General features: G+C 43.5%; 1 protein-coding gene, 4 long non-coding RNA genes and 1 gene segment (V, D, J or C); 2 read left to right on the plus strand and 4 right to left on the minus strand.

Annotated features, from left to right (window-relative positions):
- Positions 1-1,775: 1,775 nt before the first annotated feature.
- LOC121137873 lies at positions 1,776-2,646 on the minus strand. Its single transcript, XR_005875142.1, has 2 exons — positions 2,322-2,646; positions 1,776-2,196 (listed from the first exon to the last, which is right to left on the minus strand). It is a non-coding gene; the product is annotated as an uncharacterized LOC121137873 (long non-coding RNA).
- Positions 2,647-15,977: 13,331 nt separating this feature from the next.
- LOC121137883 lies at positions 15,978-21,920 on the plus strand. Its single transcript, XM_040740744.1, has 5 exons — positions 15,978-16,134; positions 17,272-17,403; positions 18,024-18,207; positions 20,600-20,751; positions 21,665-21,920. The coding sequence occupies exons 1-5, from the start codon at positions 16,028-16,030 to the stop codon at positions 21,750-21,752; spliced, it is 663 nt and encodes a 220-aa protein (XP_040596678.1). The 5' UTR covers positions 15,978-16,027; the 3' UTR covers positions 21,753-21,920.
- Positions 21,921-24,638: 2,718 nt separating this feature from the next.
- On the minus strand, positions 24,639-27,779 carry LOC121137862. The segment is given in 2 exon segments: positions 24,639-27,313; positions 27,427-27,779. Coding segments are annotated over 2 exon segments (396 nt in total).
- A 7,140-nt stretch (positions 27,780-34,919) lies between these two features.
- LOC121137863 lies at positions 34,920-40,040 on the minus strand. Its single transcript, XR_005875132.1, has 3 exons — positions 39,787-40,040; positions 38,816-38,937; positions 34,920-35,519 (listed from the first exon to the last, which is right to left on the minus strand). It is a non-coding gene; the product is annotated as an uncharacterized LOC121137863 (long non-coding RNA).
- Positions 40,041-44,449: 4,409 nt separating this feature from the next.
- Positions 44,450-50,379, minus strand: LOC121137864. The gene is made up of 3 exons (XR_005875133.1): positions 50,315-50,379; positions 46,594-46,735; positions 44,450-44,658 (listed from the first exon to the last, which is right to left on the minus strand). It is a non-coding gene; the product is annotated as an uncharacterized LOC121137864 (long non-coding RNA).
- A 2,793-nt stretch (positions 50,380-53,172) lies between these two features.
- Positions 53,173-60,635, plus strand: LOC110339596. The gene is made up of 4 exons (XR_005875131.1): positions 53,173-54,127; positions 54,390-54,690; positions 58,713-58,828; positions 59,727-60,635. It is a non-coding gene; the product is annotated as an uncharacterized LOC110339596 (long non-coding RNA).
- The last annotated feature ends 11,166 nt before the right edge of the window (positions 60,636-71,801 follow it).

The following is a 71,801-nucleotide window of genomic DNA, read 5'->3' on the forward strand; positions in this document are numbered from 1 at the left end:
TACTTTTGAGTAGAGATATATTTATTTACATGAATATACTTAAAGGATGTCATAATTTGTCAAATAGTAAATATAACTGTCTAAAGCTTTGAGTTTTTCCACTTTCTCATTTGTGTATTTATGGAACATTAGTTACACTTACAGAAGGAGAAATAATACTGCATTGATCACACATGATTCTGTGCCTCAGTTGTACAAGCAGAATTCCTAAGAGGTCACAGCTCTTCTTGCTCCAGCCATTCTCAGTGAGCTCCAGAAAGGAGCCTGCTTCCCAGGACAGTCTGTCTCAAATTAGCAGACAACATGAGGAATGTGAGGCTTCTGACTTGTTTTTTTCCTCTTCCATTTTTATTTAAGTTGGTTTCACATGTAACTACCAGCTCCCTCCCCCTCTCCTCCTCCCCATAACTCCCCACCAGATCCCCTAGTCCCCCACCCAATCTCCACTCTGATCCCCAGGGAGGTGAGGAACTCCATGGTGGATCTCTGGTAACTGTCATTTCATCCAGGGTAGGGTCTAGGTCCTCCTTCAAGAGTTTAGACTAAGAGAGCATCCCTCATTGTATGATGGGCACTCAAAGTCTGTTTGTATGCCAGGGATAAATACTACCCAAGGCCCCATAGATTACCTAGGCCTCCTCACTGACACCCACATTCAGGGGGTCTGGGTCAATCCCATGCTTTCCACACAGCCATCAATCTGGGGACCAAGAGCTCCCCCTTGTTCAGGTCAACTGTTTCTGTGGGTCAGACCAGCCCAGTCTTAACTCCTTTGCCCATCACTTCTCCCTTTCTGACACTGGATTCCATGAGATCAGTTCGAGGCTACAGACTTGTATGCAGCCACTTGCAACTGTATAAGACTCTGCATCCCAGTCCCCTCTATAAACTCCAAGTATTCTTCTCCTTACTTCCAGACCCCCACTACCCATGAGGGAGTGCCTGTCTTTCACTGTTTGAAGTGGTTTCATCTGTAAGGGTCAGACTCTGGTCTCTTTCCTGCCTTCAGTCTCTTTACTCTGTGCTCCAAATGTAACAAAGCAGTCATGAGCATTCTACTTACCCTTCCAGCTGCTATGGTAACACAGCCTGACCATGATCCCTTAATAGGAAGAGGATTCATTTGACCTAACACTGCCAGGTTACAGTCCATCCTAGCATGGAAGTCACAGCAACAGAAGCTTGAGTGAACTCGTCACATCACATCCTCCATCAGGAAGAAAGAGCACAGAATGTTTCCATGCCATGCTCTACTCACTCTCCCCGCTTCACTCAGTGGGCAGGACGCCTCTGGAAAAAGTGCTGTCTGTTGTCAGGCTGTGTGATTATCTAAGTCTTCCACAGAGGCTCACAGGCCAGCCTAATCCAGATGAGTCATATTGAGATTCTCTTCACTGTGATTCTGCTCTGATCAAGATGACCGACATCACAGATGGAGAGTGCATCTGAGGCTTTTGAGGAGGTGAGTGCAGCTGTTACACTTCCTAACAGAACCTTAAGTCTGAAGCAGGAAGAAGCCCACACTTCTCCCTATAGTGCACACTACATAGGCATCCACTGCAGTCATTGTTTATGTGGAACTGAGATGTATCTTCAAGTCTCCTAGAGATAACCAGTTATTAGAAACCTTCAGGGAAGTCTACAAAACAACCATTAGGGAAGCAAGCATTTCTCAGGAATCATTGCATGATTTTAGCCTGCTATCTTACTTTTCCTATATGCTATAGATAGAGGACCAATGACAGATCAAAGTAATGATTGCAGAGAAGTCCATCTGGGAGAACTAATAACTTTATTTAGGTTACTTACAGGAGCATGGATAATCGAAAGTCACTCAGCTATAGTCCTCCCCAGCATCTTACAGGTTTGTGTTCAGCTCCTCCTGCAGCTCCACACACTGTGAACTCAGAGCACAGAAGTACACAGCCGAGTCGCTCAGGTGCACAGAGACTTTCTTCAGGTGGACGGAAGAGTCGCTCTTGCTAAACTCAGCCTCAAAGCCGCTCAAGCCATGAACCAAGGGCTCTCCAGAATAATACTTGAAGAGCAACTGGAGGCTTTGAACATGGAGCTGCATGTACCAGAAGAGGTAAGTAGTTCCACCATAGGAATAGTTGCATCTGAGCTCCACTGAGTCTCCTTCGAGGATGGTGACATGAGCATCACCCTAGGACACTGACTGTGCTTGGATGTGTCCTGCAAAATTAATGGTAAATCAATAAATGTGATGTAGACTTGGAGAAAAAATGTTCTTGCTAAAATTCAAGTGAGAAAAACACTTATTTGGGTGCATCTACAAACAATAAGGATGTTTTACTCACCTAGGAAAAAATGCATCCCCAGCAACAAGATGAGGACAGGAAGCATGGCTGAGCGCTGCGAACACCTCTGCTGCCTTTCTAGAAAAGCTTGGCACATGAAGTTCTCAGTTCTTGAAGACAAAGGCACAAAGTTGACTGTACATCTTCCGTGTTTAGATAAAATTCTAATATGAAATAACACCGCAGAAGTGGTCCTGGTCCTGGGAAGTTTCTAACCTCTGGCTGTCTTTACTTCTTCACTTAACAGATGTTAAAAGAAATCAGCCAGAGCTGGGCTTTGGTGGCACGCGCCTTTAATCCCAGCACTCGGGAGGCAGAGGCAAGCGGATTTCTGTGAATTCGAGGCTAGCCTGGTTTACAGAGCGAGTTCCAGGACAACACAGAGAAACACTGTCTCGAGAAAAAAAAGAAAGAAAGAAAGAAAGAAAGAAAGAAAGAAAGAAAGAAAGAAAGAAAGAAAGAAAGAAATCAACTAAATGCACATAACACCTACAGAAACAGAAGTGGCTACTATGTGCAACATTGCCCTCTGGCGACCAGTGCAGGATAAAGACTGTGGAGCAAATCCATGTGTTCTTTTTGTCTAGAGCACACCTCATGTTTCTAAGCTAATCTGTACTGTGTTGAGTCCTAACCTAATGAAAAATAGGCCATGCAAAATGGAAGAGTAATTTTCTTTCAAAAAAGATATCATATAATAAAACTATCAAATTTGGAGGCCATTACCATTTGAGTATAGAAGCATAAGTTGCAAGCAGCCCTGCTCCCTGAAATAGTCAAAACCGGGAAACTGAATCTTTAAAGTGTGTTTTACTGAATACAGGAAGCCAGGAAAAAATGTGCCTTCCAACCATTTTCTCCTTAGCATTTTTGTAGAGATCCAGAACAACAGAAATCAAGTTTAATCTTCTGGTCAGATGGTTCTTGAATCTGAGATGTCCTTTCCATTTTCCTCCATCCCCAGTCTCTCTCTCCCTCTCCTCCATTCTTCCCTCACCTTTCTGCCCCCACCCTTGCTTAACTGAGGACAAAAAAATCTTTAGCAGTGTGCTTGCTGCAGATTGTTTCTTACGGAAGAAGTCCACAATGCTCTTGCAACTCACTGTGCCCCAAACACTGCCATTACTTTTGCAGACACACTGAGGTCAAATGCCCTTGACTGGGCTTTATAAGCCTTTGCTGGCAGTGAACATTCAATCAAGGAACATTCTGCTAGCATATAAAGATAATGACTTTGGTGAAATGAAAGAAAAAAAGACACGTAGAAAATAGTAGTCTAAATGTGAATCCTTGCCTTTAAAAATGAAACCAATTTATCAATTTCAAGTAGAGTTGTGAAGATTCGGTAGCTTTAGATAAGCAGTAATGATATGCAATATGGAGAAAAGACAGAAAAATCCCATCATCATTTAGGTTCGATAATCCTGGGATGACACACCATCAAAGAAATAGGCTGGAACGTCTGCAGAAGGAACTAGGGTGACTGATGAAGGTGCTTATCACGCACACACACACACACACACACACACACACCTTGGAAGAAAAAAAGAGAAATTTCATGAAACATGGACTCCTTAGGGAGAGCACGAATGGAACATAGCACAGAGAAACAGAAACCACGAGAACTTCTTGACCTAGACATATTAGTATCCACCAGTTTTAAGTCGGTGGATGTTGGGTAGGCTAAGAAAAGTAGTGTTGTCTGGGACCAATAGCCATGCCATTCTGAAGGAGAAGATTTTCTTCCCCCTTCGCATTTAAGACATTTGGGACTAAAAGAAGAATAGATGTTAAGTCAAAACCAGTGGAACTGTGAGATAGAGGAGTCATTTTACAATGAATAAAGGGTCCCTGGTCCAGAGGAGATGATACTCTCTGTCTATGCACTTAATAAGAGTCATAAAATGTATGGAGCAAAAGCTGAGAACATTAAAATAAGGTAAATCTACAATCAGAGTTGTAGAGTGTAATACTCACTTCCAAGTAGCTAATAGAATAAGGTAAAAAAAATGGCCTAGATTAGAGTAAGTGATTCGACCAAATTGACTCCTGTACTGCCATTACACTCACCAGTGCAGTGGATGTTTTATCGGTGGACAAGCAGTGTTCTCTTAGACAGATCATACAGTCAAAGAGTTCAAAATGCAGCAGTGAATCTGTAGGGATTGAAACTACATGATTTATTTGCTGGCCAAAAAATAATGTAGAAGTTACATAACAAATGGCAGAATAACACCGAGTATTTGGAAATTAAATAGCACATTTCAAGTAACCCATTGATACTGATAAGGGTAGAGATAAAATAGAAGATTAGAAACTATTGTGAACTAAATTTTGGTATGGCAAACCTACATATATATTTTGGGTGTAGCTAACGTAGTATGTAGAGGGAGACAGGTCAGGTTTCATTAGAGAAGGAAAAATTCAAACAATCAATGGACATCCACCACAAGAGTCATGATCCATTATTCTTGGAATTTTTCCAATTCATTTTTACTTAAATATTTTATTTAATATTCCTTGATACGAATACTATGATTTATCCAATCCAATACCAATCATTCCTCAAAGCCTCCTACCTACTTTTTCCTTTCCAACTCCATGTGCTGTCTGTCTGTTTGTATGTTTTCTGGTTTTAAAGCAATACCCAATGAGTTCACCTAGTGCTTGTTCCCTGTATGTTCATAGTGTGGTCCCATCCCACTGGATAACTTCTTAGGACCCACATTCCCAAAGAAAAGAGATCCTTTCTCTTCTTTTGCAATTATTGAATTAAATATGTGAAATGAATTGCTTGACACAGAAAATTATCTATTATTAGTTCAAGTTTATTCTTTCCTTATACTGGGTATTAGCCTGCTCTATAGATATTTCTTACTTTCATTTTTCCATCTGTATTTGTCAGTAAAAGGTTATTTTTTTAAAGAATGGTGTGAGTTGCATGGTGGGGTTATAGACTCATTTTATGGTTCTTCCCTTTTGATTGTAATGTTTTGATGTTTATATTTGATGTAATTACTTAGGATCTTGCTTGATACTTGATTTGCTTTTGAAGGAATTTGTTGTTGCTGTTTTGCTTTTCCACTTACTCTTTATTCTAGTATTCCTTTGTTTCTGATTTTTTGGATTTGTATGATAATCTAATTAAGACAATATTAGTATCAACAATTTTCATTGTCATTTAACAAACCAATTATATATATATATATATATTATGGACCCTTCTCTGTAAGTTGTTGGTCAAGGTCACAAAGGCCACTAAAAATTGAAATCCACCCCAATTCTATAGTGTTGAGCTCCATCCACATCGCATTGCATTCCTGGGAAGAGGTGGGACAATCTTGAAGAACTCCACTGAGAATACATATACAAATATTCAAGAAAATAACTCATCTGGGACATTCAAAGAGATCCACTTGATATATCAGACACATTTGAAATTGAAATGAAGTTGATTCATAAAATAAAGTTCATAATATTCTTCAGTGTCTTACATTTCAATTTACATAGCATAATTCATGGAGATCCATGACGTGTTGGGTCCTGACCTAGCAAGTGTCTTACTGGGGAAATCACTATATTGCAATGTCACATTGGAACATTGGGTGGTACTGAAAATAGAATATAAACACTAGAATAAATTGGAAAAATAGAAGTTAAAAACACTCTACTGTGCAATTGCCCTGAATGACACATTTTCTCAGTCCACTCCTTATAATATTTCTACAGTGCAGTGAGGGACACAAAAGTAGACACAATTTCACTTAGCAGGAAGAAATGCCCTCCCACCTGCTTATCAATGCCAAGCTGGGTTCCCAAAGTATAGCACTACTCTCCAGGCCTGAGCATGCAATTTTCTTTTCTTTTTGTTTAAGTATCCCATTTGCAGTTTATTTTTTATTTAAATAACACTTTTAAAATTTATTTTACATGCCAATCCCTCCTCTCCTTCCTTCCCCTATGTTTCCCCATCTACCCCCCTTCCTATCCACTTCTCCTCCATCTTCTTTCAGAAAGAGACAGGCTTGCCATAGGCTTGAAAAAAAGCATGACATATCAAGTTGAGGCAGGACCCAGCTCCTCATTTACCTGGATTATCATCGAGACAGAGCAAGTAATCAAGCATGGGAAGCAGGTTACCAAAATCAAGGTAAATACCAAGGAAAAGTCCTAATGTCACTGTCAGAAACCTTATTAAGAGTCCAAGCTACAGGACTGTAACACACATGCAAAGGACCTAGGTCAGCACCATGCAGGCTCCCTGACTGTTGGGCCAGTTGTCCATGAGCTCCCTGGAGCTGGGGTCAGCTGTCTCTGAGGGTTCCCCCACCTTGACCCCTTGGTTGTATGCATTTTTCAGCTCAAGTTAAAAAAAAAACTAGGAGAGCATCATATGAAACAATAGCCAGTTTTCCCGAATCTTTTCTGGCATGATTGCCAAACCAGGAATTTTAGTTCAGTTCAGGGATGGATGCTTCTATTATTCTAGGCTTCTTCATAATTTGACACATGAACACTGCAGGGCAGCAATGGAGCCAGTGCAAACATCACAAATGTGTTAACTGGACACAAGATGGCAGTGTTTCAGTGAAGCACTACTTCCCCTCCACAAGGAGCATGCTAAAGACCGATTCTCAATAAACACTAAAGATGAATAGATATAGACATTTTCACAGCGTGGTGACCCTTGCCTGAACACATACTGCATGGGACTGTAAATCTTATTGGCAATCTGTGGCTGTCTGCTCATAGACAGATAAACCCAATGTTTTGCTTAATGATCACAGTATCAAATTACATTTTAAACATAAATCTCATTAATAAGTAGGAAAGAATCCAAGGTCACACAATCTCAAAAGCAAAAAAATAAAAAAAGTTGTCGCTCATTGTCATAGCCCTATGTAGCAGTCCCACGTTGCACGGCCAATCTGTAATAAGCCGCATTTGTGGGCCTTCAGTAGGATCCAGCTAACTTGCCAGGTTCGTACCTGAGAGGGGAAGTGTTGATTGAGAAACTGGAGTTAAAGATGCTCAAAAAGGGGATTGAAACAAAAGATGGAGTCGGGAAGTGAATCCAGCGAATCCTGGACACCACAAGTTTGTTCTTCATCATTCTCAAATGGAGGACATGGTAAAAGAATTCTTTATCATAAATAAGGAACAGCAGACTTCCTTTCCTTAATACTCCAAGCATTTGGTAACTACCTTTAGAATCAATTTATCCTCATAATTATCCTTCTTGTTATCACCATAATTTCCAAGTCATAGTTCATCTGGGTACTGACATCATCCAAACTTTCTTCCTGAATGTTAGCTTAGCAGACTTTCATGGAGTTCAGGCTCTATCTATATGCAGAGACAATAGCTTTAGAGACTCCACCCATGTCCTTTGGCTACACAAATCTAACCCTTCCAGAGTCTTTTATTCTGTAATGCTCATGGTTCTATGTCTCTGGTTATGTATGACTAAAAGAGACATAAGGGGTAAGAGCCAAGTGATTTTCATTCCTAGTCACTACATTCAAATTTGTCACTGCATTCAAATTTGTGGCCTGAACAAAAGTGAAATGAACACTTTAAATTATGATGGCGTGAGCTCTTCACCTTTAGGATTATTTACACATCTTCCGTATGTTCTGTCTTTTGAGTTAAATACTCAAGACAGTATTTGAAGAAAGTTTATTCTAACTTCTGTTTCCAGAATGATGGAAGGGTATTTTACTTGCGAAGAAATTCTCTGATCCAGAAAACAGCTACAGCAGACATAATCACCCATTTGTGTGCATCTGGAGGTGAGCATCTGAGTGGGTCCCTGAAGCAGATGCCAACTCAAAGGGAGCTCCTGGATTTTGTTCAGCTTTTCCTGTCACTTCTATGTTCCAGGAGAGCACAGAAATACTTTCCTGAATCCTCTAGCTAAAAGGAAGAGTAGAACTGATGCCATTGGCTGATTTCTAGAACAAGACAGAATGTCAAATGTTCTTTGCACCCTAACCAAAAATTTGACAAATTAATGAAAATCTTCTCTCCACTGGGACCTTGCTTATTCCAATATAAAATAGGAAGTGATCTCCCTTGGTTCCTAAGAACAGTCCAGGTTGGCTGCTTCCTATGCTTGTCTGGAGCCAAAGGATTGACTTGAGTCATTTTCTGGACCACAATGGATCCTGTGGGAACAAGAACACGGTTGGTTCTGTAAGACAGCAGACAAAATACTGTGACACTTGGGATAAGAAGGACCCAGAGACAAATGCAACCAAAGTCACAGTTTGCTTCTTTTCTCCAGATCATTTTCTGCTAGATCCATGTGAAGCTCTGTATGCTAGGATCAAGGCTTCCTGCTTAATATTCCCATCTGTATGGGGAAATCATCTATAGCAGAGAAGGACAACGCCACAAACACACACAGCAACCTGGGAGGAAGCATGTGACACATATCTCTCTACACAAATGTGTCTGCTGTGCCCAGGCTCTGACTTCCATGTTTTAAGTGATTCCCAGGGTATATACATACTTCCTAGGTGGTTTGTATTTTTTGCTTTTTATATTTCTGCGATTATGATTTCAAAATTTCCCTCTTCCCTTTCCTCTCTGCAAACACGAACATATACCCCTATGCTTTTCCAATTCATGGCTTCTCATTTTATTAATTGCAAGTATATGTGCACATATGAGCCTGTTCATACATATATATGCATATACACATATATTACTAAATATAATCTGCTCAGTATATATAAAGCTACTTGTATGTCTACTTTCTGGCCTGATAATTTAGCATTTTTTAGGACTTAAGGAAAGCCCCAAGCCCACTGACTAATTTCAAGCTGACAGTCTGGTTTCAGCTCAGAAGGATTGCTGGCAGAACCTTTCTTCGGTCCTCAAACAGAAAATGGAGGTTCTTGGTTTCCAAGACCACAAGGCTTGTCTGTGCAGGCTAGGGATATGTGGCTAACCACACACTGCTGTTCCAGCTGGTTTCTTCACCTGACTTACTCAGCAGTAGACATGAACTTAAGAAAACCCACTGGTGTTGAAGTTGGAGCCACAGAATGAATCAGGTGACAACTACTGATGGCATTCACTGGAATAATTTGAGGACCCACTTAAAATAAAATTTATTACATGACACAGTCTCTTTATAAAATTAAGAGAGCTACAGAGTGTGACAGAGAAAGACAGGGCAAAGGTTATTCCACTTTGTATTCGCACGGGGGCCATTTTTTAGGATTGAGTACAATTTGATTGCCTTGATGAGAATCCATGTGGAAAATTACCCAGAAACTACCAAGATATGCAGGTAGCTGGAGAGAGTTCTCTGCAAGCAAACAGATTAACAGAAGCTAAGATAAGCTACCTGCGCATCTTGATCTCGGCTTCCTGGAAGAGAGTTAGGTAGCTCAGGGCCCCATAGATTGCCCAGGCCTCCTCACTGACTCACATTCAGGGGATCTAGATCAGTCCCATGCTGGTGTCCAGAGCTCTCCCCTGTTCAGATCAGCTCTCTCTGCTGGTTTTGTCAGCCCATTCTTTGCCAATTTGCTCATCTCTCCTCTCTCTCTGTCACTGGGTTCCTTGGGTTTAGTTCAGTGTTTAACTGTGGGTGTTTGCCTCTGCTTCCATCAGTCACTGGAGGAAGGGTCCAGGATGGTTGTAGACATCAAGTTCATTATCAGAAATAGGCATTCGAGGTGGTCTCTCTACTGTTGCTTAGCTTGCCAATTGGTGTCATCCTTTTAGATCACTAAAGGTCACAATGGTGCCTGATCTGTCTTCTAAACTATGATTCCCTCTTTCCCCTATCCTACCCCCCCACTCAACCTTCCTATTCCCCCATGACCTACTCTCTCTTCCTCTTCTCCCCCTCTTTATTTTCCAGCTCCCACTGCCCCCTACCCCTTGCTGTGTTCCCCATCTGTTCAGAGGATCTTGCCTCATTTCTCTTATCTTGGGTACGATGCATATCTTTTAGGTTATTTCCTGTTTCCCAGACTCTCTGTCAGTGGAAGTGCAGACTGGCACTCTCCTGATCCATGTTTAAAATCCATATATGAGTGAGTATATACCATGTTTGTCTTTTTGTGACTGGGTTACCTCACTCAGGATGGTTTCTTCCAGTGCTATCCATTTACCTGTAAATTTCAAGATTCCATTATTTTTTTCTGCTGAGTAATACTCCATTGTGTAAATGTACCACAATTTCTCTATCCACTCTTCAGTTGAGGGGCATGTAGGTTGCTTCCAGGTTCTGGCTATTACAAATAATGCTGCTATGAACATAGTGGAGCAGATGCCCTTGTTGTATGAATTTGCCTCTTTTGGATATATGCCTAAGAGTAGAGTTGCTGGGTCTTGTGTTGGTTTATTCCCATTTTTCGGAGGAATCTCCATACTGATTTCCAAAGTGGCTGTACAAGTTGGCACTCCCACCAGCAGTGGAGGAGTGTTCCCCATTTACCACATCCTCTCCAGCATAAATTGTCGTTGGTGTTTTTTATTTTAGCCATTCTGACAGGAGTGAGATGGTATCTCAGAGTTGCTTTGATTTGCATTTCCCGGATGGCTAAGGATGTTGAGCACTTTCTCAAGTGCCTCTCAGCCATTTTAGACTCCTCTATTGAAAATTCTCTATTTAGTTATGCAGCCCACTTTTTAATTGGATCCTTTGGTGTTTTGGAGACATGCTTCTTGAGTTCTTTGTAAATTTTGGAGATCAAACCTCTGTCAGATGTGGGGTTAGTGAATATTTTTCCCATTCTGAGGGCTGCCTTTTTGTCTTGCTGACAAATCCTAGAGCTGATAAACACCTTCAGCAAAGTGGCAGGATACAAGGTTAACTAAAAAAAATCATTGGCCCTATTATGTACAGATGATAAAGTGGCTGAGAAAGAAATCAAAGAAACATCACCCTTTACAATAGTCATAAACAGCATCAAATATCTTGGAATATCATTAACCAAAGAAGTGAAAGACCTGTATATCAAGAACTTTGAGTCTCTAAAGAAAGAAATCAAAGAGGACACCAGAAAATAGAAAGATCTCCCATGCTCTTGGATTGGTAGGATCAACATAATAAAAATGGCAATCTTGCCAAATGCAGTCTACAGATTCAATGCAATCCTATAAAAATTCCAGCACAATTCACAGGTTAGAAGAGAGATCTGGCACCAGTCAGCCCTCTAGTGATCTAAAGGGATGTCACCAACTGGCAAGCCAAGCAATAGTGGAGAGACCACCTGAAATTCCCATTCCTGACAATGAAGTTAACTACCTTATATGCCATCCTAGAACCTTCATCCAGAGACTGATGGAAGCAGAGGCAAACACCCACAGTTAAACACTGAACTGAACCCATGGAACCCAGTGACAGAGAGGAGCTATGAGCAAATTGGCAAAGAATGGGCTGGTGAAACCAACAGAGACAGCTGATCTGAACAATGGGGAGCTCTTGGACCCCAGACCGACAGCTGGGAGGCCATCATGGGACTGATTCAGACCCCCTGAGTGTGAGAATCAGTGAGGAGGCCTGGGCAACCTATGGGGGGCCCTGTGCAGTAGATCAGTGTTTATCCGTGGCATACAAATGGACTTCTTGTGTCCATAACACAAAGAGGGATGCTCTTAGCCTTGACTCTTAGGGGAGTGCCTGGACCTAGCCCTGAGCGAAATGACAGACTCTGGATATCCCCTATGTGGAAGGAAGTGAGGATAGGGTGGGACGCTGGGGAGGATGGTGGGTGTTGTGGGAAGATGGGAGGGAGCAGGAACTGGGTTTTACATGTGAAGCAAGCTATTTAAAATTAAAGTAATCAAAAGGTTTTTAAAAGAAACAAATCCCCTTCCTAAAGAGAAATTAATTTTATAACTTTGGTAAATCTAGACATCCCTGACTAGCATTATCAGGTTTGTAGGGGGAACAGTCTAGAATAGTGAGAGTCTTATAACAGACTCAGCTCACTTACAATTGTTCAATGGACAACGTTCCTTACCCTTACACTTCTTCAGTTGCTTTCTCACTTGTAAAGAACCAACCCTCCTCCATATCCTCACCGAATTTCTTGGCATGCATTTTCTCTCATATTTCTGGGTATGAGTATTAAGGACTATTCTTGGGCAGTGTTTGCAAATTGAGGGTTCTACTCTGCATGGCTGAAGTTCTGAAAACATTCTAATAAAGAAAAGAGAAATCTCTAACTTTGGAAGAAGGAGGTGCTGAAAGACCACCCCTGTGTCACAGGAGAGACTCCTGGAAAGGAAATCCCAGCTTCTTGTCTGTTCAGAGAGAATGAATGAGCAAGGAGTGAAAGACTGTGCCCTATGACATCAGCAGTCCCATCTGGAAATTCTATTGTGTCCTGGAGATCTCTTGGAATCCCATGATGTCACTAGTGTTGTAGCAACACCAGCTGCCCTTAGGACAGTTGTTCATTGCCTGTAAGGTCGCTTATAGAAATGTTTTCAAGACTGCGAAGTATACTTGGAAGGAGGAATGGACAACGTGAAGAGACCAGAGTGAGAAAGAAGGAAGGCAGCCCTCGGTCTCACTGGAAAACATGGTTCTGGGGAAGACACCGTGAGTTCAAAAGGGACTAGGCAACTCTCTGTGTGTGACAGCCTTGAGACTTCCAGGGCTAAGGCTCAGGAACTGGGAGCTTCTGGGAAGCAACAGACCTATCCTGCTTCTCTGGTTTCCTAAAGGATTCACCCACATCAAGGATTCATGATGATTGGTTTGAAAGAGTCAGAAATTGACCAGACTGTAGTGTTTGTGCTAGGGACCCACTGTTTTCATAGTGAGGGGAGATTGAGGCACAAGGGAATCAATTGGATTTCAATACCTTCGCTGTACTTTGCCTCCACTGGAGTCCTATAGGTTGAGTGACAATGATTAAAGGGAAAGAAGTGAGCCTTGGCAAAGGTTGAGTTTGTTATGCTTTACAACACTGCCACTAGCAGGGCTCAGGTACCAAGTGTAGCTGTCTTCCAGTGACCCCTAAAGTTTCTGTCTTTCCAGGTGTGGTGGCACAAAGGTCTCCAGTTCAGCTGAGAGGTATTAGAGCCGGTGAACAAGGTCAGAGCCTGCCCCTTCCTGCCAGCTCTGGGTATCCTGGGCTGTTAGTAACGATGGGTTCTGAATTTGGGGACTACGTTCTGTCCTTGTGTGGCTTCTCCATTAGCATGAGAGTCTGAAGCACCAAGTCATTTATTTGGTCATCCCTCTTCTACCTGAGTGAATGTGACAGTAGCAATTAGCTCCAGGCTTCTTAAAGCGCATGACTGAAGGCTCTGAACCCAAGGTACATTCTCTGCACCTTGAATAAGTTTTAGGAGTCTGTCCCCTGGGTCACCTGGTGCAGGGAGACAGAAGAAACCAGGTAACTGCTGAGACATCCCCCTCCCTATAGAAATAAAAGGCATCTACAGAGGCAAAGACTCAATTCTGGTCTTTCAGAACCTGCTAGGGTAAAGTGTCATCTGTCAGTCACTTCCTGAGTATCCTTCAGTGTGTCAGATTTGACTGAGATAAGGTAATGTGTAGGGAAGGTGCTGTCATTTGACTTCTAGAATTGGGTATTACTGAGATACCTAACCTTGTCTAACATGGTTGTCAGTGTGAAGTAATACAGGAATGGATTTATTTTACCCAAGATTACTCATTTGCTTTGTGGTTCATCAAGCACATGTTGGAAGCCCTATCCTGACCTCTGGAGAATTTTCCATCCAGGCAGAGCATGATGCTAACTCTTCATTTCAGCACTGCCAGGAAATTCAAAAGTGTAAAGTTGGGATCTGTGAAAGTTCTAGGGCCAAGGACTCTCCTTTTGTGCCTTTTTCGTAACCTCCTCATGCTCCAGTGAATATTGTAATTTAAGCTGGCTCTGTCCCCATTCCTGAGGACATGGACATTGTACCAGGTGACTCCTGATCAAGGAATTTGTCTTTTGTGAAGCTCTAGGTAAAGAACTATGGCAATGACACACTGCATATGCTCCCCATGACTATGACAAATTCAATTTTCTGAAAATGCCTTTGCATGTCTCCCTGTGGACTCTCAATAGCCAATCACCTTTCCACAAATTTGAGTGCAGGAATGGACATCAATCTCCATGGGAGTTTTAGCTCTTGTGTTTTGGGCTCAGGTGGGAACCCCAGTGATTAGTGTCTCTAGCCTGACCTGTCACAAGTTGGTCATCCATTTGATAACTTATGAGGGTTGGAATGTGTTCTGCTTAACTTTGGAGGTAATTTCATCAATTATGGAATTTATCTTGTTCTCACAGGACAACTACAGTCCCCACCACGTCAATATATTGTACCAGCCATGTGAATCCTCTGCACTGTGCCTGTTGTCTTTAGGGGACTGAAATCTCCTCTCCACATTCCCGAATTATTTACCTAGAAACATTTCTCTTGTTATTGATTAGAGATCTCTAGAAGGGGTTGAAACATATCCTGGTATGTTTTTGGAAGTGAGTCTTCAACTTCCATATATGAAGTTGTGACTATATTCTTATGAAACACAAAGAGCGACCTCTTGCTTTAAAATAAGGACATAGTGAAGGTCTTCCATTATGTATCTATGGAAGTTCCTGGGTAGGGCAGTATGACTTCCAGTGAATTGCAGAAGATCTAGTTATTAGGTAGGTGAGGAGTTCTGGTGACACTAACTGTCCATTCCCGGGACAATTCTATTGTATTGTGGAGTGCACTTGGTGTTCCCTGTGATCTCACCAGTATTCAGGGAACACCAAGTGACTGTGGGATATGCTTAAAGTGTCCATAGACATGTTTACAAGCCTGAGCAGAGATAATTGAGGGCATGGGAAGTCCAGAGAGGAAGAAGGAAGCTGACCTTTGGTCTCAGTGTAAAACATGATTAAATAGATGGTTCTGGGGAAGGCACAGTGAGTCCTGTTCAGGAGATGGGTAGCTTCCTTGAGCAGGTGGAGCTTGAGCTAGGCCTTACAGTTGTGGGGCTTAGCATCTGGGAAGGAATGGGCATAACCTGCTTCTCTGGTTTTCCTCAGAGCAGGCCCACAGTAAATATTTCTGATAGTGTGATAGAGCCATGAACTGTCAAACCTGCAGCTGTTTTTCTGGGAGATCCTCACTCTACTTTTGAGTGAGAAGGAAGGCCAGCAGGAGCAAAGGGGTGACTAATGACGCATCTCTCTCAGGCTGGGGTGTTGCTGCACTTCATCCTATTGGATTCCTTCAGTTTCCATGGGAATTGATGCTAATAAGGAGGGAGGGAAACTCCTCTGACCATGCACCAATACCTCAGGTGAGTTTGTTCTGTACAAATGTGATGAGAACTTGGTGCTGCTAAGCTCTAGGGACAACAGCACTGACATACATCATATCAAATATAGGGTGACACTCTCTTTAAATCTACACAGCTGCGCTAACTTTTGTCTTCCAGGAACAGGGGACTAAGTCTCTGAATGAGGCACATGACTAGTCATGGTGTTTGAAGTGAGAGGCTTACCTCATGGACACCAGTGTGAGCATAGCTGTCCTGTCTTCTGTGGAGTTTACTGGGTCCCTAGCATTTACTATTCTTTGGGCTTCATCTTGGTATTCAGCATAGATTCTCTTGGCCCTATGCCATTCAAATATTCTAGTTCACTTGTCTTTATGTGCCTACAGATACTACCAAGGAGGCACCATCCCAACACTCCACTTTCACAAAGCAGGACAAGCAGATGGAGAAGCTGGAGGAAGTTACCATTAAGCTACAGAGTATAAAATATGAGCAAATTGAGCTAAGTGCATTCCTGGAAAGCTATACCAAGATCGATTTTTATAACAGGTAGTCATTACTCTCAGTTCTCTGACTCCACAGTGTCAAGTCAAGATTTCCTGAGTTCAAGAGGCTAACGATTCAGGGTGTCCTGCTGCATAAACTAATTTTCCTGAGCACATGAGAGGCAGAACTTGGAACCTGGGTAGTCCTGAGACGTGGGCACAGGATCCTCTGTTTCCTCCAAATCAAAAGCAGTACCTATGACTTGAATCACAGTCTGGGGATCGGGACAGCAATGTGTTTGCTCAAGAATCATTGAAAGAGGCCTTGACTGGTGCTGGCTTGAGGGACACACAAGGTCGTGTGAGTTTGCAGTGAGTCTTTGTGCTTGACTAGCAGACAACTGAATGCTGAAAGCTCCTGGCAGCACTAGGATGGGGATGGTAACATTCATTAATCACAGTTTGTGGCTGGAAGGCCTGAAGCTCATCACTGCTACACTCTGGTTTCTTCCTTATACTATGAGAAAGTGATACCACCCTACATTTCATGGAAATCCTGATTATATGTGGGAGCACAGTAGCACAGTAGAAGGCCTGTGTGTGTGTGTGTGTGTGTGTGTGTGTGTGTATGTGTGTGTGTGTGTGTAGGTGTGTGTTCTCTGCATGACCTGAGATTTTGCCATTCTCACAGTTTCCATGGAATGCATGTGTTGTGGCCACTTTGATCCGAATATCTCTGGGCCACTGTGCTCACCTTGGTGGAACATTGTAATCCCCTGTAGAGTTTATAAAACTACCCTGAATTTGGGACTCCTCCCTGGAAATACTGATTGTGTGCTCTGTTCCTCTGTGTAGCAAGAGGCACACAGGAATGAGAATCCCTCTTCTAAAGACAGGAGAAATATCATCAGATGTCTCTGTTGAGCAAAGATGTGTGGTAGAGATTCCAGGGAACTTCTTAGAGAGCTAATCTATAGAACAAGCACACTAAGGGTGCCTATGTGGGCCTCGATAACTCCCTTCAGACACCCTGACTCTTCTGGCCTGGGGACAGGATAGAAAATACAAGCACTAGGAGGCTTCAGTGAATCATTGCCAGGCTGTGGCATCCACTAGGCTGAGGTAGTCCAGGAAAGCCTGATTTCATATGATCCATGAGGTTCATGGGATTCTTTTCTCCTGGGGCCATGCCCTATCCCAGGCTGAAATCTTTTGAGATGATGAAAAAGGTGCATAAGCAGGTAATGTTGGACCTTCAGAGGTTTCCCTTGGAGATCAGTGATAACTTGAACAAGTGCAAGCAGCTTATTGAGGAAAACAACAAATGCTACAGGTAAGTGCCAGATTAAGTTTATGAATGGCTGATTCTGCTCTCTTTGTCTTTGACTCAAAGTAGAGGCTCTGGTTCTAGCCTGTCAGCCTTGTTGCCCTTGGACCAGTGTCTCTTGGACTGTTTTTACTAAGTGTGAAAAGACACTGAGTCCCTTCCAGAAATGTCCTACATAGGAGCTTCTACATAAAAAATGTTTTGCACCATGAAGGGGGTGTCAGGATGCCCAGGGATTCTCGGGATCTGACAGGGGATTCACAGTGTTGATACCATGTAACTGACAGACAGAATTTATTCTGGTTGGGATTTTTGCCCTCCCCAAGAGAGATTTAGCCCTCTATCTGGTGATGCTATCCCAATACCATGAACAGGTAAGCAAAGATGTGGGCTTCATCCTGTTCTCAGGGGTGCAGTAAAGCTCTTGATGCCAGGGTTTTCAGAAGTACTTTGAATTTTCTGAAATTTGCTTGTTTTCTTGATTTGACTTGCCCATGAATGATGCTGGCTTTACTTCTGTCAGTTCTGTTTCAGAACCTGGGACTTTTAAGAGGTGGTGGTACTTGGAGTTCGGAATGGCAAATGGAGCCTAGTTGGGACTTACCATTATTTGGATGTTGGTTCAGTTTCCTCCACAGAATTGGCCTACCAGATTTGACTCAGTTGAAAAACAATGTCCATGTGTTGAAACTGGAGAATGAAAAGCTGTTGGAGGAGCAGATTGCACTGCAAGAGACCTGTGAGGAGGTGAAGAAGCTCCTTAGGGAGGTCCAGGAGAAGATCTGTGACCCCTGTGCTGAGCAGCATCAGGTACGATCAATCAGTGGGGCACACAGCACATGCATCCAACCATAAAAGAGTCTCTCATGAATCAATGCACCTACTCAATTTGAAATCCACCAAATGTCATCCAATTATTCACTTCTGTGATCATTCACAAGTCTCTCTGGAGAGATATCCTCTTGCAAGAAATTGATTGGCAAGGAAATTCTCCTGCTCTGCTGGAACTCTCAATACATTCAGAGAGATTGGTCAGTCATATATCACATATCATTGTATCAGCAGGGTCTCTATGCAGGGACCTACATAGGGAACAGCACAGGGACTTCATGGTTAGGGCATGTGGCTCATTTGCTTTGCAGTTGTTACCTAAGATCACAGGTAGGAAGCAGTTTGGAAGAACTGGATCCTAGTATCAATGTCAAGTGAGTGATTCTCACTGTCAACTTTAGGGTGTGATCTACTCCTTTTTTCCTGCATTCCAATGTGTTCTCTTCCCTTTGCTCAACTCTTGATTCAATTTGACTGAGGTCAGAGTACCATCTTGTCCGCCCTGTTTTCTGTGGCTGGTGCTGGATATTTCTCACTTCCTGGAGCTTCCAGTCTGGAGCTAACTGGATGACAATAAAGGTGGGAAAATTTGACTGGCTGAATTTTGGGTGACAGATTTGAGGCTTCAAGAGAACACTGTCTCCAATGATTTCACTATAGTTTGCTGAAGCTATGCGCTCCCCTGGGAATTACTACTCCCCTATGGATGGACAGCAGTGCTGTGGGTCTCATTGAAACACCTGATGTGCATAGGCTAAATTCAATTGTTCATTCAGCATGATGACCTCCTCATTTCTTTCTGCTCCCTTATTGTTTATGTGGTCTTTGTGTGATGTAAGCATGCATGTGTAGATGTGTGCAGTGTGTGTGTTTTTCCAGGCCAGATAATGACCTATGGTGCTGTGCTCCTCTTTCCCTTATTCCTTTGAGCCCAGGTCTCTCAGGGAACCTGAAATCTGCTATTTTGGTGAATCTGGCTGGACAGCATTCTTTGGATCACTTGTGCCCTACAAGTTGGATCATCTCTCTTTTTTTTCTGTCTTCTAACTGTTCCAAGTTTCAACAGAAAAGATAGAGGAAAGATGTAGTACATGTGCCTTCATTTTAGTCATACTTATTGTTTTGTAATTAATGTATTTTATAATAGACAACAAAAATCAAACAATATAGCAACTTAAAAAAAGGAATAGACTTATTTTTTTTTCACTGCACAGACCTAACAGCACAGGAAATGTCCTGTTTGCCTCATTGTCTTCACAACACTGAATCTCACAGTGCATCTCCTTGCAGACATTGTGGTACTGACTATCTCATGAACATGGTTGTGTCTTAGAATAGATTCCCTCTCAAGGTTGTGCAAAGTTCTGCATTCCAGAAAAGTACTGCAGGTGACATGCAATTGTTTGTCTCTGATTTAGTCAACCTCACACAAATCCCTGACACAATCACCTGTGGTGGGATTCCTGCCTGGGTTCTGTTACCCACTTCTGGTACCATTATGTAACTTGTTGCCTTCTGCATCCGCCTGGGCCCTTGTACAGTTTCAGCCCTCAAGTAACACACAAGACACTATATTAATTATGAAGCTGTTGGCCATTTGCTTGTTTCTTACTGGCTAGTATTTAACCCATAATTGATATTCTAAGTATTTTTCTTACCAGAGAAATTGGTCCGGATCTCTTACTCTGGCGGCGTACATCTCTGCCTCTCTTTTCCAGAATCCTCCTTCACTCCTAGTACTAGCTATCTTATCTTGCTTACCTATTGGCCAACAGTGCTCTATTCAACAACTAATAAGAGACAGATTTATAGAATGACATCTCCCATCAATCAACTTACAGGGAAAAATATTATTTTTCACTCCTGGTTCTGGAGATTTTCTAGAATCCTGGGGTCATTTCTTTTGGACCTGAAGTGAGGCAGTCTGTGCTGAAAGCCGCTCCTCTTGGAGGAAGTTGCTCAACTTGATGGAAAGTGGAATGCAGTTAATAAGACGAGTGTCCTGGTCCACCACCATCCAGTGCTCTTGTGATGGGGAGCATTCCTACATTGCACATTCTGAGGACTTCCTAAGCAGGGTTGGGTAACAAGTCAGGACCCCAGATGTCCACCTGCATTAGGTTTGCCGGATAGACATTTCAATGACTGATCGTCTTTCTCTCCTACTGTCATCAAACAAAAGTTTACCTTCTACTCAATAGTATACCTAATAATTGCTCCTTATATCAGCATTAACTGGTAAACCAAACATGTTACTGCATTACCGTGTGCTTATATGTGTGCCTAGATGTTCTTGTGTGTGCTCATGAGTTTATGTGTATGCTTATGGAGGAGCAACCCTCCACTGAGAACAAAATCTCCTAATGAACAGGAAGAAGAAAGCCTGGATGAAAGACCAAAGAACCTGCTGAAGCAGAAGGAGTTGATCACCCAGCACAGGGATTTAGCAGAAAAAATGGAGCATCCTTTCAGTGTCTTAGAGATGATGTCAGAGCCCAAGTCAGAAGGAGCTCTTAGGACCATGTAAGTCACATAAACCTGGATCTCTGTCCTCTTTGGGATTCTGTCTATCTGGTTGGCTCTCAGCCCCAGAGAGGGAAAGAACACCTCAGGGTTTGTGTTGGCCCCGTCTACAGGAACTTCTCCAAGAAATACTGTGTTTGAGCCTTAAAGTTTCCTGGGATTGTTTACCCCCTATTTTCTCCTGAGCTCTCTGGTATCTTCTCAGAACCTTGTCCCCTGTGTGTCCTCAAAACTCTCGATATTCTCATCCTGAATCTACCTAAGGAGTGTTTAATGTGGAGGACAGTGTGTGCTCCTGCCACTTAACTTCCCTCCCATAACATCACCTTTAGAGAGAGTTTCCTATCTTTGGGCAGATCTGCATGCAGCTCACTCCTGCAGATTACAGGCTCTCTTACAGTATGCATCCCTTTCCTGTGAAAGGATTTTTCTTGTTATACGAACAGATATGGGCTGGGAGCTGAACCAGACTCATTTCTTTGTTGTAGAAATAATTATAAATGTAAGTGCTTTCATTTTATAGGCTCCCTAAAAGGTCTACATTAAGTTTCCAAGGTTGCTCACATTCACCTGTTGTCTATCCAAAGTCACACATATCTAGCCTGAACTGTTACTCATACTATGCTACTCTGATATTTTCTTTCTATCATAATGCATCTAGACAACTGGAGAAATGAGCTGTATTTTCATGCCCAGCACAGTGTAGTTGTCACTTCATCTTCTAGCAGTTTTTAAAAAGCTGAAAAAATATTCAGGGTAGGTGCACTCTGACCCTTCTCCCTTGGGGAAATTAAGGAATGCTCTCAGCTGAAATCTCATGCTGAGTGTCCAGCTAAACATGGCTGGTTCAGACTGAATAGCTGACAGGGCAAGTCCACACCAGGCCTGTTCCCTAACTGCTTTCCTGCTCTAGGTCAGGAAATCTCCAGTGTGAGTTGGCATCAGTCCCAGCCCAGGAAGAGATCCTCCTGCAGAAAGAGCTGCTACAGCAGGAGCACTGAGTCTCACAGGCAAGTGAGCCACCATTGCCTCCCATCCCCAGCAAACATAGCACTGCTGGGGGGAATAGGGGACTTGATCTTGGCTTCCAGTGTGAATATGCCCTGATTCTTCCTAACCTGTGGAGAAGCTAGGCTGGTTGTGAGTCTAATTGTCTTTCCTTCTCAATAGCATATCTTTAGATAAATGAGGAGGCCAAGGAAGCCACAGACAGTCTATGTCCTCAAATCAAGGCCGGCTCAGAAGGAGACATCCTCTTAGAGCTGTAAACTCATGGCTGAGCCAAATACCAGCTGCCCTCCAGGTGATCCATCCCCAAGTAGACTCACTGGTCTGTTGACTCAATATTACCATGGAAAAGAAACCATCAAAAAGGAGCTTGAGATGCAGAAGTCCTGAGAGAATAATTCCTGAGAACCCTGGCTTTCAACAGATTGTCCAGTACAACACCATGGAGGGTAGACATGGCTATACTAGCTTTCAAAAGGTTTTTTCCATCTGATGACTGACTTCCTACCATGATTCCAAGGCCATCACAGGCTGTAGGTCTTTGATGCTAAATCTGTAGCAAGAGACTGTTGTTTAGCTTAGTTTATTTGGTTTTTCGGTTGGGGTTTATTTGTTTTGGTTTTATTAGTATCTTTGTTTTGGTTTCAATTTTTCTATTTATTTGTTCTTCATTTTTTGTAATTTGCTAATTCTACTCACTATTTATATTGACTGTTCCCTTTATTCCGTATTTAGTAAACTGACCTTATTTTTATGAACGTAAATTTATTTGCAACTCTTGTCACTTGGAATCAATTAATTGGTCAAATGTTTTCTCTCTATATATAGTAGCTCCAAACCTCCTGTAACCCCAGATCTCTTGTGTGCCCAGGTCTTTTACACAGCAAGTTCCCAGTCAGCCAGGGTTACACAAGTCTTTGAATGCGGATGGTGTTGCCAACTCTCTGGATATCCATTGCATGATTGAAAAAGTATCTATACTGTGTCCTTATAGTCATTATTTAGCTAGCCCTATAACATAACTTTCTGTATACACATTTCTTGAAATGATCATGTGAACCAAATTAATGGGAAACACACGAGTATGACTATAAAGCTGCTCAGGAAACGAGAACACTTATTAAGGGAGTACGAAATAAATCCATGGCCTGCTCGCTGCCTGGGGACATGATGATTTCCCAGGCTTGGCTACTGCCAACGACCTTTTCTTGTATATGGCCCTGACACAGCCGTGGGTATCCCTGTTGATATACTTGACTCCTTTTACTAGTGAGAGCCTTGCAGCAACCTGCAGTCAGGATCACAGCTTTGACCATGTTGGTGTTAAAGGGACATGCCTGGATAGGGGTCATGTGTGTCTTAGAAGCTTGTACTGCCACATAGGACCATGTTGGTATCAGGGCAGGGACTGTTGCTGAAGGCAAAGTGAGAATTCATAGCAATGCTACATCCATGTTATTGGTGGTTACCTCAGGCCCCATTGCCATCAAAGACATTGTAGAAGACTGGACCTGGGGACATGGTGCTGTTAGAGCCTCACATATCTGAGTGACCTGCACTGCCATCAATGGCCATAGGATCTTGTGTGGGTCCATGTTGCAAAGACACCTGGGATGGGATCTATGTTATGTTCACGGTCTGTGTATCCACTAAGGACACACAGAAGTATGTATGGTTCTGGGCCATCACCTAGGACCATGTTCATGTCCAAGGACTATGTTTCTGTGGAGGTCATACAGATCTGAGTAGGCAGTTATGCCACCAGGAATTCTGGCGTCCTCCAGGCCTAAGTTACTGTCAAATGCTCTGTCTGGACCTGTGACACTGCCACAGCCTCTTGGTTACATTGATGTCAGTGACTCCTGTTATCACTGAAACAGGATAGCTTCATAAAAAGTTAACCCTACCATTCACAGTCTACAACACTAGTGAGAACAGGACCTGAAACTCCTCAACTGTAATCCTCAGGAGAGTGAGTCCTGCTCCTGTATTGAACAGCACAGTAGAACTGAATTTGTTAGCAGAAGTGCAGGTGATCTGGCCTGAGGGTGTGAGATCAGAAGAGCTGGGTCCATCCACATTCTACCTTGTGTTGGCAGGGGTAGGAAAAGATGCCTGCCCCATACAAGCATATGTCACCTTCCACTGGTGGGATAGTTGGCCTCTGGGGCATAAGAACAGAAGATCTGGATCAGGCTCTGACAAGCTGCAGCAATGGGGATAGTGGGTCAGTCACCTTACTGGGGAAAACAGTAGAGCTGTCCCTTGGGGTCCTAATATGTTAAGTCAGATGCAAGGGCATAAGAGCAGAATAATTGGCCTCACTCCATTCTGCCTGCTGCATTGGGTGAACGATTTGGAGCAGTGATGCAGAACTTTCCTGAGTGGTTAGATGAAAAGAGATTGTGGGATAACCACAGCCTCTATCCAGGCCCAGAACCAGTACTATGAGTTATCCCTCCCTAACATAATCTTCATCTATGAACTGCAAGACCATGTGAACTCCCTGATCTGCAGATCCAAAGTTGCAGGACCTCCATGACACAAGGCATCTGTAGGATATCCAAGAAGAATGTAGGTGAAGGTCTATTATTTGCAGTGTAGAGAAGCCAGAGGCATGGAAGACTTGCAAGAAAAGATGTACAGACTGAAGGATACACTGTGTGACTCACTGGGCCACACTACAGCCTCCTCACCAAGATTTTGTTTGTTTGCTTTTAATTGTGTAAAATTGTTATTCTACTGAAAGCAATCTAAAGTTTCAATAATATCACTGTGAAAATACTAGTAGTATGATTCACAGGGATATAAAATCAGTAATAACACTGAAATCACAAAATAGCCAGAATAGTTGAAGCTAATCCTAAGTTGAAATGGTAAAGCAAGAGATACCACACTTTTTTATTAATTAAAGAATAGCAACATGGGAGCCAACAGCATTTTCCTGTAATGAAAGAGACACATAGTCGGATGGAATTATACTTGAGGACTCAGAAATCAATACAACTACAGCAAATACAATGGTGAATAGACACTTTCAGCAAATGGAGCTGGCAAAATAGAGATCTGTATGTAGTAGAATAAAACTATTCCTTTCTCATGCTTACCAAAACAATTAAAAATTCATCAAATAGTCCAATGCAAATACTTAAAACACTAATGCTGTTAGAGAAGGAAGTGAAACCACTTTAAGAATATACCAGGAATTTATATTGTGGTTGCATTGTAGCCACAGAATGCTTTTTTGATAGAATGCCCATTTTTTACAAAATTGATTCATGTGATACATGAACAAAATTTCAAGACTAGTTTTCATAGACATACAAGGAAAAACCCTAAAAATGTAAATGGAGCAAGAAAGGACCAAAGGAGACCAAATCACACCTAAATAACAAGAATGCTGAGGGAGGAATCACCATTATGGATTTCAAAATATGCAACAAAACCATAATGATTAAAACAGAATGATAATGATTTAAAAGTAGACATAGTCTCAGTGGAGATTCTAGGATAAGGGGAGTCATGGAGAGAAGCAGGAGAGGCCATTAATTAATGGTCAACACCAATAACATTGGGGACTCAAACATATTGAAATAAGAGGACCATGGGACAACCACTGAGGACAGAGGAATCAGCTTAAGAAAACAAGAAAATCTGTGTGTGCTGTGGATGGAAAACCTGTAGAAGTAGAGATGTCCAAGCCCTTTGAAGTGTAGAAAATCATGAGTGAGTTCCAAACATCAGACAATGACTTATTCACTCTAATGGGTTGAGTTTTAGCTTTGATCTGATTGTAACTGTTTCATGCTTTTTCAAGTTTTTTTAACTTCTTTAATTGTATAAGAATCCATCATTAAGAGAATTTTGATACTCTGAGGGACCTGGAACTTTTAAAGTCTGAATTTTTTAAATAGTGGAAATTTTAAAGTTTTCTGATATTTTATATTGTGATATTAAGATAACTTCCTAGGAGTCAACAAGATAGGAAAAGTTATACTTTAATAGTGATCTGGTTATGTGTCAAATTGACATGTGTCCAACTTGACATGAGTAAAGACACTTGTGAAGAAGAAACTCAACTGAGTAATCCTTTTAATCATACTGGCCTCTAGACATATCTGTGGAGCGTTTTCTTGATTAGTGATTTATGTGAGCTGACACAGTCCTTTGTAGGTTGTGACTCCCTTGGACAGGTGGTCACTGTGTGTATAAGAAAGTAAGCTGAATCAGGGCAATAAGTGCTAGTTCTCCATGATCTCTGCCTTAATCCCTGCCTCTAGATTCCTATCTTGACTTCCTACCTTAGATTCCCTCAGTAACGGACTAGACAGGGGGGAAAATGGAATAAACCCTTTCATTGCTAATTGGACTTTTGATTTAGTATTCTATTACAGAACAGGGACACAAACTAGGATAAAATGGTCATATTTATACACACAGACCATTGATGATGTCAGCCTTGGTGAAAGAAGCCTGTTTTTGTAGTAGACAGTATTCAATGCAGAAATTCATTTCTAGTCAATGAACTGAGATAGAAACTGTGAGTGTCTAATCTTAAATAGGACATCTTTATCAACACCTCCTGCTGAAAATTAAACAAGAGGAGGTAGAGAGAATATAAGCGCCAGAGGATGAGAATGTCTGCTGTGGAATTCTACATTTTGGAGAAAAGCAACCTATAAATTCATAGCATATGTGGTTACATACATGAAACTTACTTGAGACAATGCCAGTCATATTTCTGACTTAGGTGGAGTTATGCACATTATTCCCTGCTCTAAACAATGTAGGCTCCACTATACCTATCATAATTTGATGGCTGCTGAAGGTGTAGATGGACCTAGAAAAGATAATCCTGAGTGAGGTAACCCAGACCAAGAAACACAAACAACGTATGTACTCATTTATAAGTAGATATCAGCCGTTGTGTCAATTTGAGTGAAACTGGCCAATATAATCTCACAAGGAGTGGCACTAACTAGGAGTTGTGGCCTTGTTGGAGTAGATGTGGTCATGTTGGAGGAAGTGTGTCACTGTGGAGGCAGGCTGTGTTGTCGCTGGCAATGACTTCCATCCTATCCTGTCAGAAAATCAACAGATTCCTGGGATTCTAAGAATTGACCTGAGTTTTGTTGCTGTTTTTCAGAATGATACATAAACCCGCTGAGAGAGTCACACAGCATTCCCTCACAGGGCCCCTCCCCTCAGCCTCCTGCACCTTGGTTTCTGTGCAGCTTCCCCTGCATCTCCCTCACTGTGTCACTCAGAGCACAGTAGTACAGGGCAGAGTCTGACAGCTGCACTGAGGACTTCTGCAGGGGGAAGGAGCTGCTGCTCTTATGGAGAGTGGTGTGGAACCCTTGCTGCTCTGTCTTCTGGTTGTCTGTAAAGATCTTCAGGAGCAGCTGAGGGGCTTTGTTGAGGTATTGCACGTACCAAAAAACTGTAGGAGCTGAATCAGTAGTCTGATAGGTGCAGTTCAGCGTCAAAGGCGACCCCTCTGTGACAGTAACCAGGCCTTCTGTCTGCGTCACTGAATCTCCACTGACCTTTCCTGAACACAAATAATGAATGTGGAGGACTCACATTGCTACATGAGGAAGAATGTAAAGACTCCCACAGCTATGAGAAGATGACGTAATCAGCACTCAGGTAAATGTAACTCACCGAGCATCAAGAGGAGCAGCAGAACTGGGCAGGTGACAGGCAGCATGTTCACAGAAGACAATGACACTTGGTTCTTGAGTTCACCACACTCACAGGACAAGTCTCCTCAGGACCTTCCTGAAACTCCTCACTCATAAACAAAGACCTCCTTCTGCACAGTGACAGTCAGTCATGTGAAGCCACCACCTGATGAGACATTAACCACATCTGAAGAGTTAGCGCCCTCTGCTGGTTTCCCTTTAAATGGCACCACAGATGTTTGCACAACACATTGTGAATAAACTTTAAACTTCACCCAAAGGATGCAGGTCTCATGTCCACAGTGGATGTCTACAATCACCAGCGTTACTGAACTGTATGTATCCTATGGTATTTAGTGTGATATATAAATACCTCATGAAATTTTAATACGTTTTTCATTTTATTAGTTCTTAGGGAATGTTATGCAATGAATTTGACTATATACACCTGCCACCTAAACTCCTGCCAGATCCATTCACTCTTCCCTACCAATCTAGTTGCCCTGCTCCTTTAAAATTAACACATCAAGGTCTTCACAGCCCATATATTCTTGGATGTGTGGCCTTCAGTGGAGGGTAGTCTATGCACCAAGGGCTACACCAATAAAGAACACGAATCCTCCCAAAAGCTACCAACAGCCCATAGCTCCTTGTCTAAGGGTGGGAATACCTACCTTCCCTCTGCTTGCTGGAATTGTGTCTGGCCTGATCATTTACAAGTCTTATGTATGTTGTAGACCTCTGGGAGTTCATGTGTGCAGCTGTCCTGCTGTGTTCAGAAAATGCTGTCTCCTTGTTCTCATCCCCTGCCTCTGGTTCTGCCATCCTTTCTGCTCCTCTTCCTCAGTGACCTTGGGAGGAGATTGTGTGATGGAGATGTTCCATCTGAGGGTGAGTGTGCTACAGCCTCACCTTCCCTGACGTACAGTGCTGCACCATGGACAGGAAATGACAAAATTGTGTTTCAAGTTTTAGAATAATTTTTTAAAAAAACAGGAGAAAATTCACTTAAATGTTTGGAGTGAGTTGAAGCTAACTTTCTTTTTTGTGTCTTTAATGTCTACACTAAAGTTGGCCTTTGAAAACTAACAACTGACAAATGTTTCACAGGAAGGTCTGTGACACAGGATGTGGATGGGGCTCCAGGCCCCGTGACAGGTTTGAGGACAGGCTGCAGGTGCCTGGGGAGCAGTGTGCACTTGCAGCACACAAGTACATGGCAGAGTCCCCAGGCTGGGTGTCTCTGATGTGCAGGGAGAAGTGTTTGGATTTCTTATCCTGTAAAACTGTCAGTCTTTGGTCCTGCTTTCCCTCCATAGTTGACCGAATGTCAATAATGAGCTTAGGATGCTCTCCGGGTCCTTGTTTATACCAAGGAAACTATGATGAGGCACTGTCTGTGTAAGTGCAGTTGTCGGCAGCACTGGCTCCCTCCTGGACTCTCAGGGTGGAAGGATGCTACTCGACCTGCTCTCCTTGGCTCGTCCCTATGAAGAATGATAGAGAAAAAAGTAGAATTGTTAGGTCATCACTACCCAGGATTCCTTTTTTACACAGTAACTAGAGAAAATCTGAATTTAAAAGAGTTTATCCTAGATATCTCAGAAATGCCCACTGAGAATTCTATGTTCCTAAAATCTTAAGTCACCATCCAGCTGCAGCCATAGAAACATGAATAAAATTGGTACATATGTCTTTATCGTTCTTCACAATTAAATTAAGATCCAGTATAGATCATGACGTCTATTAGGTCAGTTAAAGCTACCAGGGAGTTTTTCTTTGTCAGTAACAATGCAACCTCTAGAGTCATCCACTCAGAACTGAGGAAATGGCTTGGAGACAGATACTTAGACCAGCGTTTGTCCTTGAGAGCTATGGTATCCTAGTAACAGCTTTTTCTGTCTCTTGTGGGCTTTGGTTTCAAGATGACAATGTTCCTTCCATTACAGTGAGCACGTGCTGACAATACAGATATGACGTTTCTCTGCATGTATCTTACTTTCCAGAGTCACAAATACACATAGGAACTACTGTTAGGAAAGCTTTCAAAAGTCATTTGATCCTGAGGATGGCACCATCCATGTCACTCACTCCCACAGCATCTAGACTGAATTACTGATAGAACAGCAGTGGTAGAATCTCTGGAAAGTCTGTCAAACCTTGCAAAAAAACCCAACTTTCCTCCTTCCTGTGGACCCTCCCAGCACCACACCACCACATTTCTTACCCATTTGCTTTCCTTTGTCTCAACTGTGAAAAATTACACTGTCTAACTGGTAACTCAGTGAGCGTATAACCTGGGAAAGTAGGTAGGTCATCTTCACTGACCGTCTTGTCCTCCATTACAGCTCCCCTGGTACCATCTCCTGTAATAGACAACTTGCAGAGTCCTATCCTCTCACTCCTCCTGCATTCACTGAGGATTAATCTGAACTCCCATCTGAACTCCCAGTCCTAAATGGAATGTCCCCATCAAACTTCTCCACTCGGGGTTTACAGAATTTTGCAGAAGAGAAAACAGAAAGATTATCCAAGCCAGTGGGGATGGAGGCAGTAAGGAAATAATGTCCTCCAGACACAATAAGACTGGATCACATATGAACTCATAGAGGTGGTGACAACAAGCTCATGGCCTGTACAGGTCCTATACAGATGGAATCCCAGTGCTGAGAGCTGACGTGAACATGATCCCTCATTCCTAACCTAGATGCCACATTCAATTGAAAAACCTCTCCTGAAGGAAAACTTAGTTTTTGCCAACAGCATTTCACTGGTATACAAACCACACTTAAGAACCAGCCTCAGCCGGGCGGTGGTGGTGCATGCCTTTAATCCCAGCACTCAGGAGGCAGAGGCAGGCGGATCTCTGTGAGTTCGAGGCCGGGCTGGACCGACAGCCTCCCAGCCTCCAAAACAATACAGAGAAACCCTGTCTCGTAAAACCAAAAAAAAAAAAGGACCAGCCTCATACCCAACTATAGATGGTCAACTCAAATGAACTCAATTTTATTTTTAGAGATTTTTTTAATCTCATAATTTTTAATCTGGAAATTATTTAATATATTAGCTGCTTGCTTATATGTTATGATTTCTAATTTTGTGTTTTTATTAATTTTTGTGTATGCATATGCATGTGTGCTTGGGTGTATTTACATGTGCTTCTCATTCTTTTTATATTCTGTTTCTTCATTCAATTCTGGTTTGTTGGTTTACTCACTTTTTTGTTTTTTGAAAAGATGGAGGTATGTTAAGTTAGATAGGAGTGGATGTGGGCACAATCTAGGATATATGGGAAGTGAAGCAGTGATCACAATATATTACACAGAAAAAACCCTGTAGACAGTGTTCTGCCTGCATGTATGCCTGCACGATAGAAAAGGACACAGATCTCATTATAGATGGTTATACATCATGTGTTTGCTGGAAATTGAACTCAGGAACTCTGGAAAAGAAGCTAATGCTAATAACTTCTGAACCATCTCCAGCCCCAACTCTATTTTCAACCAGAAAAGAAGAGAATAGCAATGGATCAGCCTGAGTCTTTCTTCCTCAATGTTGTCTAGGTTTGGAGCTTTGTTTCTTATACTGAATGGGTCGTGTCCTTTCCACGTCCAACATGCAGAGCTTAAAATGGTTGATTTTTCATGAGGTGACTGCTGCTGCAGGAATAAGATGGGACAAAATGCTAAGGAGGAAATGTGGAAGCAGGGTGTCCTTCTATTCATGTTCATTTGCCATCTATTTGTTTTTAAATTATTTTCATTTCATGTGCATTGGTGTTTGTGCCTGCATGAATGCTGTATGTTGGTGTTGGATCCCTGGAACCAGAGTCACAGATAGTTGTGAGCTATCATGTGGGTGCTTGGAATTGAATCCATATCCTCTAGAAGAGCAGCCAGTGTTCTTAACCACTGATCCATCTCCCAAATTCCTCATCTAATCAATTTTTAATGGAATTTTGAACATTGTTGTTGCCTTGTGATGGAATTAGATGAGGGACTTCTATGAACTTTTCTACCTTGAATTCTCTTATGCTACTGAACACAGAAAATACCTAAAGCGAGCAGAGTCAGGCATAGAGTGACAAAAGACTGGGGAGAAACTGTCTCATAGTATGGAAATCTAAGACCAGAATGCATTCTTGGGCATCTAACATGCCTGCCATTTCTCTGAAAGGTGCCTGAAAAAATAGATATGATCCCATCTGGTTTGCATACCTCCTATAATATAAATTGATAGCAATTCATGTGGAGATTAAATTTATAGTCAAACGAAATAAAATAAATTGAGCTTTTCTAAATATAGTGGCCATACATAGAGTGTTACGGTGGTGGACTGGATAGCTGAAGCAGTTGTATGCAGGGTGCTCCTTTAGGATGAGCTGTTTTATCATTACATCTAAAACAGCTTTCTTGTAAGAAACTTACTCCTGGCAACTTGGACTATCTGAAAATGGTAGAGTTTGCTAACATATGAAATAAAAGTCACACTGACAGCCCCATCTTGATGGCTTACTGCAGGTACCCAGAAGGCTAAAATTCTCAATAGAAGTAGTGATGAAGTGTACACTGCAAATGTGTGATGCTTTTATTGGTTAATGAATAAAGCTGCTTTGGCCTATGGTCAAGTAGAATAGAGCAGGAGGGAAATCCACCGAAAGATATGAAACACTGAAGGTGGAGTCAAGGTGACACCATGTAGCCACAGGAAACAGAAGCTTGGGGTAAATTATAGAGTAACAGAAATGGGTTAATTTAATTGTGAGAGCTAGTCAGTAATATGACTGAGCCATTGACCGAGCAAGTATAATTAATCCTCAAAATGATTATTTAATAAGCAGCTGCAGGGACCAGTGGGCAGGAGAGAAACCAGTATAATGGGACCAGACAAGACAGATTAAAACTTCCAACTATAATTAAGTTTGTTGGACCTGATGTAAAACAGAAAGCTTTTCTCTCTCTGAATGTAGAAAAAGTGGCCTAGTTTACTATAAAATACAACATAATTAATACCACGGTAAAATTATTAATTGAAAAGTAGTTTCTGTAATTTATATAAAAATATCAGGCTTGCATCACCTAGCAGCCACTGTGCTTTGGCTTTTGCAATAAGAGTTGGTGGAAGCCTGAGTGTGTAAGGATGGCTCTAGGAAGAGGTTGGCCATGGCTGAACCAGGAGTGGTGGCTGCTGTTGGGAATGAACAATGACTGGTTACAAGGCATGGTCTAGGAGAGAAAGACAGTGAAAGAATTCAAGAGTTCACCCAGTAGAAACTATAAGGGAGTAGTCTACATTTATCCAGATGACTGGTCACAGAAAGAAGAATTGTCAGGTAATTCATTATCACCTCAGTGAAGGTAAAGGTGGAAGATGAGGATGAAGAAAATGTGACATCTATCAGAATTACTCTGTCACTGATGGAGGTGACAGCTCAGGAAGCAGAGCTGGCTTTCAAGAAGGTGAACAGCCTGGAGTAGGACAAGGAAATTTTGAAAATCTACTAAAGATATAAGGAAGGAGACTGAAAAATGAACTGAGATGGCTCCGCAGTCTGCAAGCAGATGTGATACTCAGTTTATGGGATAAAGTTCACCAACTTGAAAAAAGACAGCTAAAGAGTGTGGAAAAAGTTGGATAAAGAAGAAATGTAATGAACAATTGGCTGTTTGAAATGGAGAGAATGAAAATGGAAACAACAAATTAAGAAGAGAGAATGAACAGCTTTGGGCATTACTGAGGACCAGAAACAAACAGATTCACAGAAAGAATCATGTTGATCAGTCTGAGAAGATAATGATAACCTATCACAGTTGTCTGTAAATAAATAAGTAAATAAATAAATGAATAAATACTGTGAAATTGGTCAGCATCTGGATGGAATTCAGGCCTTGATGGAAGCTGATGAGAAAATTAGAGGTGAGAACCAAGAATTGAGAATAAAATCTATAACAGTCAGTACAGTGTCGCATCTGCCTGCGCAGCCTGCATCCAAGAATGTAGCGAGGTGGTAGGGATAGATGACACAGAGACTGGTCGTTTGTGTTAAGAAAACTTTATGCTCCCCAAGTTGGCTTAGGAGAACTCCCCAAGAAAAAACGCTTCCCTTTTTAAGGACTTCTGCCATCCATCTACATATAATTCTCCAACCTAGCTCTCACACACCTCTCACAGCTCTCCCAGACTTCTCACCCTCCTGGCTGGTGGTTTAATCTCCAGCCCCAGAATCGGGGAGACAAAGCAGGAAGCAATAAGGAACATCTAGCCATAGGGGGGATCAAAGTCATGGTGTTTCAGTGAGCGAGCCCTTATGGGAGCCCTAACAAGAGCTTTATGGCACTGAATTGTTTTCAGTAAACATGTTTTCAGTAAACATTATCTCACAGCTACCTGCTCCCAGGCCGAAGGGGAAGTGGGTTTCTGCTCAAGGTCTGGTGTCCCCACAGTACAGGACATGGAGAAGATGACTGATGACTATAACATGATGAAAGCTATTGTGCATCAGTCAGATACCACTGTGGACCAGATTTTAAAAGAGAGCAGTCATTGGCGATTCAAGTGTCAGAGCTCAGAGACCTTCTAAAAGCCTGGGATGAAGAGGATGACCCAGTCATGATGGCTGTCCATGCAAGTGCAGAAGAATGGAAAGTGCTTTTCTCAATTCCAAAAACTCTTTCATGTTTTGTATTTCGATATATTCTAAATTGTTATTTCTATTTTAATGATTTACAACAGAAAATAACATCTATATTGATGTTTAAAAACATCATTTTTCCTTCTAGAAAACTTCTAAAACTACTATCTAGAGTCTTCAAGCTCATTTCTTTATTAAACAAATACTTTCAATTAATCAGGAATGAGATTAGGAAAAAGATCTATCAAGATCAGTTTGAAAGACTTTTCAGAGTCCCCTCTTTCTGTGCCTAATTACCATATTCCAATCTCACCTGATTCCTCACCACACACTATCAAGAGTCTAGGATTATGATGGTTGCTAATTGTGAACCCTCTAGATGACTGAATTAGTGATTCTTATTGTAGTAGCTGTCACTTGTGTCACCACTTCTAACCATGCTCACATAGATCTTGTCTTAAAGACAATTTGGAGTTGTTTATTATTTGGTAAGCTAAGATAATCTATATTTGAAACAAGTGTAGTTGCAATGGGGATGGAGCTGAGAATGAATCACAATGGGTGATTTAATTTGTGATGCTCTAGAAAGTAAATGTTTTAGCTCATCCAGTTGCTGGTTAACCACTCTGCTGCTGTTTCACAGTGAAAACACAATGGACAGACAATTCATGAATGAATGTGTGTGGCTGCTTTCCAGTTCTTACACAGACAAGTGGCATGCCAGAGCTTTTCAGCTGTGGAAAATAATCTGCCAACCCTTGGTAAACAGCAGTTGTTTGGATCATAGTTAATTATTGTATATTGAATTATCTGAATTGGATAACATTAAGGAGATTTTCAGGTTTTCTTTGGAAAGAAGTGCTTTAATGAGAAGTTTGGCATGTGTATTACATTGCAGATAAGTAAATATTTTGGTAGAAACAATTGCTAGATTTACTGTAATTTAAATAACGAATATATCTCTCTAGTTTGTCATTTGATAAAATAAAGTGTAGATTTTAGTCATGTGGCTGATGCTTCTGAGCTTTTATCCTTCTACAAGTCAGTATCACATCAGCTTAAGAGTGAACTTCTGCTGTGATATTATTGTGCTTCCTCACAAACATTGCTGCACACCCAGCTGCAGTTTGGGGCCAGGCCTCAGGCTTGCTGGGAGCACTTTGCTTCAGCAGTACAGAGATAGGTGCCTGAGTCCTACAGCTGAGCATCCCTGATGAGCAGGGTGCTGTAGCGCTTCTTAGAATTGAATGTTGCAGTTAACCTCCCATTCTCTTTGTTCCTGGAGTCGGGAAGAAAAGACTGATGAGGCTGCCCCTTGGGATTCGGCTGGAACCACTGCACAGTCTTCATGGTTGTAGAAGAATTGCATGTGAACGTAGAACTGGTTCCCTCACGGAGACTCAGGGCTGAAGGATTCTGCTCCACCTCAACTCCTCTCACCCCTGCTTGGAAACAGAAAACCAAGCCAGAACGAGTGAGGGCTTTCCACCCACACCTGTCAAATATCCCAGGAGACACCATAAGGGTGACTGCACAGAAGCTCTAGGTTGTCTCCTTCCCCCTCCACCACTGACCTCTCTGAAGAATCCCTAAAGCAATTTAGGAGAGCACAACTCACAGCCAATCTGCACCCACAGAATCCCCAGCACAGCTCCCAGCTTCCTCTCCACGGCCCCTGTGCAGTTGCTAGGATGTCTTCTCTCCACCTGTGAGGGTGTCAAGTCTTGTGGCCAGACACGCTTGTGCTTACACACAACAGGTTCTCTCTGAACCACCCAACTTCCTCATTTGTCTGAAGTAGAAGTCACACGAAATTCGACCTCAATACTCTGCGTGGCAACAGCTCCCTAACTGTGGAGGATAATGATGGAGACCCCAAGACACTGTATTTCTATTTTCTCTCTCTCTAAGTCAAACAAAAGGGCAAACAAACAAAACCACAATAAAGAATGCTTTAGAAAATAAAAAGAATATACTCTCACACAAAACACTCATGAAAAGACAAAACATATAAACAGAAACAAAAGACCAGGAAAACAAAAAAATGCTCAATCTAAGCAGTATGATACAATAACACCACTGGTTTCATTCTGTGTTGAGTATTTACTGCTGTGCAAGCGCCCACACTTCAACAAGAAATACCTGGCAGGACTCTTAAATTACAATATTTGACTAATCAGCATGCAATGCTCTGTATACAATGAAAAGAATGTCTTGGATTTAAGGCCATCAACTACATAGAAAATGTTCCAAACCCAGTTGTAGGTTATAAGAAAACAAGACATGCCCCACCCGTTTCCACCCTGATTTATTTTCTGTCTTTTGAGTTCTGCCCAGCTCTCTTTCCCAATGTGCTGTGCAGGAAACCACAGCTGGTTCACATCAGGCCATGAAATCCTGCTCCAGTTCAGCGAGGCCCCTGCCCTTGTATTCTTTCATATACTATAGCTCCCAGTTTTTTCTTCCCAAGTAGTTCTTCCTCTTCTTTCTAGTTCAGAATATATGTGTGTGGGTGTGTGTATTACACTTATATATTATATATGATATAAAGGATTTGAGTAATTTCTATTTCTTTGAATTTAGGTACAGTGGAGATGCTTTTTCTTGAGTGTCCTCATAATGCCCAGTGAGATTCTATTTTGTTCAGAGAACTGTTATTAAAATAGATGGATAGACACATGGAATCCAGGGAACAGACTCTAGATATCTATGTCTTCTGCAGAATGATTGAGAGCTAATGATCCAGGTGATCTCCACACCACATCCCTACTCCTTGCTTTGTGAGTTGATTGCCCTGTGCCCTATGTCTCTTCTCAGATCTTCAAACGTCCAGGCACCTTAAGAAAAGTAATTTCCAGGACTCATGCAGTGCCCACTAGTGGACAGACACTACCAATAAAGCTGACTTCAGGCCATTTCCAAGTCTCTCTAAACCAGCCCCTTTCACTCAATCATTTACTGGTGAAGAAAATGCAGATAGTCAGAAGACAAGACCGTCTAGATGGGAGTTCTCAAACAAAGAATAATGATAGCTAACAGATGTCTAAAAATTGTTCATCATCCTTAGCAATTGGGGAAATGCAAAATGAAATAACTTTGAGATTTCACCCCAGCTAGAATATCTAACATCAATAAAACAACTGACAACAAAGGCTAGGGTTGGTTGTGTGGGGAAAGTAACCTTCATTGACTGTTGGGAATAATGAAAATTGGGCTAGTACTCTGGAAATTGGTACAGAGAGAAGGAACTACAATTCCATACTGGAGGCACTGTGACATTTGTCTGTGTTTTCATCAGGGCACTGCTATGTGAGGCTAAAAGTATTTATCGTTTATCTTCTAGTAGTAAAATCATATAAACCACTGTGAAAGCAACCTGTAGTAATGAAAAATGCTGAAGGAATCATACCACAAATTCTCAAGCAGATTTGAAGAATCTGGGATGACCAAAAAAGATAATATTTTATAACTGTGAAGGATTCTTTGGAAAAACACCAATGATCTCCCATTCCTTCTCCTGTTTTACTTTTAGTGGTGGCAAGAACTGAGATAATTATTTCAGATTTCTGGGCTTCCATGGTTCTGGGGAATTCATTTATTGTCTAACAATGCATCAGATTCTTTCCTAAATAGAACTATTTAAATTTTATGATGAACTCTGATCAGTACACTTAGCACCAAAAGAAGCATTTATAGAAAAATCAGTATGAAAGACTCGGTATTGAAGGCAAAGCTCAGGACAAAGCCTGAAGAGTAATTTTCACTTCTGTATAGACAAGACAAAAACGACAAATGGAAGACAGTGTCTGGTATTTCCCTGCACACACAATCAGTCACTTAGCGTAGTTGTAGTCTAAGCAATGTCCACTCTGAAAATGATTCTCACAGATAACTTCAAGGCCCTGGTGTGTAATCAGCTTCCTCCAGGAATGAATTCCTATTCACATCTCTCCACCCTGCCCCTGTCAACAGAATATTTCAACAGTAAAGTCTTCCAATAAAACCAAGTCCAAACCCACAGCACTCCAAAAGTGCAACAGGCTACTCACTGGTCTGCCTCCTAACATCAAATTCAAAAATCTCTACAAATACCCTAGTTACATCACCCCCTGGCCTAATGTCTCCCCAGTACACCCAGGATAAAAGTCTAATGCCTTGGTCTGACTTTCTAGGACTTTCACAATCTCAGTTATTGTTCCTCTCTATCTTTATCTCTTACTGTTCAGGAAACATTCCAAGAGGGCCAAGGCCATCTCCTAGTCTCTAGAGAAACCCATATTCATTCCCCACATTTATTATGTCCCATCTCTAGAGTCTCGTCATGCAAGGACATAACACATGCTTAGCAATCCCTGTACATAGCGCCGTCCCCCTGACCTCCAACAGCACCCATTTCTGTACCTGGCATTTCGACAACTAACTGTGCCCCATCTGGAATCTTATTTCACATGCTCAAGTCTTTCTGTATCCTCCAAGAGATTATAAACCCTGGAGAGAATTATTTGTGCATCTTCTGTTGCCTTACTCACGGGAACAACCAGGCCACTGGACATCCTTTAACAAGCTTGCCACCTGTGAACGCTTCCTTCTGACTTCTGAATCTTGCCAGGGAATTGTCTACAGATGGAAATTATTTAAAATGTGTGCCAAGGGCCCTTCCCCACCTTTAACTGCCATGCTCCCTGTGCCCCAACGTTTATATTAACTTTGCGACTATAGCACATTAATTTAAACTTACGCTCTTAAATCCTTTCTCTTGTAGCTTCCTGGGGCTTTCGACTTTTCACGTGCCTGTAGGCATCGCCCAGAAGTCTTGGCAGTAGAAAGAGAACAGAGTAGGTTCTCGGAGGTACCTGTAGGCTAACCAATGTCCTTCTGTTTCATTCTTCCAAAGCAAGAACCTCTATTTACACACCCCCTTAGGAGGGTGTCCCCAAGCTACAAGACCTGTTGATTGCCCACTTTGAAACCAACTGCCCCACTTTACACCCTTCTATTCAGGGAGAGTCAAGAAAGCAGTGAAGGGCTGTAGACAGTCCCTGTGCCATGGCCTGGCATCATGGAAACCCATGCCTGGTGGAAGTCCTCCAAAACCACAGGAAAGGGAGGGATGGAAAACAGGGCTCGTGCTGGATTGCTGGCAGGTAGACCTCCAAGTGGGCCTGAAAGTGAAGGCAGTGCCTTAACTCCCAGGCAAGAAGGGAACCCTGCCTCGGAATTGTCTGTCCATGACAAACTCCCTTTCTAGGCCCCCATCGGCCACTCCCACAGTGTTATGGCCAAGAAGGGACCCGGGATGAGCCCAGCAGGCTTAGAGCCATGGGGCGGCGAAGGGGGCCGCAAGAAGGGGGTTGAGAGAGGGTGTGTCTCGAGGCCACTTCCCACAGCACCTCTCTCTGTTGATCTGGAGAAGGCAGGGGCACGCGGAGCGCCGGGCTGATGGCCCAGTCGGAAAAGGGGCAGGTTAACAGGTCAGTGTGGGCCGGCGAGGCCACTCCCGGCCACTGCTCAAAGTTGGGAAAAAGATCCAGCCATAAGACCCGCAACATAAACAAGGCGATGCGCGAGAAAGCGAGAGGCCACTCCTATCCGGCCACCAACGCAAGAGCCCCGGTCCCGCCCGGGGCCGCACCAGCCTCCTGGGCCCCCCGCCCAATGCTGTCCCCAATCCTGGGTTGCAGCCCCCGCAAGGTCCCGCGCGCAGCTCACCTCGGCCGGCCACTGGCCGGGACAGCTCGGCTCCCTGCAGCGGCCGCGGCCCTGCCCGCCACTGGCGCGGCCCCTGCACTGCGCCGCCTCCCGCCGCTGCCGCCTTCGCGCCCACCTGGCCGGCCTGCCCTCCCTCTCCGGGACACTGCGCTCACATACCCGGCTGCAGCCACAACCCGGCCCGGATGGAACTGACTGACGAACCGCTCGCAGCCAGTCCGCCGGCGAGCCAGCCAGCTAGACGCGAGGACACACCCCCGGCCACGCGTGCGCACGGCCCGCGCGACCCCAACCCCGGCCGCGCGCGCGCGCGCTCCACACACCCTGGCTGACTGTACACAGTAGGCGCTCAAAAAATGCTGGAGCGACTCCTCTCACACATGCACACATGCGCACTTGAACTTGACCGAGTTGTGACCCCCCTCCCCCAGCCCTCACCCCTAAATCGGAAAGTTCAGCTGGGTCCGGAACTGAACTAGAGTATCTGCCTCCCCCCCCCCTTTTTTTTTTGCTTTTGCTCCCCCCCCCTCACTGAACTGCAAGCCCAGCCAAAGTTTCTGGCTGTTGTTTTTCCAGCGCGCCCAGGCGGGAAAGGAAGCCAGAAGCTCTGGGCGACAGGAACCCGAGGCCGGGTAACCGGGGGCGGCGCGCGAGGGCAGAAGACCTTGAAAACCCAACCTTTCCATTTTGCTTTGGACCAAGAGTTTTCTTCCCCTGTTTTATGACATTTATTCGTTTGGAGCTGTAACGCGAGGCGGTGTTTACTGTTTCTAGAATTAAATGGGAGAACGTTAACTATTAGCCTTCAACCCTTGTGTAAACAATACCGGTTGCTTTTTGGCACCATTAGGCTCTAGCTTTTGGATCATTTGTAACAGGGAGAATCGAAGCTGTTTCATTGTGTAGTTCTGTGTTTTTCCTGGATAAGGCCAAGGACGGTGGAGAGGGGCATGTGTGTATGTGTGCGTGTGTGTTTACATTCAAACAAATTTAAAGAGTAAAAGAGTACTAGTTCCCTCCCTTCTCTAAAAAGAAGGTTTTAAAACATTTTGAAGTTGCGGCTCATCTCCAATTTGTTACTTGCTGCCTTTCTAGGAGCCAGTGGAGTGTTGGTACAGTTTGGGGAGTCACATGGGATCCTAGAACCAGCATCTTCATCAGGTTCAACTCTGATCTATTTGATAAAGCCGAGTAACATAGTGCCTAGGTCACAGCAAATAAAAATTGCATGTCTTGGGAACTGGCGAGAGATGGCTCAGTGGGTAACAGTGTGGTCAAACCTGAGCCCCAGCATGCTGCAAGGTGGCAGGAGAGAATCAACTCCAGCAAGTTATCCTTAGACCTGCATACACCATAAATAAATAAATAAATAAATAAATAAATAAATAAATAAATAGATAAATAGATAAATAAATAAATAAAATTTAAAACTAGCATGTCCCTTCACCTGCCTCCAACTATGGGAGATGGTTCACAATTAGAGGTGATTTTTATCCCCAGGGACACTTAATAATATCTGGAGTCATTGGTGTTTGGTGAGAGCTGTTTCCTACTGGCATCTAAGCTGCTGAAGGTCAAGGATGCTACCAGTGTACGGCTGTGTACAAGACCGCTTCCCATGGATGAATTAACTAGTCTGAAATGCTTGTAGTGCCTGCTCTAGGACAATCCTGCTAGGGTGTGATTCATCCAAAACTGCTTCTCCCTTTTAATTCTCAACCTCAGGAAAGACTTCGGTTTCGAATTAAAAATACCAAAACATTGTAGTGACTCACATCAATGACTTTAATACACAAAGCCTTCCCTTAACATGAAAATGTAGATTGCAATTGTATATTAGTAAAGGAACATACAATGAATGCATGGCTTTCCATTCTTGTTTCCAGTTGTCCTCAAATGCTTCCTGTATATTCACCCCTCTCATGCTTTTCTTGATCAACCTGAAGTTTGCAACATAGTCCCTGCCCCAAGGAACACTTGGCCTCCTTGAGGGGCAGACTAATACTGCTCACAAACAATTGAGGAGCAATACAAAAAAAAACCTATAATTAAGTGTTAAATGCAGTCCAGGGACTAAGGTGTCTGAGAAGAAAGGGAAATGAGTCTTCACAGTAAAGCCTGGGCTCCAGAAATGCTTGTGGAGCTAAATGAAAGTTCTGTGCACAGAATAGGTCCCCAGCCAGAATATGAGCTGCACCACAGGATTTAGACTGCTAGGCCTCATAAAAAAATGAGAGTATCTGGCATTGGGTTTTGTTTTATTGTGGTGTTGTTTTGTTTCTGTTTTTGTTTTGTTTTGTTTTGTTTTTGAGATAGGGTTGTGTAGCCCAGGCTTACCTTGAACTTGTTAGATAACTAAGAAGAAACTGCTAATTCTCTTTCTTCATCTTCTCAAAGGTTGATGTTACAGGCATGTGCCAACACACCCGGTTTATGTAGCACTGGGGACCAACCTGGGTCCCATGCATACCAGGCAATCACTCTCCCAACTGAACTACATCTCCTGCCCTTTTTTCTTTTTTCTAATTTTTATTTATTTACTTTAAAAAAAACCAGGGTCTCTCTGTATAGCCCTGTCTGGCCTTAAACTAACAGAAATCCACCTGCCTCTGCATCCTCAGTACTGGGATTACAAGGTATGTACCACCGTTACTGGCTATTTGTTTGCTTACTAATTTATTTTTGCAATACTAGAGATTGACCCCATGGCTTTCTGCCTATTGGCAAGCATTCTACCACTGCTCTAAATTACCAGCTTGAATTTATTTTTCTTAAACTATCTCATTTAAACTTTTAACCAAACATATCCTTCCTAAAATAACTGAGTTTCAATAAAGATGAAATGCTAATTCAGTTGACAAAACATATGCCCCCACTGTGTGCAAAGCGAGCGAACCCATACTCCCTGAATATGAACAGAGCCCAAACTTGTTCTGGTTTGAAATCTCTTCTTGGAATCACAGGCTGTTTGGGGACATATGTCCTCTCCCAGCATATGTTAGACACAAATCCCTCTTTACCACAGGCAGTACACACGGTGTACATTCCAGAGTTCTGCAAATTAGCCCCAATTCAGAACATCCCTTCTCAAACTGCTGGTCCAAACACACAGACACCCAGCATGAAGCACCTTCCCGAATACACACAACATGCAACATGCCAAGAAGAGTGTGCTTGGAAAGACTGTCATCTTGGGTTTGTAGTCCTGTTCTCCTACCTACTTCCTCCATGTTAAAGGACTTGCCCTTCCTGGAGGGCTGTCTCATCTTTGGCCTGTCAAGCTTCCTTTCTTCCAGTCTCTGGCTCCCTACTAAAATGCTGGCACCTCAGACCTCCTTTCCATTAAAGTATCCCTCATCAGCTGAGATTAAGTAAAGCACCTCAGCCTTGTTCTTCCCCTCTCCTCACTAACTTTGTATGGACACACTTATAGGTCATACACTAGAAGTCTTAAATGTCCACCTTCCTCAGACTCTTTATGCTACCGATTATAGGTGTAGCTTCTCCAAACCACCCTTCCCTTGGCCCTTTCCTCTACCTGAAGCTCCCCAGAGGCTGCCTGTAGCTTTTCTAATACAGTCCCAGCACTACCCATAGAACCAGCCTCTCCTGGGGAAACCTCCAGCTTCCACCTGTCTTTCTCTGTGTGTCTGTGCACCCCTCTCATATTGCACCCCGGACACCCTCAGCCACTCATCAGAGTACACGTCTTCCTTTGTCTTCTGCTGTATCTTCTGCTTGAAATACTGTTCTTGAAAGACCCCGAATTTATAGAAATAAAATATAAGTTTAAACAGGGAGGGCACCCCACTAGAGAACTTGGGAAGTGAACAAAGGACCCCATCCCAGGAACCGGCCATACCACAGAATGGAATGTGTGGTTTAGCAACCTTAATTGCAGAAGGGCTGTAAATCCACAAAAGGCCAATTACAGGCTGCCGACCATCTGTGAAGAACTGGCCAGGGCTTCAGAGATGGGCAAACAAGACTAGTGGGAAACAAGGAGATAACACTATTTACTTAGGGAGAGATAATTAACTCATGCCAAGGTTTGAGGAATTTACAACATGTAGGTCAGGAAGACATCTACTTCCCCGGGACAGGAGTCACGTACCCCCTTCCCCCGTCACGAGATAGTGACCCTTCCCAAAAGCTTGTGATTTTTGTCTTTAAAAGCTGATTGTAACTGAACCTCGGGGCCAATCGGTCTAAAAGCTGACCGAGAGGCCCATCTGCAGATGCCTAATTAAAGCCTCTTGCGTGTTGTATCAATTGGCACGTGGACTCTTGATTCTTGGGGTGACGAATCCAGCTTGGGGACCCCTCCTCAATTCGGGGTACCCCAACATTCTCACTCATTGCTCTCCATGGCTCTCCCTCCTCATCCCCAAGCTGGGAAGTTGGAGGAACATATTCTCTGAGATGCTTACTCTGGCCTCCGAGGCAAGATGAGGTGTCTCTCCCATGGTTCCAGCATCCTCAACTTACTCCCTCCTCACTGTGCTGAAATCTCCACTCTTTGACCTTTACCTCCTACAAGACTACAAATGTATGGGACAGTCTCGTTGTCCTTGACACAGCCAATGCCTTATACCCAGTACAGTACAGTGGTGTAAGTATTTGTTGCTGCATGAACTGCAGGCTGGATCTGGGGAAAGAGTAGCAGTGTTCTATGGTCCAGGTGATCCTCAGTTCAAAGCACACTTTAAATATTGCATGGGCTCCCAGGTTCTTGAGGAGTCATTTATTTAAAGCTGGGTGCAACTCCCAGTGTGAGGTTTTTTACGGCTTCATTTCCTGGAGTCCAAAGTCTTTGTTTTTGTTGTTCTTTGTTCTTTCAAGGCAGGGTTTCTCTTTGTAGTCCTGGCTGACCTGGAAATTACTCTGTAGATCAGACTGACCTTGAATTCATAGATCTGCCTGCCTCTGCTTCCCAAGTGCTGGGATCAAAGATGTGTGCACCACCGCCCAGATATGAGCACTAAACACATACCACCAATAATCTGCTTGGCATCCCAGCATTAAACCTCTGGGGTTCCAAATGCAAAAACAAACTTCTGATGGCCATTGACAAATCTGCTTCCTCCCACCTCAGTAAATGACAACATTCTTCAAGTTCTTTGGGAACAAGCACTCATCCTTAGAAATATCCTTAACTCATTTTCTTCCTTCCTGTCTTCTTCCTCCCCCTCTCTCTTTCCTTTCCCTTCCTTCCTTCCTTCCTTCCTTCCTTTCTTCCTTCCTTCCTATCTCAAACTCTGTAAAACATTTTTTAAGAAATCTATTGGCACTATCTGCCTAATGTCCTATTTCCAGTACAGCTTCCCCGAACCAGCCACCACCTCTCCTACCTGCTCATCTGTAATTAGATCCTGCCTCCTCCTGTCTCCGTTGCCTCTCTGTAGTCTATGTGACACCTCAGAAAATATAAAGATCCTTCTGCTCAAAACCTCCAAGGGCTCCTCCAACCACTCATTACAAGACCATGTGATCTTGGCCCCAAGCAGTTCTGGCCTACCCAATGACACCATTGCTGTTTCTTAAACCAGCCCCCTCGGCCTATCTGAGACTGCTTGTTTAGGGCTGGAATGATCTTCCTGTAGACATCTAGCATTTAACTACATCTCTGTTCAAACGCACTAGACATTTTCCTTCCAACATATCTGAAAATGCACCTACCACCACTCCATTGGTAGTCTCTGGGCTTTGTACTCATTACCTCCTGATAATCTGTCTCCATCTGTTTGGCTACAACTTCAATGAGCACAAGGATTTTATTTGTGTTGTGTCCTCAGCTTCTAGGACAGTGTTTAGCATATAGTAGATACCCACTAAATAATCAGATATCAAGGGTCTGGTTAGTTTATCAAAAAGGTTCTCATGGGCTGGGGAGATGGTCCAGGGGTTAAAAACAGGCTCAGCAAGCATGCAAGCTAGAGTTTGGATCCTCAGTACCCATGTGAATGCCAGGTGGAATTGGTGGCCTGCCCATAATTCCATCCTCTGGAGTAAGCTACAGGAGATTTCCAATCACAAGACAGCTGGCAATACTAGCCATATTGGCTAGCTCTGGGCTTCATTGTGAGACCTTGCATCAATGAACAAAGTGCAACAGAGGTGGGGGATAATTTCTGATCAACCCAACCTCAACCTCATGCCTCCATACACCTGTCCACACACATTCATGTGCATTCATCTGTGCACATATACCAAAACACATACAAATGTGCATTTACACATGCACACTTCATGCACAGGAAAATGAAAAAAGGTGTGTGTGTGGGTTACTCATGAGTCAAGGCAATCTACAATTTTAACTTCTTGAATCCCCTCCAGAATTTAGCTACCCCAAAGCAGGGAGGGCATCTATCAGCTTAGTTGTTTGGGCTTCATTTCAAACTTAGTCGAAATAGGAGCCACAACTGCCCCTTCAATACACACTTCTAACACAGCTTCCTTTGTGGTCCTCTCAAAACCAGACTGTGAGTTTCAGATGGAAAGAATAATATGCTATTTTTGCATTTGTAGCATTTTCAGTGCTTTTCTCTAGTTGAGAAAAGTCACAATACATCTTAGTGGACAAAAACAAAAACATAAAAAAACCACCAGCCCAGCACCTATCCTAAACATTTTTCTCTCTAAGAAGTGCAAGAAAGAGAGTGTTTGCAAATTCACCTGAGGCCAATGACAGTTCTCTCTGATCTACTTGTCTTAAAGCTTTTCTGGAGGAAATAGGCTTTGCATTCCATTGCTAGAGGATTGATAGGTTGTGAGACTGTACAAAGCTTAAGGGTATCCCTGAAGTACCTGGTGTAGATCTGTGCAAATGCCCTTTCACTCAAACTCCCACACGTATGCAGAGCTGGAGACACTCCGGTGCATAAACTCTCAGGTCGGTGCCTACTTCCTCTCATCTTTGCATATGGATCTCAGTAAGAATCCACACTCACTGAAGGAGGAAAAAGAAAACAAAATAATAAGCACGAGGTCTAAGAACTCTGGGTAGAAGAGGATGTGTAAGCCCAGGCAGGCTGTATATGCACATATGGTTATGTCATTTTATGCTTCTGTGGTTTCTATGACACAGGAAATTCATTCTGGACAACCATGCTGCTTTCTTGAGAGGGCAGAAAACAGAGATGGAAAGTATGTTTATCTTGGCCCTTGAAAGCACAGTGATAAGACCCAGGACAGGACCATTTTGAAGGTGGCTAAACTGTGGCTCCCAGGCACATCAAGTCCCTAGGGAGGTATAGAAGACCAGAAAGCTTTCCACACTGTCTTCTGGCTATCTGGATGGCTGTCACCCTGAAACCTCCCAGATACAGGCAAGTTAACACATAACAAAAACACTGATTGACTTCAACTTAATGAGTGCCTCTGTGTGCTTCCCAGTGTCACCAAGGGTTTCTCTGTTATATCCCCTAAAGGAAGAATCTTCTCAGAGAAGACCTCAATGAGGCCTAGGGCAGCTTTTCTCACCCACAAGGGAAATAAGTCAGAGCTGTGTGAAATATTACCACATAAAACAAGATGCCTAGGTCAAGATGGCTTTGTTTTATTTTTAAGGTAATTGTATTCTTTTAGAGAGTGGTTTATCTCCCAAACCTGATATACTAGAGCTGAGTTCCAGTTTGAAAACAATAAGAGGTGGGAGAACCTTTAAGGGGTGGAGCCTCACCTGAAGAAATTTACCCTGAGCCACAAAAGGGAAAAACCTTTTTCCAAAAAATTATTTAATCTTTGAAAATTACATTTGAAGGAGAATCTAAGTTTTAGATAACAGTGTCTATGCTTAAACTCAAAGTTTAGATGAAGAAAACTGGGTCTTATTTTAAGATTGTTTATTTAAAGATTTTATGTTTGTGTTTGTGTGTGTGTGTGTGTGTGTGTGTGTGTGTGTGTGTGTGTGTGTGTGTGTGTGTGTGTAGTGCCCTAAGAGGTCAGAAGAGGGCATCAGATCCCTTGGAGTTGGAGTTACAGGTGGTTGTGAGTTGACCAATGTGGATGTTGAGAACTAAACTCAGGTCCTCTGGAAAAGTAATATGCACTCTTAACCACTGAGCCATCTCTCCAGTCCCTGTTGTTTGTTTTTTGTTGTTTTTAGAGTCAAACATTTTCCAAGAAAGCTGAGTCTTAGCCTCCTAAGATAGCCATCACCACACTGATTCTCTTAAGCTGCAATTCATTAGACACTGAAACACTTCCTGCTTTAGCAAACCTTCTAATACATAGAGGCCCTATGAATTACTAAAGTCCTATTCAATTACCCATTTGTATTACCCTCCTGGGAGCACTCAAGTTTTCCAAAGCTTGTCTCCAGCATGGCCAATCTCACAATGTTCTCACTTATAAACTGTTGATTTACCAAATCCCAACCCTCCCTCTCTCATGGTGTAATGAGCTGTTTCAGTGCCTCCTGGGAACAAGAGAAATAGCTAATAATGAAGTATTCTCTGCTTTAGCGCTTCAGGATAGGGGTGAGGACTTCAGTCCACTACAGATGTCTGTAGGGTGTTATACCTCTCCTATTTCCCACTGTAGCTCCTACTTACCTCATGACTAAAACTAGCCACCCAAAGGCAGCCTCTAAGGCTCACTAGCCAACTAGTTTATAACAAATACTAAAAGCTGGAAAATGACTATTACCATTTATTTTAGCATCAGCTAACCCATTTCCAACAAGCAAACCCACCACTTGGTAACTTTAAGTTATTGATGTCTTCCTATGTGTCTTGGTATAACAGAGCACAGTTCTCTTGGCATAGAATCCCTTCTGGAGTCGGAAGATGGCTCTGCAGGTAAGAGAGCTTCACTGTTCTTCATGTTCTCCACATGGATCCATTGAACTATTCCAGGGTTTCTCTCACAAAATTTTCTGAGGCAAAGGACTGATTCAAGCCAAGACAAAAGAGCAAATTTTCCCATTCCTCAATGGACTCAGATGAAAACTGGTAATAAAACCAGGTACACTTTCAAGAGCAGACGCTGGAAAAACAAGCTGGGTCTAGAAGGACTCCCCATGAGCTGACAAAATAATCATGATGTACCAGTTATGCCCACCTTACCCAATCACACTGAAAATGTCACCACTGTTCCAACAATTGACGTGTTTGGGAATCTGATGTGTGTTTTTCTTTGATCTGCCACCACATGAGTATGCAGGTAAGAGGAGAATTCTCAAAAATCAGTTCTCTCTGTCTACCCTGGGTCCAGGACTGCCCCCCTCAGGTTGTCAAACTTGCTGGGCAAATGCTTTTATTTGCTGATCCACCATGTCCACCCCTCACTCCCACCCCATTGCTACCCAAGGTCTCATGCGTCGTTATGGTTATCTTTCAACTCCCTATGTAACCAAGGATGGCCTTCAAATTCTGCACCTGCCTCCAATTACCATAATGCTGACATTACAGACATCATCACACCTGTTTCATGCAGGCCTAGAACTAGAACCCAGGGCTTAGTGCCAATTAGGCAGACACTCTAACAAGTGAGCTCCATTGAGGCCAGCCTCTCCGATGACTCTTTGATGGGAAGAAGCCAAGGAGCAGTTCTATTGCACAACACACAACAACGCTTCCAAAAACCCTCTTTCCAAATCCCTTGCCTCAAGATTAAACTCCCACATCTGCTGTTTCTCTCTGCCTCCCTTCCTTCCTTCCTTTCTCCTGCTGTCCCCAGCCTTTCTTCTCACTTGCTCCCTCTCTTCCAGGGGTGACCTGCCTTCTGCAGATAAACTTTTCAGGGACCTATCATCCAACTCTCACCGGATGAAAGCTCCTACCCAAGAGGAATCAAGAATAGACAGGGATTTATACTTTAGACATCTCAGGTGCTCAAATTAATTCATTAATTTCAGATTTATTTATTTATTTATTTATTTTATGTGTATGGCCATTTTGCCTGCATGTATGTAATGTGAACTACTGATGTCAGATCTTCTAGAAATGAGGTTCTGGTTGGTTGTGAACCACCAAGTAGGTACTAGAAATCAAGTCCTTGTCCTTTGCAAGAGCAATAAGTACTCAAAACCACAGAGCCATCTCTCCAAAGTCAGCATTTCAGCTTTGTTTTCTCTTTTAAACTTTCATTCCAATATCAGATTAGTGGATTGTCCCATGTGCTTCCAAGGAGTACACATAGCCCCCCTTGCCCCCCAGGCCCTGAGAATAGCCATTGCTATCAAAGAATGAGAAAAAGAGCATCTACCCATGCTCTTTATGGATTACTGACACCTTTTTTGACTCTTGATATCTAAGATTTAGTTATTATAAATGTCCCTGCTCCTATCTATCCTTCAGATATAACCAACTAGTAATGGCTATCAAACTCACTCCTTCCCTTCCTCTCTCTTATCTTTCTTTCTTTTTTATTTTTATTTTTTGGTGTCCCTAAAAACCAAGTAATCTCATCTCACAAACCTGTCTTTGACTGGTGACAGAGCTCTGTTGGTAAAGTGCTTGCCTACCATCCATGAAGCCCTGGGTTTGATCTCCAACACCAGAGAACCAACTAAGATAGTGCCCACCTGAAGCACATTTGAGATGGAAGCCGGTCATCATCCTTGGTTGTGAATCTAGTTCAAGGTCAACCTGAGAAACATGAGAGGCTGTGTCAATAAAATAAGATGAATGACTAATGTAATAAATAATTAAACTTGGCCTTAGCCTTAGGAAGGTGTGGTGGCAGGTGCTTGTAATTCCAGTACCTGGGAGGCTGAAGCCGAAGGTCATACATTACAGGTCAGCATCAGACTAAGCTATTTAGCAAGACCTTTTAAAAAAATACATAAATGTCAGGGTAGGGGTGGCACTTGCCTTTAATCCTAGCACTCAGGAAACAGAGGCAAGTGAATCTCTGAGTTCTGCTGGGCCAGCCTGGTCTACAGTGAGTTCCAGAACAGTCAGAGCTACAGAGAGAAACAAAAATAAACAAAATACATAAATGAAAAAAACTAGAATCCCAGTTTATATTTTATTCACATTTCAGACAATTACAGTATCCCAGGGTTAAGTGTTGTGTACATAGTTTGGGCTTGTTGAAGTGTGTCCTGTTTGCAATGGCAGTAATACTGAAGAATTGAACCTGCTTCTTACTGTCTAACGCACATCCATGGGACACACACACTTGGCATGACTCATTACGGGAAGTAGAGCACTTAAGAAGTGATAGTTGTGGCCAGCACCCAACTTCCACTATTCTCGGAGGGAAAAATAAACCGTGTGCCAAACTTATTAGTCACACTCCTTTTTAGAGATGAGAGGGACTTCATTTATGCCAGCTTAAGCAAAAAGAGCAAACTTGTTGGCTTCACTAAAAAATGTAATGTGCCAGGCAGGGATTGAACTCAGGGCCTTGCGTATGCTAGTCAAGCACTCTAATATGGATCCAGACCCATATCCAGCCCTTGAGAGCCCAACTTTAACCAACCTTGTAATGATTCAGTTTTCCAAATTTCTCATGTCTGTTTGCTCTATCTAAGTAGTTCCATTTATTTTTCCTGCCTCAAAAGAGCTCCCTTCCCCCCAAAGGACTTCCTTCACATACTTGGGAACATGGTTTGTTGGCAAGCCCCAACTCCAACATCTCAACTTAGCAACTCTAGCAGAAAACAGCCTTTCTCTCCCAACCTTCTCCTGTTGGTCACTGGGAAAGACTAATTGACTGCTGAGATAAAATGTCCCACCTTCTGGGGATGCATCCCAGAAAGGGTAGGATGCCAGGATCATGAAGACAAAGAAAACCACAGGGAGAGCTGGCTCGGGGTTAAGAGGGCTTGCTGCTCTTGCAGAGGACTAGAGTTCAGTTCCCCGCACCCACATAGGGCAGCTTGTCACAGACTAAAACACAAGCTCCAGCAGATCTCACACCTCTGGTCTCCACTAGAACCAGCGCTCACATGCACACAACCCATACACAAGCACACACACAATTTAAAATAATAACAAATATTCAATAACTAGCCCCAGGGAATAGAGGAGTAATGTCCCAAAATCAGAGACACTAGTGACAGATTATCACACATCCTCACACATTGGGGTTAGCACCTTTGGGGAGTCAAGGCCTCCTGTTCACTCTTGTTACTTTGGGTTTTTTGTTGTTGTTTTTCTGGCTTGTGACTTCTGACCAACTAGTGTCTTTAAGAGTTTCACGTCCTCGGGTATAAAACATGGAAGTTATGAAAACAGTATCAAATGACAGTTTCTCTGTGCTTTGTATTTTCCAGATGATGGGAAACTCAGTTGAGGAAGGCATTTGCCCAGGGTTTCCTCATTTTTTTTTTCGAGTTTTATCTGTGGAGCACTTAGGATGTGTGAGCAGCCCTCGGGCTCATCCTATAAATTAGAAAAACCAAGCACGAGACTGAACTGCCTAGAACAAACGCCAAAGGGCTTACTGGCTACATACAGGCATTCGAACTGTATGAGAATGAACAAATGAATCATTTCCTGGATTAAGAAAAGTGGCAGAGCCTCACTCAGCAACAGCACGCAGCGGGTGTCCACCTCCTAGAGCTGCAACTATAGAAAGGCTCCACAGCCCTACCCTAAGGGGATCTAAGAATGTCAGGGCCTAAAAAACGTTGTGCATGCACCCTTCCCCTGAAAGACCCTGGCCCAGTCTAAACAGGCAGCTGAGGCTTATAAAAAATTCCGTTTCCCCACAGCTAAATAGTCATTGCTATCAGAAGGGAGCTCAGTCCCAAGGACACAGGTTGTCGGGTATCTGCAGGTGGCCGGATGGCCAGCTCAGCAGGATTGAGCAAACACAGAGACCAATTGTTCCTCAGATTGGGCCAAGGCCTAGACTTGAGTTCCAAGAAAAACCTCAATTACCTCAATTGCCCGTGCTCTGAGCCCTAGCCTCATTTAAATTGCCCAATCAGGGTCATGTTACTAGGCTTCTCGCTTCTGTACTGCGCTTTTTGCTATAAAAGAACCCCTGAGTCCCCAGCTCGGCGCGCTCAGTTCCCCGAGACTGAGACGCCCGGTTACCCGTATGTCACCAATAAAGCCTCTTGCTGTTGCATCCAAGTTCGTGGTCTCGCTGTTCCTTGGGTACGGGTCTCACTTCCGTGAAAGTATCCCTATTGGGGTCTTTCACCCCGACTACAGTACTGTGTGTGTATGAAGGGTGGAAGGGTGGAAGAATTCCTGTGCAGCCTCTAGGAATTCTAGGGTTGGCCCAGTTTCCCGTGCCAACCCTAGCAACAGGCCCCGCGTGCCTCCTCCCCTCCCTCCAAGCTTTCTCTCTCCCGGTCGCAGAGCCAAAGGGGCAGCTGGCCTTCAGCAAACCTCCTCTGGAGGGACCGCCCCGCCCACGCACCACCTGACTCGCACTATAGGCGGGAGAGAAACAAGGAGCTGGGGGTGTGGCCAAGTCCCGCCCCTCCCCACCCCGAGGCCTGTGCAACCTGGCACTGCTCCTGCGCTGGCAGGCTGGACCTCGGGGCAGCACAGGTACCATAGTTGTTTCTGCAGACGCTGCGCGCTCCGCTCCGTCTTTCCTGTGGTCTCTGCCCTGCTGAACCTCGTAAGTTTACTGCCTGAGCACCAGAATCGACCTCGATCCCTGAATGTATGTATTTCGGCTACTTAAACATGCCTCCTGAGCTGTCAGAGTGGTGCTCGTTGCCCTTTCTTCGAAGGTGAGCGAACTTGAGATTCAGGACTGAGAAAGGAGATCACAAGTCAGACACGACCTCCTGTTGCTTCTCTATCCGGTCTCTTGTTGCAGTTCAGGGTCAAAAAACTGACCACTCCAAACCAGTTCAGTCAGCATCCCCTCCTCACCTAAGGACAGCACTTCTGCCAATCACCTTCAAGGAAGCTCCAGGAACTAGACACATCTGGCCCAGAGAGAGGTGGGGAACCTTCCCAGCAGTACTCTCTAGTGCCTGTAACAAACAAGGACTGAGCACGCCAGAATTCCATGGCCTGCTTCTCCACCTCCTTGTTATCATGGGCAAGTCATTTGACTTCTCTGCTGGATTCCAGAGATGACATGTAACCTGGACGAGTGACAGTAACTACCTAACAGAGATGTCACACAGATTAATGCTGTAGGTCAGGTGTTCAGAATAGGGCGTGGCATCCAAGCTAATCAAAGAAATCACTCAGGACTGGTCACTGTTCTATGTTGCCTTCTTAACGCGCTTCCGGATGCCTGCCAGTACCTGCAACATCCAGACAAGTCTTTGGGGGACACTCAGCTCTGGTGCAGCTTCACAGAGATGGTATCCATGGGACCTGTAGACAGAATTTACTCTGGTTGGGACTTTTGCCCTCCCCCAGACAGTGTTTGCCCTCTTCTGTTGATGCTTTCCCAATACCATGAACAGGTAAGCACAGGCATGGGCTTCATCCTCTTCTCTGGGAGCACAGTAGAGCTTTTGTTGCCGGGATTTTGAAAAGGAGTTTGAAAATTTCTGGAATTTGCTTATTCTCTGGATGTGGCCTGCCTCTGAGTGATGCTGACTTGGGTGTTGTGAGTTCCAGTCTTGGTCTTTCTGGGGACTGTGGCTTTGCAGTGGGGCTGTATTTGGAGGCATAGATGGCAAATGAAGGCTGACTCGGTCTTACCATTTTTGGATGTTTGTTCAGTTACCTCCACAGCCTGATCCTACAAGATTTGACTCAGGTGAAAAACAACATCCAAGTGTTGAGAATGGAGAAGAGACAGCTGTGGGAGGAGCAGACTGCACTTCGAGAGACCTGTGAGGAGGTGAAGAAGCTCTTTAAGGAGGTCCAGGAGAAGATCTGTGTTCCCTGTGCTAGCAGCATCAGGTTGACTGAAGCAGTAGGGGCACACAGCCCACATGGCCCACTATGAACATAGAAACAACCATGTAACCATGCACCCACATAATTTGTTCCACCTAATGCCATCCAATTGTTCATTTCGGTAAGCACAAGTTTGTCTATAGAGTTATATCCTCATGTAAGTGATTGAATGATTGTCAAGCAAACTTTCCTGCTCTGCTAAAATCCACAGTATATTTAGAGAGATGGGTCAATCACATATCACACATCTACTTGCCATTACATCAGGAGGGCTGCTATGCAGGGAGCTACCTAGGGATTGGCACAGATCTTTCATCGATGAGGTCAGGGCCTGTGGCTCATTTGTTTTCCAGGGGTCTCATAAAATCACAGGTAGGAATCAGTTTGCAAGGACTGGAACCCAGTGCCAATGCCAAGTGGATGGTTCTCACTGTCAATTTTAGGGGTGTGGTTTTCTCCTTTCTTCCTGCACCCTAGTGTGTTCTTTTCCCTTTTCTCAACTCTAAGTTCAAACTGAGAGACCTGAGTATCATCTTGTCAGCCCTGTTTTAGGTGGGTGGTGCTGGACAGTTTTCCCACCCTGGAGTTTCCAATATGGAGCTGACTGATTGACCATAAATGTGGGAGAACTTGGACAGGCTGAGGGTGAGGTGACAGAAAGAGTCTTCAAGAGAATATTTTGTCCAATCACCTCAACATATTTCAACTAAGCTGTGTGCTCCTCTAGGAATTTTTGTTCCCCAAAGGAAGGATAGCAGTGTTGTGAGTCTGCTTGAAACACATGATGCACATAATCTAAATTCATCTGTTCATTCAGCATGCTGTCCCCTTCAGTTTTTTCTGCTCACTTTTGGTTTATGTGTGATGCATGCACGTGCAGATGTGTACTTTGGTGGGTGTGACTGCAGATCAGATAATGATATCTGGTGCTGTGCTCAGTTGCTCTTTCCCTTATTCCCCTGAATTTTCAGGGAACCTGAAATTTTCTGTTTTGCTTAATCTTGTTGGACAGCACACTTTGGATCAACTGTGCCCTCCAAGGGGGATCATCTGTCTTGTTTTGTCTCTTATAACTGTTACAAGTTTCAACAGTTCAGAACAAAGATGTGTGTAGAAGCTCTCTCTTCAATTTTTTTTTTTTTGGTTTTTACGAGACAGGGTTTCTCTGTTTTGGAGGCTATCGGTCCAGCCCGGCTTCAAACTCACAGAGATCTGCCTGCCTCTGCCTCCCGAGTGCTGGGATTAAAGGCGTGCGACACCACTGCCCGGCTCTCTCTTCATTTTACACTCACTTGTTGTTATGCAATAAAAGTATTTTTAAAATAAATAACAAATATAAAACCATGCATTGTCGCACCTGCTGTGCGGCCTGCATCTGAGAATGTAGCGAGGTGGTCGGGATAGATGACACAGACACCGGTCGGTTGCTTTAAGAAAAACTTTATGCTTCCCAAGTCAGCTTAGGAGGAGACTCCAAGTCCGCTTAGGAGAGAGAAGTGTCTCCAAGAAAAAACGTTTCCCCTTTTTAAGGACTTCTGCCATCCATCTACATACAATTCTTTCCAGACTTCTCACCCTCCTGGTTGGTGGTTTAATCTCAGGCCCCAGAATCGGGGAGACACAGCAGGGGAACAGGAAGAAGCATCTAGCCGTAGGGGGTGTCAAAGTCATGGTGTTTCAGTGAGGGAGCCCTTATCTGAGCCCTGTCAAGAGCTTTACCGCACTGAATTGTTTTCAGTAAGCATTATCTCACAGCTGCCTGCTCCCAGGCCAAAAGGGAAGTGGGTTTCTGCTCAAGGTCTGGTGTCCCCACAATGCATATGTTTTAAAAATGAAAAGTGGCCTTCCTTCCATTCACTGCACACATAACAACAGAGGAAATGTCTGATTTGTCTCATTGGCATCACAACATGGAATCCCACAGTGCATCTCCTTGCTGACATTGTGTTACTGACTCTTTCGTGAGCATGGTTGTGTTTTAGGACAGATTCTCTTTCATACTTGTCCATAGTGCTGCATTCATGCTGTTGATATCTCTAGTCTCCTTGTGACTGACATTGAATTCATATTATATGCACTGTACTCTATTGAACAATTCCTGGGTATTGACCATGGGTTACTTTCTTTCACTTGAGCTATCAAGGACTTCTGTGGAGAAGCCATTAGGTTTTGTGAAGAGACTATGATGTACCAACTTGGAAACTGTGGGATCAGTGAGTCTCAATATAAGTAAACTTCATGGAAGGAAAAGTAAGGGCAGACCATGGTAGCAGAGTCTAACTGAGTGTAAGAGCCTTTTAGACATCAGGAAGCACCCACTAACTACATCTTCAGCAGAAAATATTCTGAAATATTCTCTATGGCCTTCTGTGTTAATAGTGTGTGTGTGTGTGTGTGTGTGTGTCCCTTTATGTCGGTATCTGTGCCCTTGAGTGACAGAATGTTGTGTTGTCCATGATTCCTGCCTGTGTAGGAAAAAGTTCTTGTGTGGGTGTTTGTGAGTATGGGTCCTTATATGTACAAGTATGTGTTTGTGTGCATTGATGTGTTGATCTGTGTGTTTGCAGTTGTGGATATTTGTATTTTCACTTACTCAGGAAATATCTTTTAATGATATAAAATCCAGCTTTATTGAGAAAACACTGTGCCTGCTCACTTTGCATCATCAAATAATGTTCAGAGCTGCCCATCTTTCCTTATGTCCATTCAGCTCTCTAGAACCAAAGGACACAAAATCTATGGTAACACAGGAGTTTTCTGTTATTGTACAGGGGGAAATATTTATCTGCAAGAAAAGGCTTTGGAGAAAACCAAAGGAATGTGGTATAGGAAGGAGAGGAGGAGGCCACTTTGGCACAACAATGTGTCTGAGAGATAGATAGGCTTGTTGAGTGTTTGTGCCCCTTCTCTGCTCTGGGTGAATGGTGACTGCACACTCAATGGTGAGAGGGCTCACTCTGTCTTCTCTGTACCCTGTTTTCTCCTCATCTGCATTGCCTGATATCATTTTCTTTCCACCTTTGCCTAACCTTGGCTCAGTTAACCTTGGCCTTGGAGCTTGGATTAGATTTCATTCATTGACAGACTATGACTTGCAGTGTACTTCCAGCTGCATCTCAGTTCAGCAGAAGTCCCATAGCCATGCTGTGGGGTGAGAATGGAGTCTCAGTGTACCCCACTGAGGCTCATGATGGTCTAAAACACTCACCATATGCTGTGCCTGCAGCACTCAAAACTGATTTTCTGCACATTTGTTCACTGTGAATTAAAATCAGCTCCATGCAGGGTTGGGAGAATGAACCTCAGAGATTGCTGCTGGTGGTGTGAGAAGTCACAAACAGTTTACCAGAAAGTAATCTGCAGTCCCCAGGGGACCAAGTGATTCTACAACATGAAGCAGGTGTCCCAAGAGAAGCTAGGGGACATCAGGGTTGTAACCACATTCCTCAGAGTAGCCTCAAAGTAGAATCTATCCGTATGTCTATCATCAAGGAGTGAGAAAGCACAATGGGGTTGAGTCCTTCCATGGAATCTTGCTCAGCATGAAATCCTGTTCTCCTGACATAGTCAGTCTTTTGTAACTCAAACAAATCCCTGACACAATCACATTACAGGCAGGAATTGTTTCTTTTGAATCCTGGTGTGCAGATATTCTAGTTTCCTGAGCTCATTTCTTTTGGGCCTGAAGTGAGGCTGTCTGTGCTCAAAGGAGTTCATTTTGGAGGAAGTCGCTCTCCTTGGGGCCACTGGGAAGCAGTGAAGAAGACCAGGAGTCTGGTCCACCACCATCCAGTGCTCTTTTGAAGGGGGAATATTCCTATACTGCACAGCCTGGGGAACTTCCTAAGCAGGGTTAGCTAACAGGTCAGGACCCCATAGTTCCACTTGTCTGTGCATTAGGTTTACAGGACAGACACTGACATAACTGACGTATCTATTTCTCATGCCCACTGTGTCCTCACATCCAGCAATAGTTTACCTTCTTTTCAAGTATTAGTTCAGGATTAACTGGTAAACTAAATATTTACTCTATTACATTGTGCATGTATGTACGCATGCATGTACTTGTGTGTGCTCATGAGTTCATGTGTATTCATGTGGGTGAGGAACCCTCTACTGAGAAGACAATCTTCTAATGAGCAGGAAGATGAAACCCTGGATGAAACGCTGAAGAACCTGCTGATACAGAAGATACTGATCACCCAGAAAAGGACTTTGGCAGAAAAGTTGGAGCATCTCTTCAGTGTCTTAGAGATGAGGTGAGAGCCCAAGGCAGGAGAGCCCATAAAATCATGTAGGTCACTAGTACCTGAATCTCTGTCCTTTGAGATTCTGGGCATCTGGATGGCTCTCAACCCCAGAGAGGAAAAGAACACCTCAGGATATTGTGCTGGCCCAGTTAATATGATTGTCTCCCCTATTCTCTTCTGAGGTCTCTGCTCTTTTCTCAGCACTGTGTACCCTGTGTCTCTCCACAAATCTCCCTATGGTGTCCTACATCTAGCAGGAGGAGGTTTAGTTGTGGAGGCCAGTGTGTGCCCCTGCCACTTTAGTTTCCTCCCAGAACATCACCTTAGAGAGAAGTTCCTGCCTTTGGGCATATCTGCATGCAGCTCACTCCTGCTGATTACAGGCTCACTGCAGTGTGAATCCCTTTCCTGTTAAAAGACTTTTCTGGTTATAAGAATATTTAGGGGTTGTGAGTTGAACTCAGGTACATTTCTATACTGTAGAAATAATTATAACCTTCAAAGCTTTTATTTTATAGGCTCCCTAGTGGGTCAACCTTCAGTTTCCCTGGATGCTCACATTCACCTGGTCTCTAAATAAGGCCATGCATATCTGTCTTTGAGTGATACTAAGATACTCCTAAACTGTTATTTTCATTCCAATATAATGCTCCTAGACAACTGGAGAAATGGACTGTATTTTCTTGCACAGCACTGTGTAGTTGTCAGTTCATCTTCAAGCAGATTTTAGAAGCTGAAAAAGCTCCAGGCCCTGATCCACTGTGACCCTTCTCCCTTGGGGAAGGCAGGAAATGCCCTCAGCTGAAATCTCATGCTGGATGTCCAGATGAACAGAGCTGATTCAGCCTGAATAGCTGACATAGCAGGTCCCCACCAGACCTGTTCCCTAATTGCCTTCCTCCTGTAGGTCAAAAACTCTCCAGTCTCAATTTGAACCAGCCCCAGCCAAGGATAAGAGCCTCTTGCAGACAGAGCTGCTGCAGTAGGAGCCCTGAGTCTCACAGGCAAGTGAGCCATCATTTCCTCCCATCACCAGCAAACATAGCATTGCTGGGTGAGGAGGACTAGGAGCTTTTGAACTCGGCTTCTTTCTAGTCTTTGGCCAAGCTATTTGTATGTCTGTTTGCATTTCCTTCTCATACAGCAGATCTTGAAAGAATTGAAGAGGCCAAAAAAGCCACACATACCTTAAGACCATGACATTCTACAACCTCAGATATAGGACTCCAGTGAAGTCACAGTGAGGCAAATAACAGCTGACCTCCATATGTCCCATCCCCAGTAAGGCCCATTGGTCTGTTGACTCAGTACTTCCAAGTAAAAGAAAACATCAAAAAGGAGCTTGAGATGCAGAAGACCTGGGACAAGAATTAGTGAGAACCCTGATCTTCAACAGACTATGAGGGTACAGCAACAAGGAGGGTAGACATGGCTATAATAGCTTTTGAAAGGCTTTTTCCATCTGGTGACTGCCTTCCAACCATGATTCCAAGGCCATCACAGGCTGTAAGTCTGTGATGCTACATCTTTAGCAAGAGAATGCTGCTTAGCTTAATTTATTTAGTTTGGTTTTTGTTTGCTTTGGTTGTTTAGTTATCTTTGTTAAGGTTTGAATTTTTATATTTATTTGTTCTTAATTTTGTTGTTATTATTGTTTTTACAAGTCTACTCACTGTTTATATTGACTGTTCCCTTTAAGTCATTTAGTAAACTGACTGTGTTTTTAGGAATATAAATTGATTTCCAACATTCCTCTCTTAGAACTAGACTATTTGTTCAAATGTTCTCTCTCTCTCTCCCACTCCCACTCCCCCCTCTCTCTTCCACTCTCTCTCTCTCTCTCTCTCTCTCTCTCTCTCTCTCTCTTTCTCTCTGCCCCCAAATCTCCTGTAACCTCAAATCTCTTGTGTGCCCAGCTTGGGTTACACACTGAGTTCCCAGCTAGCCAGGGCTACACAAGGTTTTGGATGTGAATGGTGTGGACAACTCACTGGATATTCATTGCATGATGGAAAAAGTTTCCATACTGTTTTCTTGTAGTCATTATTTTTCTATCCCTATAATATAGCATCTGTATACACATTTCATGAAATGATCATGTGCAACAAATTAATGAAAAACACATGAATATGGCTCTAAAGCCTCTCAGGAAATAAAAACATTTACTAAGGGATTATGAAATAAATCTATTCCCTGCTTGCCACCTGGAACCATGATGATGTCCCAGGGTGGGCTGATACCAACGATACTATCTTGTACACGGCCCTGACACAGCTGTGAGTATGTATCCCTGTTGATATAATTGTCTCCTTTTACTAGTGAGGTCCTTGCAGCAATCTGCAGTCAGTGTCATACATGTGACCATGTTGTTGTCAAAGAGACATACCTACAATGAGGGCATGTGTGTTTTAGAAGAAAGTGCTGCACCTAGGACCATGATGACATCAGGGAAGAGACTTTTGCTGAGGACCAAGAGCTGCAGTCAAGGACTGCATTTCTGACTCAGGCTCCTGTTGCCATTAATGACATTGTAGATGCCTGGAATCCTGCCCACTACCTAGGGAAATGTTGTTGTCAGGTCCATACATATCTGAGTCACCTGAACTAGCAGCCATGACCATGGTGACATCCAGGCCTGACCAGCCTACTACCATATCTGGGTCCATGTTGCAAAGACAGCCAGGATCTGTGGTCATGTTTAGGGTCTGTGTTGTCACCAAGGACCACACAGATGTAGGTATGTGTCTGGGCCATCATTTTGGGTCATGTTCATGTCCAAGGAGTATGCTTCTGCTGGGGCTATACAGTTCTGAGTGGCCATTGCTGTCACAAGGAATCCTGGTGTCCAGCATGACTAAGCTACTTACGAAGGTCACGTCTAGATCTCTGGCCCTGCCATAGCCTCAGTTACATTAATGTCAGTGGCTCCTGTTACCACTGAAACAAATATGTTAACACAGAGTTAACCCTACCCTTCACAGTCTACACCACTGGTGAGAACTAGACCTGTCCCACCTTAACTGCAGCACTTGAGAGAGTGAGTCCAGCATCTGGACTTAGGCGCACAGTAGAGATGACCTTGTTAGTGGCAGTGCAGGTGAAGTAGCCTGAGGTTGTGAGAGCATAAGAACTGAGTCCATCCTCCTTCTTCTAACTTGTGTTGAAAAAATTCCTGCCCCAACCGAGAGTATATCACCTCGGCTGGTGGGAGAGTTGGTCTCTGGAGCATTGGAGCAGATCTGGGTCAGGTTCTTTCCAACTGCAGCAATAGGCATAAGGGGCCAGTTAGCTTACCTGGAGAAAAGAGTAGAGCTGTTCCTTGTGGTCCAAGTGTGTGTAAGTCAGATGCAAGGGCATGAGAGCAGGATAACTGACCTCTCTCCATTCTACCTGCTGCATTGGGTGAACTAGCTGCAGCATTGCTGGAGAGCTTTCCTGAGTGGTTAGATGAGGAATAGTTGTGGGACAACCACAGCCTCCACCTAGATACAGAACCAGTGCTATGAGTTATCCCACTCTAACATCGTCTTCATGTATGAACTGCTGGACCATGTGAAGTGCCCTGATCTGCAGATCCAAAGCTGTAGAATCTCCTTGATACAAGGCATCTATAGGATATCCAAGAAGTATGTAAGTGAAAGTCCATTATCTACAGTGTAGAGAAGCCAGAGCTATGGAAGACTTGCAAGAAAAGATGTACAGACTGAAGGGTACACTGTGTGACTTCATTGGCCACAGTACAGCCTCCTCACCAAGATTTTGTTTCCTTGTTTGCTTGTTTTTAATTTTGTGAATTGTGTATTCTCCATTTCATTGGAGTTTAGAAAATCAAATGGATTCAGTTTATCTTTGATCTGATGTAACTCTTTCCTGACTCTTCCCGTCCGTAATAAAAAAGATTTTTTCAACTTGTTTTAATTGTATGAGAATCCATCATTAAGAAAATTTTGATAGCCAGGCCTTGGTGGCGCACACCTTTAATCCCAGCACTCGGGAGGCAGAGGCAGGCGGATCTCTGTGAGTTCGAGGCCAGCCTGGTCTACAGAGTGAGTTCCAGGACAGCCTCCAAAGCCACAGAGAAACCCTGTCTCGAAAAACCAAAAAAAAAAAAAAAAAAAAAAAAAGAAAAAGAAAAATTTGATAATTTAAAGGACTTGGAACTTTTAAAGTATGAATTTTTAAAATAGTGCTAATTTTAAAGTATTCCAATGTTTTATATTGTGATATTAATATGAGTTCCTAAAAATCAACAACATAGGAAAGGTTTAATAGTGATGTGGGTATATGTGAAACTGACAAGTGTCCAACTGTGATGTTTATATTTATCAACTTTTCATGACTATGGTCACTTGGGAAGAAAAAACCTCATCTTCTCAACCATACTAGCCTGCAGGCATACATCTGGAACATTTTCTTGATGAGTGATTTATGAAAGCCAGCACAGTCCACTGTAGGTGGTGACTCCCTTGAACAAGTGGTCCTGGGGTGTATAAGAATGCAAGCTGAGTGGACCAGTGAATGGAAGCAACATGTAGAAATTTTCTATGGTCCGTGTCTTAATCCCTGCATCTAGATTCCTGTCTTGAGTTCCTACCTTGAATTCCTTAGTGACAGACTAGAGGGGGGGAAATGGAATTATAGATCTTGGAGGAGAAACTATAATCACCACTTTACTAGACCAGCACAACCCCAAACTACATTCTAATTACTTATTACCACACACACACTCCTTTGCACAGGGTCAGCTCATTTGGTTCGTTTTAGGGTAATTCATTCTATTTATTGAGTTGTAAAACTTTAGATTTTCTATTTAAAGTTAGTTGAAAAGTTGCATGTGTGAGAAGTTGCTTTGTCTCATTGTTTTAAAGATGTTCATACCTCTGCCTAGAAAACTTCAGACAATAACGAATAAAATTAATAAGTGAAAATGTAATTGAAAATTATGAGTTAAAAATCCTATAAATTCAATAATAGCAATAAAACAAGCAGCATTTCTTTTCAACTGATGAAATGAAGACAATCCTACAGTGTGGCAATATCCTGTGGCAAAGAGTCCTGGGTCACATAAGGAAGCTAGTTAAGTGTGAGCCTATGAGTGAGCTGGCAACAGAGTTGCTCCAGGGTTGTTGGTATGATCTCCTGTTTGAGGTCCTGTTCTGATTAACAATGATGGACTATGACCTGGAAGTGAACGTTAAAATAATCCATACATGTTATAAGTAGCTTTTTCTCAGAGACTTATCACAGCACAGAGAGGAAACCAGGACTTTGCAGATCTGTGTCCTCCATGATGATGCTCCTGCTGGTGCTGCAGTTTGTTTTTTCCTCACCAACCCTGACCCTGTCCATAGCAGGGTGACCTGGACGCCTGCCTTTGCCTTTCCCTCTCTTTTCTCTTTATGCTTTATGAGATCTACACACTGCAGCTTAAATGATCACATTGATTCTGTCCCCCATCCTCTTCTCTGTTAGTTCTAAGATGGATGTTTATGCTTCAGAACAGAGTACATATATTGAGAAATGAAGATAAAACCAAAGACCTGAAACTTTGAGCCTCAAAACCCTAACTGAGGTTATAAATCTACAATACAGGAAAGGGATACTACGTCAGGCAGATGTTATATTGTGGTCTCCTGATGTCTTGTGACTGGTTGGGCCACATCCACCCATTTGAAGGTTTGTGTACTGGCTTCAGATGTGTAGGGAGCACTGTGCATCCATAGCACAGAAATAAGTGCCTGAGTCTGGGGTCTGACAGGAGGAAATGTACAAAGAGCTGCGATATTCTTTAGCTACTGTCGTTGATGCTTTGTTCCAGAAGAATTGGAGAACAGGCTGATGAGATGTCCGTTGCAGTGGTGGAAAAGTTGCACTGCAGCTCTGCACTCTCTCCCTCCTGCAGAACCAAGGACAAAGGACTCTGCTCCACTTGCTGCCCTTTCACCCCTGATCAGAAACAGAGAAAGAGACACAGATGAGGTCACTGAGCATCCACAGAACCCTGAACACCCCACGTCCTCTGAGAAGGAGGGAGCTCTGCAGGACTCCTGAGCTGTTTCCCCACCCTCCATGTCCTGAGCACAATCCTCTCTGTCCCTGAGTGTGGACAGTCAGACTCACAGCAAAGCTGGGAGCACAGCAGCCCCAGCAGAGAGCACAGCAGCCTCTTCATGGTGCTTGTCTGGATGTTGGAGACAGAAGCAGTAACTAACTCCTGGGCTATGGTGTCAGGATGACTGTTGAATGTCCCTCCTCCTGAACCAGGCAGCTCCACCCAGGAACCCTTCCAGGCCAAACACTGCAGAGTTCCCTCCCAGCCTTCTGAGCCTGAAGATCCTCCCAACTGGACCTGGCTGAGAGTATGGGTGAAGAACTGTGTGTGGGGGGCATTTTGAGATGACCCTGGGTTTGTATGCAGTTAGGGATCCTGGAAACAGGAGAGGACCATCCCCTCCCAAGGAGAACAGGCTTCAGCCCCACACAGAGCCTGACTCACTCAGGGAATAAACAGCTAAAGATTTAACTCAGGAAGCAAGAACTTGTTCTGACTAAAGACCTTTCCTGGGGCCTGAGGGATGGCTCAGCAGATAAGGGTCCTCGTCCTTCCAGGAGGCCTAGTTCCCTCCCCAGTATCCATACCAAGTGGCTCACAGCTGCCTGAAATTCTAGCTCCTGGGGACCTGATGCTCTCTTCTGTCCTCCTCAGAACCTATACACAAGTGTCAGACATTTGTATAGACCCAGTGTCATACACATGATAAAAAAGAAAGAAAACAAACAATATTCACCTGTGAAAGTAATTTAAGGGAAATCACTAGAGAAGAAGAAGACACAGCAGCATAATGATATAGTAAATAAAAACATAATGGCTTTATTGTTTGGAATGTATTTTATCAGTCAAGATTTGTTCTAAGTGTTGTTTAAAAATATGACTACATAAGAAGGAAGTGGATCAGGGAAAGCTCATGGAGTTCTGTATTTCAGAGTGACAGGGAGACAGTGATGGTGTGCTATTGCACATGATGACCGCAGGGAACAGTGAGCTACGCATTCCTAACTGTAGAGGAATGCATTTGAAGGTTCTTACCATAAAGTTGGCTGCTTGAGAAATGAGACTAGTAATGGAAAGCAAACACACAGTCTCCTCAACTGTAATTCACAGTCTACCTTACACCATCTCAACCATTGTTTTCTAAACAATAGCAACTAATGTCCTACAACCCTGAAGGATATTTTGGGTGAAATTTTGAGTGAGGTAAAAAAAATGCGTGCTAGTGCTATTTCCCTCAGAACAGAGACCCTCCCTTGTGGTGAGCTCCCCACACAGCCCTGATGCTGCAGGAAGATGCAGAGCCCAGGAGGTGCCCAGGATGATGGCTGCATCTGTGCATCTGCAGCAGCTGCTCTGGGGCTGAGGGACAGCTACTCAACTCTTGTCCCTCAGGGTCAAAATTCTACTGAAATAAGACCCTTTTGTAAAGCTAAAAGCAGGTGAAGCACTTTCCAAGATTCCCCTTTCTCTGTACTGTTGTCCTCACTGAGCATGCCTGGTCTCTTACTCTGAAGTCTCAAGTGGTTTGTGTCCAACTCTGCACTTGTAACTCAGGGCAGAGGAGCTCTCAGCTTCCTCAGTCCTGCCATCAGCAGATCCTCAGGTGGAAGGAGTTTCCATCTTTCCCACACTCAGTCTGAAAGCCTCCATATCTGAGACAGACTGGCTTCGAGGTATGAGCTTCAAGGCTCTGAAACCCAGCTGAGGGTGTTGCACATGCAGGAAAGGACCCTGAGGGACAGTCTTCACTTTGATGAACTCAGAGTCAAACATACATCAAACTAATGAGAGTCTTAGTTACTGTGCAGTCCCTTTGTCTTCCTTGTAAAAGACAACAGAATTGAGAAGTGTCACCTGCAGCATTCTAGGAGCTGCCCACAGGAAAAGACTGTACCATATGCAAACACCAGGGGACAGGAGCTATGAGCATTGCTTTCCAAGTCCACATTCTGTCTCTGTCTCTGTCTCTCTGTCTCTCTGTCTCTGTCTGTCTCTCTTTGTGTCTGTCTCTGTCTCTCTGTCTCCTTCCCTCTCTCCCTCCCTCTCTCTCTCCCTCCCCCCCTCTCACTCTGTCTCTCTCTCTCTATCTTTGTCTCTCTCTGTTTCTTTCGCTGTCTCTCAGGATGTATGGCCTTGCCAGAGAAGGTGTGTCACTGGTGGTGGGCTTTGGAATCTCAAAGACCCAGTCAGGCTGGCCCAGCCTCTCATTCTCTCTGCCTCTTGTTGGTGATCACCTGTAAGCACTTAGCTACTGCTCCAGGGACATGCCTGCTACTATGCTTGCCACCAATATTGTGGCTCACCCACTAAAATTGTAATCAAGCCCCCAATAAAATTCTTTCTTCTTTAAGTTCTCTAGTCATGGTGTCTCTTCACGGTAACTGAGATTGGAGGTTATACTGAATTCTTCATAACATGAACCAAGGAGAGAAAGTATCTAAATAACTTCTGGAGGTTGACGTATATTTTTAAAAACTACAGTATATGTCCCTTACTTGGTCTTAAATTGGTGACTTAATAACAGAAGATTGATGGAGACTGTAAATCATTGACTTCTGAAAGGCATTTTGATAGAGATAAATCCCATGTCAGGGTTTTCCTGGAGGTGTTTTCTGTGTTTAGGAAGAGAACAGGATTTCTGTGGATGAAAATCCTCTGGCAATGTCTTCCATCCTATCTTGTCAGACAATCCACAGATTCCTGGGTTTCTAGGAAATTGGCCTGAGGTTTGTTGCTGTTTTTCTGAAGGCCGTGTAAACTCCACTGAGAGAAGGCACACAGCTCTCCCTCTCCCTCACAGGGCCCCTCCCCTCAGCCCTCCTGTACCTTGGTTTGTGTGCAGAAGGGCTGTATCTCTCACACTGTGTCCCTCAGAGCACAGTAGAACAGGGCAGAGTCTGACAACTGCACTGAGGACTTCTGCAGGTTGAAGGAGCCGCTGCTCTTTTTTTGTTTGTTTGTTTGTTTTGTTGTTTTTATGACACAGGGTTTCTCTGTATTGTTTTGGAGGCTGTCGGTCCAGTCTGGCCTCGAACTTACAGAGATCTGCCTGTCTCTGCCTCCTGAGTGCTGGGATTAAAGGCGTGCGCCACCACCGCCCGGCGGAGCTGCTGCTCTTATGAAGAGTGGCATGGAACCCTTGCTGTTCAGTCCTCTTGTTGTCTGTGGAGCTCTTTAGGAGCTGAGGGGCTTTGTTGAGATATTGCACATACCAGAAGAGGAAAACATTTGGGTCAGTAGTCACTCTGTGACAGTAACCAGGTCTTCTGTCTGGGACACTGAGTCTCCATTGATCTTTCCTAAATATGAATAATGAATTAATAAATAAGGAGGGATCACGTAGCTACATGAGGAAGAAGGTAAAGACTCCCACGGCTGTGAGAAGATGACGTCATCAACACTTAGGTAAACATAACTCACCAAGCATCAAGAGGAGCAGCAGAACTGGGCAGGTGTCAGGAAGCATGTTCACAGAAGACAATGACACTTGAGTTTTTTTAAAGATTTATTTATTTATTACACATACAGTGTTCTGCCAGAAGAGGGTACCAGATTGAATTGTAGATGGTTGTGAGCCACCATGTGGTTGCTGGGAATTGAACTCAGGACCTCTGCAAGAGCAGTCAGTGCTCTTAACCTCTGAGCCATCTCTCCAGCCCCGATACTTGATTCTTGAGTTGACCAAACTCACAGGACAAGTCTCCTCAGGACCTTACTGAAACTCCTCCCTCATAACCAAAGACCTCCTTCTGCACAGTGACAGTTAGTCATGTGAAGCCAACACCTGAGGAGACATTAACCACATTTGAAGAGTCAGCTGGTTTTCCTTCAATCTGCACCACAGATGCCTGCCCACACTTTGTGAATAAATCTCACCCAAAGGAGACAGGTCTCGAAATTATCAATGTTACTGAACTACATGTATCCAATCATATTTTATATGCATAACACATTATGTTAATTTATATTTTAATTGTATCTTCTTATTCTCATTTTCTTAGTTATTAAGGATGGTTATGCAATGAATTTTGATTATTTTAATCAGCATCCTATACACCTCCCAGATCCTTCCACTCTTCCCTACTATGCTTTAAAATAAACACCTCTAGCTTTGCATTACAGTGTGTAGCACCCATGTAATCCTGTATGCGTGGCCTTCAGTACAGGGTGGTGTATGTATCCAAGGCTGCACCGATGAAGAAATCTAAATCTCTTTCCCAGCTGCACAGTTCCTCTGCTTGCTGGGATTGATTCTGGCCTAACCCTTTGCAAGTCTGATGTGTGCTGTTGGCGTCTGTGAGGTCAAGTGTGCCGCTGCCCCACTGTGTCCAGAAAATGCTGTCTCCTTGCAGCCATCCCTCAGCTGTGGCACCTACACCCCTGCCACCACTCCTTCTTCAGTGACCTGTGACCTTTGGAGGAGTTGTCCCACTAGGGCTGAAGTTTCTTCATCTCTGCAGCCCCGTGTATTCAGGTTCTCTGTGACAATCACCATGTGATGCCTCCAGGGAAATGGAATGACAAATTTTATTTCAACTTTTAGAATAAGTTTTTAAAATGAAGGAATGAGAAAACTGTTCAAAATTGTTTTGAGTCATTCGAAGCTAACTTTATTTTTTGTGTTTTTAATAAGTACATTATAGTTGGCACTTCTCAATTAACAGCTGACAAATGTTTCACAGGAAGGTCTGTGACACAGGATGTGGATGGGGCTCCAGGCCCTGTGGCAGGTTTGAGGACAGGCTGCAGTGCCTGGGGAGCAGTGTGCACTTGCAGCACACAAGTACATGGCAGAGTCCCCAGGCTGGGGGTCTGCGATGTGCAGGGAGAAGTGTTTGGCGTTCTTGTCCTGTAAAACTGTCACTCTTTGGTCCTGCTTTCTCTCCATAGTTGATTGAATATCAATAATGAGCTTAGGATGCTCCCCAGGGCCTTGTTTATACCAAGGAAAGTAGGATGAGACACTGTCTGTGTAAGTGCAGTTGATGACAGCGCTGGCTCCCTCCTGGACTCTCAGGGTGGAAGAAAACTGCTCCAGCTGCTCGCCTTGGCTCACCCCTGTGAAGAAGATGGAAAGAAAAAAGAAAGGTTGTCAGGTCATCACTATCCAGGATTCTCTGTTTCTGCAGTAACTAGAGGAAAGCTGAATAAAATCGAGTTCCTCCTGCATATCTCAGAAATGCCCATGGAATATTCTGTGATCCTAAAAGCTTAACTCACTGCCCAGCTGCAGCCACAGAAATGCGAATAAAGTCTTCATTGTTCTTCCAGTTAAATTAAGATCCATTGTAAAACGTGATGATTAGCAGGTCAGCTGCAGCTACCGGGGTGTTGTTCTTTCTCAGTAACAATACTGCTTATAGAGGCATCCACTCAGCACTGAGAAAAAGACTGTGTTTCTGTCCTGAGACTGCACAACCAGCACACAAGTAAGAGAATCCTCTGCATACTCCCCAGCAGCTGAGCTCTACTGCCACCTTGTGGTTGCATCCTTAACCAGTGAGGCCTCTGCTTAAGTGTTCTCTACCTGTGAGGGACTCAGACACATAAAACAACGGCATGTCATATCATCTGGATCCTAGTGCTAAGAGACAAAGAATGGTATTTGTACACACTAATACAGCTGTTTCTCATCTTTAAATTTTAAATCTACCATAGCTTATGTATAATACTTCATAAATTAATGTATATACATGATGTTTTCATGTATATGTGATATACTTATGCTTATGAGTGTGTGTGTTTGAGAGAGACATTTTTTTCCGAGCTTTCCCTATTTTTAATTTTAAATGGCTTGTTTTACATGTCAATCCCAGTTCCCTCTCCCCTCCTCCCGCACCCCCCCCCATTCTCCCATCCTCCCACCCTATTGCCAATTCCTTCCACATAGGGGATATCTAGAGTCTATCATTTCATTCAGGGTAGGGTCCAGGCACTTCCCTAAGAGTCCAGGCAGAGAGAGCAACCCTCTTTGTGTTATGGACACACGATGTCTGTTAGTATTCGAGGGATTAAACACTGATCCACTGCTCAGGACCCCATAGGTAGCCCAGGCCTCCTCATTGACTCTCACATTCAGGGGGTCTGGATCGGTCCCATGCAGGCCTCCCAGCTGTCCGTCTGGGGTCCAAGAGCTCTCCCCTGTTCGGATCAGCTGGAGAGAGACATTTCTTATACCTGGAACTGTATTTATTGATGCACGCCCTTATCCCAGAATGATCAGATCATTCATCAAGCAACCCCTCCTTTTCTTGGATAAAGATGATTAAGCCAATATTTCTTCTTGAGAGCTATGGCACCCAGGACAAGGCTTTGTCAGGTCTCTTGTGGGCTTTCAGCAGCAAGAGATCAACATTCTATCCATTTCAGTGAGTTCTGGTTGACGACATAGATATGATGTTTTTACGCTTTCACCAAATCTCCAGAGATGTTGACCTGGAATTACAAACACTCTTAGGAACTGCTTTTAGGAAATTTCTCAGCCATCATTTAGTACAAAGGATGGCAACATCCATTTGGTTTACTCTCACAGCATCCAGTGATTGATAACTTAATTACTGACAGAATAGCAGTGGTAGAATCCGTAGAGAATCTGTGACACCTTGCAATCATTCATCTTTGCTCCATCCGGTGGACCATCCCAATCCTACTCGCTACTTTCTAGTCCATTTTCTTTCCCTTTTCTCAACTGTAAACACCTACAAACACTGTCTATCTGGAAGCCCAGTGTTCTCACAGACTTGGGAACCAGGTGGGTCATTTTCTCTGTCTTTCCTTTCCTCCATTTTAGTTCCCCTGGTACTATCCCTGTCCCTGTGACAGACCATTTGCCTGTCCTCTCCATCCTCCTCCATTCACTGAGGACTCGCAATTCCTTTCCTCCTTCACCCCCTTTCCTTTGAGTCAAATCCCAGATGAGACTCTACAGGC

This window comes from Mesocricetus auratus, unplaced genomic scaffold, assembly GCF_017639785.1.
Source record: "Mesocricetus auratus isolate SY011 unplaced genomic scaffold, BCM_Maur_2.0 Super-Scaffold_100707, whole genome shotgun sequence".
Taxonomy (NCBI): Eukaryota; Metazoa; Chordata; class Mammalia; order Rodentia; family Cricetidae; genus Mesocricetus; species Mesocricetus auratus.

What these genes read in the sequence shown, in the direction of transcription:
- LOC121137883 (XM_040740744.1), top strand. Translation starts at nt 16,028, where the DNA reads ATGGAGAAGCTGGAGGAAGTTACCATTAAGCTACAGAGTATAAAATAT. An exon ending in CCTGTGCTGAGCAGCATCAG is followed by an intron (nt 18,208 to 20,599) that starts GTACGATCAATC and finishes CCTAATGAACAG; the next exon opens with GAAGAAGAAAGCCTGGATGA. An exon ending in GAAGGAGCTCTTAGGACCAT is followed by an intron (nt 20,752 to 21,664) that starts GTAAGTCACATA and finishes TTCCTGCTCTAG; the next exon opens with GTCAGGAAATCTCCAGTGTG.